Source organism: Pongo abelii, chromosome 6 (assembly GCF_028885655.2).
Source record: "Pongo abelii isolate AG06213 chromosome 6, NHGRI_mPonAbe1-v2.0_pri, whole genome shotgun sequence".
NCBI lineage: Eukaryota > Metazoa > Chordata > Mammalia > Primates > Hominidae > Pongo > Pongo abelii.
In genome coordinates, this window is record NC_071991.2 from 52,046,170 (window position 1) to 52,102,200 (window position 56,031).

General features: G+C 41.2%; 1 protein-coding gene across 4 annotated transcripts; it reads left to right on the top strand.

Moving 5' to 3' along the window:
- The first annotated feature begins 2,056 nt into the window (after positions 1–2,056).
- KBTBD2 (kelch repeat and BTB domain containing 2) lies at positions 2,057–32,293 on the top strand. 4 transcript variants are annotated; one of them, XM_054546763.2, is made up of 5 exons: positions 2,057–2,133; positions 6,416–6,676; positions 20,546–21,051; positions 25,338–25,503; positions 29,585–32,293. In XM_054546763.2, the coding sequence occupies exons 3-5, from the start codon at positions 20,882–20,884 to the stop codon at positions 31,118–31,120; spliced, it is 1,872 nt and encodes a 623-aa protein (XP_054402738.1). In that variant the 5' UTR covers positions 2,057–2,133; positions 6,416–6,676; positions 20,546–20,881; the 3' UTR covers positions 31,121–32,293.
- Positions 32,294–56,031: the final 23,738 nt, after the last annotated feature.

Sequence of the window (56,031 nt, forward strand, 5' to 3'; positions counted from 1 at the left end):
AGCTAATCTACTAGTGTTGAGAGGTGAAGTCTGCTGGGCTTCTGGATCGGGTGGGGACTTGGAGAACTTTTCTGTCCAGCTAAAAGATTGTAAATGCACCAATCAGTGTTCTGTGTCTAGCTAAAGGTTTGTAAACGGACCAATGAGCACTCTGTAAAAACGGACCAATAAGCACTCTGTAAAATGGACCAATCAGCGCTCTGTAAAATAGACCAATCAACAGAATGTGGGCAGGGCCAAAAAAAGGAATAAAAGCTGGCCAGAGGGGCCCACAGCGGCAACCCGCTGGGTATACTTCCATGGGCAGGAGGGTTTGTTCTTTTCCTCTCAGCAATAACTCTTGCTGCTACTCTCTTTTTGGGTGCGCACTACCTTTATGAGCTGTAACACTCACTGCAAAGGTCGCCCCTTCATTGCTGAAGTCAATGAGACCACGAACCCACAAGAAGGGAGAAACTGCGGACACGTGAACCACATCTGAACATCAGAAGGAACAAACTCCAGACACACCATCTTTAAGAACTATAACATCGCGAGGGTCCACGGTTTCATTCTTGAAGTCAGTGAGACCAAGAACCCACCAGAAGGAACCAATTCCAGACACAGTGTGACCTAGAATGAGTTACTTAACCTCTTGGTGCCTCACTCAGCTTACTGGTGAAGTGGGGATAATAGCAAGCTCGTGTAGTTGTAAGGATCAAATAAGTGCTTTGTACATAATGAGCACTCACCAAATGTTAGCTATTTTTTGTTGTTGTGATAGGTACAAAACAAAAACCCTAGGACACGCACGCAGCAGCTGGCAGACATACAATCCTTGGCATCAGACTTGAAATTACTAAAAGCCTAGCTTCCTTTCCCTCAAAAACACATACCACTCAGGTTGTATTTTGACCTTTTAAAACATTGCTACTTTTTGCTTCTTCTATACTATTCTTCACGTTATCATTGTTGGTGGGCTGGTTCAGGTTCTTGATTTTGCTGCACAAAAGGATTTGGGGCTGGGCGCGGTGGCTCACGCCTGTAATCCCAGCACTTTGGGAGGCCAAGGCCGGCGGATCACAAGGTCAGGAGATCAAGACCATCCTGGCTAACACTGTGAAACCTCATTTCTACTAAAAATACAAAAAATTAGTCAGGCATGGTGGCGAGCGCCTGTGGTCCAAGCTACTCGGGAGGCTGAGGCAGGAGAATGGCATGACCCTGGGAGGCGGAGCTTGGAGTGAGCTGAGATCGCGCCACGGCACTCCAGCCTGAGTGACAGAGCGAGACTAGTCAAAAAAAAAAAAAAAAAAAGAAAAAAAAGATTTGGGCCTGGTGTGGGGGCTCACACCTGTAATCCCAGCTCTTTGGCAGGCCAAGGCAGGAGGATTGCTTGAGCCCAGGAGTTCAAGACCAGCCTGGGCAACATAACGAGACCCTGTCTCTATTTGATAAAAATTTTCTTAAAAGAATTTGAAGAGTGAGTCCAAAGTAAGAATAAGCAAAAAAGTTTATTGCAAAGCAAAAGTACACTCTGAGAGGCAGAGCGGGTTGCTCAAAGGGAGCGATAGCAGCTAGTGTCTTAAGAGGAATTCCTTTTATGGGCTCTGTATGTGAATATTTATAAAATACTGGTGAGGTCCGGTAGGCACAGGTGGACCCACAGTTGGAGCGTGCGCTAGGTCTCTATATGCTCCAACACACATCACATGTATCGTTAGCATGTAAAATCTCCGCTAGGGGTGTGTTTTTTAACTATTAAAGTGAGGAAAAAGTTACTATAAGCTAAACCTTGAGCCTAGCTGCACATGCAAGACCCAGAGACGTCCCTGGCTCCCGCTCTCAAGGCAAGAATTTGTAGCTAATGGCTTCCTGGGCTTTTGGTACTGATTAGTTGGAGATTGGGGAAGTTACATTAGGAATAAGGGACTTTTGTTCTCTTTCCCTGGCTGTACTAGGTATCAGAAACTTGTAACCATGTGGCAGTCGGCTGGTATCCTGTAGAACTGCTTACCTTGCAAAAGAGGTGCTGACGCATGAGGGTGCTAGCAAAAGGAGCCTGCTGCCAAAGGGGCCCACTGGGCTTCACACAAGGGGACAAGTCTGTATGGCCTCCTAACGTTACTTACCCAGCCTCGTTATCTTCCTAAAGTACGTATTATCTTCCTAAAATACAAAACTAATCATATTCCTCTGATAGTTCCCCATTACCTTAGAATAGAGTCCAAACTTACTGTATGAGTTCTTTCATGATCTGTATCTATCCCTCACCTTCTTCTCCAGATGTCCTGCCATTCCTTCATATGTACTCCGTGTTGCAGGCATGGCCAACAACCTCATTCACTCAACAAATATTAACAAGTACCTAGACAGAAACTGTAAAACTAGTGAGTCAACAGGATATAAAATTGGTTTCTGTCTTCAGGGAGCTTACCTCATAAAAACATTTAATTATTATATAATCATGATAAGGGCAATGACATAAAAGTACTGTGTGTAATAAAAACATATAATGATAAAACTTACCAGAGCTCATTTAAACCTCTGTATCATGATCCCTGTATGTTCTACTGGTTTTCTTTTTCCACCTAGCCTGCTTCCCTTTTCCTGAAAATCCTTTCTTGATCTACTTGCTGTTCTTCTGTGCTCTCATAATACCCTGTGCATATTGCTTTCAAATAATGTATCCCACTGTTGGTTTGCTTGGGCCTTTCCTTCCAACACACCCATTCCTCTATGGGTCTCTTATCTCTGTATCCCAGGGTATTTATTGAATAAATAATGTCCTTTTTTTTTTACTTAACTTTTTTTTTTTTTTTGAGACAGTTTTGTTCTGTCATCCAGGCTGGAGTGCAGTGGTGTGATCTCAGCTCATTGCAACCTCTGCCTCCCAGGTTCAAGTCATCCTCCTACCTCAGCCTCCTGAGTAGCTTGGGACTGCAGGCACACGCCACCACAACTGGCTAATTTTTGTGTTTTGTGTAGAGACGGGGTTTCCCCATGTTGCCCAAGCTGGTCTTGAGCTCCTGGGCTCAAGTGATCCTCCCACCTGGGCCTCCCAAAGTGCTAGGATTACAGGATTACTTTTTTTTTTTTTTTTTTTGAGACGGAGTCTCACTCTGTCACCCAGGCTGGAGTGCAGTGCACGATCTCAGCTTATTGCAAGCTCTGCCTCCTGGGTTCATGCCATTCTCTACAGGATTACTTTTTATCTTGACCTCAGCGTAAGACTCACAAGAAGTAGCAAAAACAGTACAGTGAGTTGCTTGTGTACCCATCTTCCAGCTTCCCCCAATGGAACATCTTATAAACTATAGTACATTATCCATAAAGAAGGCTCTGGAGAAGCAAAAGAAAAGAAAATAACAACAATAAAAATAAACTCCAAAAACTATAGTACCTTATCCAAATTAGGAAACTGACACTGGCATGCTGCAATTAACTAGACTCAGATCTTACTGGATTTGATTTTTTTTTTTTGCCAAAACTTTGTTATTTACTAGGCTTGAATCTGAATTTTTTGAGGGAAAAAAAAAAAAGCCAAGCATGGTGTCTCACGCCTGTAATCTCAGCACTTTGGGAGGCGAAGGCAGACAGATCACTTGACCCTAGGAGTTTGAGGCCAGACTGGGCAACACGGCAAAACACCATCTCTACAAAAAATACAAAAATTAGCCAGACATAGTGGCGGGTGCCTGTAGTCCCAGGTAGTCGGGAGGCTGAGGTTGGAGGATCACCTGAGCCCAGGGAAGTCAAGGCTGCAGTGAGCCCGTGACCATGCTACTGCACTCCAGCCTGGGTGACAAGAGTGTGACCCTGTCTGGGAAGAAAAGCTGGCCAGGCCCAGAGGCTTGTGCCTGTAATCCCACCATTTTGGGAGGCTGAGGCAGGATCTTACTGGATTTCATTATCTTTTGTATGAACTAATTTCTTGCTGTGTATTATATATTAAACATATATATGTTTATTCTATAAAATTTTATTATATGTTGTTATGGTTTGAATATTTGTACCCTCCAAATCTCATGTTGAAATGTGATCTCTAGTGTTAGAGTTGGGGCCTGGTGGGAGATGTTTGAGTCATGGAGATGGCTCCTCATGAAGGGCTGGGTGCCCTCCCATTGTAATGAGTTCATGTGAGAGTAGGTTGTTTAAAAGAGCCTGGCACCTCCTTCCCTCTCTCACCATGTGATGCGCTGGCTCCCTTTTTGCATTCCACCATGACTGTAAGCTTCCTGAGGCCCTCACCAGAAGCAGATGCCTGCACTATGCTTCATGTGCAGTCTGCAGAACCATGAGCCAAAATAAGCCTCTTTTTAAAATAAATTACCCAGTCTCAGGTATTCCTTTATAACAACACAAAACTGACTAACAAATATGTATACATTTACACATAGTCAAGATACACAACTATTCTGTTACCACAAAGAACTCCCTGTGCTACTCATTAATAATGATGTCCATTTTAACTGGATGTTCTCTGTATTATTACAGGGAAGATATACTGCATATTAGCTCTGCATTGCACTCCCCCCCTCGGAGAGGCTCCTGGTAACATTCTCCCACAAATCCAAGATTTTTAAGTCGGTTAAAATAGTGTTAAAAAAAATTCTGGGCTGGACACGGTGGCTCATGCCTGTAATCCCAGCACTTTGGGAGGCCGAGACGGGCGGATCATGAGGTCAACAGATGGAGACCATCCTGGCCAATATGGTGAAACCCTGTCTCTACTAAAAATAAAAAATTAGCTGGGTATGGTGGTGCCTGCCTGTAGTCCCAGCTACTCCAGAGGCTGAGACAAGAGAATAGCTTGAACCCAGGAGGCAGAGGTTGCAGTGAGCTGAGATCGCACCACTGCACTCCAGGCTGGCGACAGAGCAAGGCTCTGTCTCAAAAAGAAAAAAAAATTCTGACAAACTAAATTTAATAGAGTTTAAATGAGCAAAGAACAATTCACGAATCAAGCTGCCTTCAGAACTAGAAGACGGGCTGAGAGCAGTGGGTCATGCCTGTCATCCCCGTACTTTGTGAGGCCAAGACAGGAGGATCACCTGAGGCCAGGAGTTTGAGACCAGGCTAGCCAACATAGTGAAATCCCATCTCTATGCTGCCTGTGATTGGCTGAAGCTCAGCTGCTGTGATTGGCTGAGACTCAGCTGTTACAAAAACATATACTCCTAGTTAGGCTTTCAGTTTCTTCCTATACTGTTAGGCTGAGGTCATTATGTAGGGACTCAAGGTTGGAGGCATGCTCAAGGCAAATTTAGTTTAACATATTAAAATTAACTTTAATTGTATCTTATCAATTACAATCTTAAATGATTATGATTTGTAACAGTCAGAAATAGTTAAACACTTAATTTTAGAAAATTTTTAGTCATATGTTTCTTTTTCTTGAAATGGAGTTTAAGTCTTTTTGCCCAGGTTGGAGTGCAATGGCACAATCTTGGCTCACTGCAACCTTCGCCTCCCGGGTTCAAGTGATTCTCCTGCCTCAGCCTCCCGAGTAGCTGGGATTACAAGTGCCCACCACCACGGCCAGCTAATTTTTGTATTTTTAATAGAGATGGGGTTTCACCATGTTGGCCAGGCTGGTCTCAAACTCCTGACATCAGGTGACCCCCCGCCTCGGCCTCCCAAAGTGCTGGGATTACAGGCGTGAACCACCTGTGCCTGGCTGCATGTTTATTTTTCTAGGAATCATTACTACCTTCTTTCTGTTCTAGAATCATGACAATGTTTAAAGTAGTTTTAGGATGATACTTTTTGTGGCCATCAGTTGAAAGGAAAGATGACTTGTTAATAATTAAAAGGAAAGATGCCTTGTTAATGGAAAAGGGTTGCATGAAATAATGTTTTGGATATGGATCACAAGAGAGATGCTGTACATTCCAAAAAAGTTTGTGTAATTGCTAGAAAATACTGTATGTATGACTCCCTAAAATGGACACTGGAACTTGCTGTGATCACTCAGAGCTTTCTAAGCTCAGAAACAAGATCTCTAAGGGAATTAAGATGGTGTTTTTGGTGGACCATGAAATTAATGATGCCAAGAACATTCTAAGATGGCAGCTGCAAAAGGAAAACTGAATGGGAGTCACCCTCCCCTGACTGCACCAGTCCCTTCTTCCTCATTGTTACAGTCCCCTATGAGACTGTTTAAGGGGATGGGAACCTTGAGATAAGGGATGGCAAACAAATACAAATATTTGAGTATAAATGTTCAACCTTTTCTTTTCCCAGTTAAGATAACACACCAAAGCGATTGGCCTTTTTTGAAACCTAGGAACATCAATTCATCCTAACAGCTCTCAGGGTTTTAAGTGTTAAAGAAGGATGCTTTAAATATTAACTAACTAGCCGACTGCTATTTGTCTGACTTGTCTGACCCAATATCCATTCCCAGTGTTTTTCTCTTTTGTAATCTTTATAGGTGGCCAAATTACAATTCTAGACAATGAGATGTTTGTGGAAGTCTGCTGAGTTTGGGAGATGTAGTATCCTGAGAAAGCTTTCACTTTCCTGAAGAAAAAAAAGACCATGGATGGTGGAAGCCACCCCTTTCCCCTCTTCCTGCGTTGAACAAAGGTGCGAAGGCTAAAACTGCTGCAGCCATATTTTAACCATGAAGTTAATGTCAAGAGAATCACAGAAATGATGGCCCTGCACTTCTTGAGCTATTGAACCAACAAAGGTAACTGCCTACCTGCAGATTTGAGGTCTTGTTTAAGCTATTATAATGGAATCTTTTCAAAAAAAATGCGGGCCCAAATGCATTCCTAACTGTACAGCCATTAAAAGGACACCTTTTAGTCCTCTCTTTCATCCTCACAATTCATTACTCCTCTTACAGTCACTGATAACACCATCTAATCACCCTAACTAAAAAACTCAGTTATCCTTGATTTCTTATTTCCCCTCATCCTCTAGGTAATCAAGTCTTATTTATCATAGCTGGCTAGTTTTCAAATCTATCTCTGCTTCACCATTCTCGCTGGCACTGTTAGTTTGGACTTTCTCTCCAACTCATGTCTGGACTGCATTAACAGCGTCCTAACTAGTATCCCTGCTTCCAGTCTGCTATCTACCATGCTTCAGAATTTTTTCTCTAAAATCTTATCAAGATATTCTCCTGCTTAAAAATCTTAAGTGGCTTTTTGTTGCCCACAGGATGAATCACAAACTCCTTGCCACAGGTATCCTTTGTTGTTATTGTCTGCATGTTTAGACCGCATCTCTCATATCCAATCTGGCACAAAGTAGGTGCTCAAGTGTGTGTTAAATGACTTTAATCTTTTGTATGGCTTGTTTGATATCATACCACTTAACTATTTAATTAGACTAAATACAGTGGTAGCATGATGGAAACTCAATAAAGATTTGTTGAATGTAGTTTCCAGATTCTACTGTAAAACAATCCTTTATCAGTAGTTCCTGATAACACGCATCTTGGTGTGCATTCAGTTGATCTAGCCTAGTTTACAGGAAGAGGCTCCTTTCAGTAATGTACTGTATGGCCTTTCAGATTATAATTAGTCATCTATATTCTCTAGATTGGGCTTGTGCCAAGACTGTAAATTAGGAAGGTAGGTGGAGTCTGTGTGGGCATTTCTGACAATTTTTTGATCCACGAATAGCTCCTAGCAAATTTACAGCCTGCCTGCCAGCAAGCTGTGCCAAGTTAACTAAACCAGTACGGGCCACAGCCATTAGCTGCTGCTACAAACGCTTCGCTTTGCGAAGCAACGGCGAAGGCGCTCTTTTGGAACTCGGGGGGTTGGGGGGGTGCAGCCGCCGCATTGCAGCACAAAACGGAAGGCTTCACACGCCGGAGCTGCCGTCCGCACCCAGATGTCTCTCTCTCCCTTTTCCCCTAACCTCCCCCAACTGCGGGCCCTTTTGGGTGCTGCTCTGAGTTCTTCCTTGGCCTTGGGAAAAGCCGAAGCGGCTCTGGAGAGAGGAGGACATGGTTTGGAGAAGAGGTGCTGCGAGAACAAAGCGACCCGCCCAACGCCTCCTCAACTTTCTCCTGCCCCCTGTCTGGTATTGTTTAGTCCTACTCATTCCCACTCTCCGAGCCAGCCTGCAAAAATCTGTATTTCAGGGGAAATTCCAAGGGGTAAAACACCTCCTTCAGCATAACAATTGGTGTTTTGCTGTCTAGATTTCCTAGCAATGACCTTGTCGGGCCTCTCCATCCGCCAGTCTAAGCCCAAGGCCTCGGCCGCCGCGGCTTCTCGCAGCGCCCCTCTGCCGCGCACGCGCCCCTCGAGAGCTCTCCCATGACCTTTCCCGGGAACCCCCTTCAATTACGCTTCCCGTCACCTCGCACCGCCCCCGCCCTTCCTGCTCTTTCCGTTTCCTTTTCCGCGCCTGCGCGGCCCCAATTGTTTTGGCTTTCCGGTGGTATCCGGCAGAGGAAAAGGGCGGGGGCAGCTAGAGTAAGGGAGGGGCGGGGGACGGTCGCGAGGACCCGGGAAACTGCAAAACTGCCGCTGGTGCCGACTGGCGCGCGCGCGCGCGAGGCGGGAGGGCGGCGTGGCGAGGGCGGGCGCCGCAGGCTGGCCAACGGTCCACTGCCCGCGCGTTCCCGGGCCGCGGGCGGGGGCGAGAGCGCGCGGCGGGGGCGGGAGCGGCGGGCCCGGCGTCTCGCGGCCCCGGGCTGACGAGGCGGCGCGGGCTGGCGGCGCGGCTCCCGGGGGAGGAGTCTGGCGGTGGTCGGGCTCTGAAGAGCGTGCGGCGGCGCCCGCAGAGGACGCTGCTTTCCGCGCTGGACGGACCAAGCGAGGGAGGGTGCGAGGGGAAACCGGAAGGAAGAGGCGGCGGCGCTAGCCTTCCTCGGCCGGAGGCGGAGGCGAGACCCCGGCCGAGGCCGTGGCGGGAGGGCCACGCCCCCGCCGCCGCGCCGGAGGGGCCCAGTGTGGACGGGGCCACCGGCTGGACCGGATCCTACACCTCGGGACCGAGGGACGCGGGTGAGCAGGCGACGGTAGCGTCGGGCGGGCTGGGAGCCCGCGGCGACCTGTGGAGGGGCCGGGGAGGAGGGCTGTGGCGGGAGGGGGCTCGGCCCTTTGTGGCTCGGCGGGTGGGAGGCGGCGGCCGCGGCATCTTTCAAACCCGAGACGCTTCCGCCGCGGGCGGGGGAGGGGCGCAGGCGGCCGGCGCCGCCCTCCGCACCCCGCGGCGGCCCCAGGGCGGCGGAGCTCTGGGCCGGTCCGCGGGGAAGGGGCGGCCCGGTACGCCGCTAGCTGGGCGTTTCCGGCCGCGGGGCTACCGGGCGGCGCCTTGGCCTCGGCTCCGGCTCGCGCCCGCCCTTACTGAAGTAAAGCTGTTTCTCTTAAAGACTCGCGACGTGTTCGCGACATGGTGGGCCGAAGGGGGACACCCCCTTCCTTCTGTATTCCCCCCCTACATCTGAACTAACCAAGAGAGGTCTAGACGAACAGAGCTCCTATTATGGTCTATATTGACTTAAAAAAGAAAGCAGAAACTGCCCTTTGAAACGGAAAATTGTGTACGTGTTTACTTTGTGAAATCTTTAACTTCTTTGAATTCGACCACCTCCCTCTCCCTACGGATTGAAAAACCGGGGAATAGAAAAATCGCTTAGTTTGGTGTGGGGCGGTTATTTTGAGTTAACATCTTTTTTTTTCCTCCTGGGCTTAGTTATCTAAGAACTCTTTACCTGCCTCAAAAGGTAGAGGAGTGTCCATTCCACGGGCTACCACGGTGACCCCTTCCACTGAAAATAGGAAAAGAATTCAAAATACAAAATGAACTTTAAAAGGATATGTTTGTGTGAACTATCTTCTGTGTCAATTAGCCTTATGAAGACGTAGGGGACAGGACTGGTCACGTGTTGTTTATACATGGATCTGTACGTCGGGCTCACTGAGCATTCAGGCATTCAGAAACGAAACCCTATCAACGCTGTGCACTGACAAAAATGATATTTTCTTTTGTCGAGGCAGCTAATTAATGGGGATCTTCCCCCTCTTCCCTCTGAGTTGTACATTTTTGCCGAATTTGAGTAGTATGGGTCTTAGATCTCTTGTAATTGTGAATGACTTAGTTTGGTTAACCTTTGATAAGGACTTTTTTCCCCGACTTTTTTTTGTGACCTAAAGTAAATTGAAAAGCCACTCAGTTGTTTTCTAATCTCGATGATGTGGAATTTTGCTATTTTTTCCATCTGGCTGATAACTAATGTTAAGCTTACTTCTTCACTTTGATCTTCTGTTGGCTTAGTGCTTATTGAAGCCCTTTTAGGTTGGGGCCTGCAATCCTCAAGAGGTTGTTTTCTGTCAGTAACTCTGGAGTGATGTGGCCTTTCTGTTGAGCATGCTCTGTAGTCCACACGTTTCCACATAGTGGTGTTTTCTTTGCACATAGTTTTTGTAGGAAGACTTTATGAGTGCTATAACTCTACTCCCCTTTTTGTTCTTATAAGAAGCATTATAAAATCTGTTACCTTATGTTATTCACAGGGCATGTAAGGAGATGGAAAGGAATAGAGGTATCAGTATGTATGTCCATGCTCCTCCATAGATTTTCTTCTGGTTGGTAGAAATGTTGAGCTTTTCATTCCTAAACATTGAACATTGAATGTGCAAGGTGAATTCCTAGAAACTTGAATGCAGTCTTAAAAGCCAAATGATAACATTGGTTTTTCCAAAGATGTTACACATTTAGAAAAGAGTCCCCCTTCCCCTCTTCTCTTTGCCCACATTGCTAAGACAAGTAAGGCCAGGAAAAAGGATTGGTCCTGGTGTCATAAAATATGAGTGAAAATTTCAAAGTCCTTTGTTAGCTTAATCTTTTCAGTTTTGTAGAGTTTGAATAGACCAAGTGATGCTTAAATAACCCAGTAGTAGAAATGACAGGTTGATCTCAAGTAATTTTTTTTTTTTTTTTTTTTTTTTTGAGACAGAGTCTCACTCTGTCACTCAGGCTGGAGTGCAGTGTCACGATCTCGGCTCACTGCAACCTCCGCCTTCAGGGTTCAAGTGATTCTCCTGCCTCAGCCTCCTGAGTAGCTGGGATTATAGGCGCGCGTCACCAGGCCTGGCTAATTTTTGTATTTTTAGTAGAGATGAGGTTTCTCCATGTTGGTCAGGCTGGTCTCGAACTCCTGACCTCGTGATCCCCTCGCCTCGGCCTTCCAAAGTGCTGGAATTACAGGCGTGAGCTACCGCATACGGCCGATCTCAAGTAATTTTTTTTTTTTTTTTTTTAATAGACGGAGTCTCGCTGTGTCGCCCAGGCTGGAGTGCGGTGGCGCGATCTTGGCTCACTGCAAGCTCCGCCTTCCGGGTTCAAGCCATTCTCCTGCCTCAGCCTCCTGAGTAGCCCACGCCGGGCTAATTTTTGTATTTTTAGTAGAGATGGGGTTTCAACGTGTTAGCCAGGATAGTCTCGATCTCCTGACCTCGTGATCCGCCCGCCTCGGCCTCCCAAAGTGCTGGGATTTACTGGCGTGAGCCATTGCGCCTGGCCACCTTTCCCCAGCTTTCTTAAGTCACTGCGCAGGGCTGAGAGGAAAAATGAAAAGTGATATCCAAAATAAAAGGACATAGTATACTCATATAATTATTGTATCACAGGTGGCATTGCCTTTATGTTCTTGTTTAATTTTTTAAAAGTGAGATAACTTGTTAATCATAACATAGTACAGCTTGTACTTGTGACATGAATTTACTTAGGGTGCTGAGCATAATTAACCTGATGGAGCCACGTCATCTATCAGTATGGTTGGAAAGAGAGAAGAGACCTAAGCTCTGAATGTGACTAGAGTAGGGGAAGCTATGCTGATTTTTTTTTTTTTTTGAGACGGAGTCTCGCTCTGTCGTCCAGGCTGGAGTGCAGTGGTGCGATCTCGGCTCACTGCAAGTATGCTGAAATTTTAAATACTTGATAGATTCTTCAGAAGGCCAGGTTTTTGGTTTTTTGGTTTTTTGGTTTTTTTTGGTTTGTTTTTTAATTGATGCCTGTCACAACTCCAGAAAATTCTGTTTGTGTAGCAGTTGACAATCTAAAAAACAAATGGTCTTTTCCAGACATTCTCAACTGTCATGGTTGTTTTGATAACTTGAAAGCAAACTGTTTCTAGCACCCATCTCTTGTCCTTCCTAAGGAGAAAACTATCTCATTGAAATAAAGAAAGGCTTGTTTTATGACTGGTGCCTTTCTGGACTCTCATTTAGTTTTTTACACTGACATCAGCCTCCTCAAGATTAGTCTTTTTTTAAGCACTAGTTTGTTTCATTATTTGTACCATCAAAATACAATGTGTAAGAAAAGGAAAAAAAAGGAAAAATTATCTTAATATTTTAGAACACTGAATTCAGATTTCAAGTGTCAAATGTTTGCAAAAAAGTCCCAAAATTCTCTAAAAACTTTGAATTTCTCTTATGTAAAATACCATTTAGACAGAATGAAAAAAGAGAACTGTATTTGGAGTGCTGAGACCTTGAAATTGGAATCTTTGGACCTGGTGTAGGTGGGGAATCCAGGAGTTGGGAAAGTGCTACAAAAGCTTCACCAGTGGGTGGGTTAATAAAAATAATTTCGAATATCTATGTAGTAGTGCTATGTGTCAGGTACTGACCCAAGTGTGAAGTGTAATCCTAGAACAATTCATTGAGAAGAGAGTTCTACTTTTAACTACATTTTATAGATGAGCAAACTGAGGCATAGAGAATAAATAACTTACAAAGGGCCACACAGTTATTAAGTTGCAGAACTGGGGCTTTAACCCAAGTAGTTTGGGTTTGTACTCAATTATTTTTCAACGGTTGACCTCCATGGAGAATGCCTTGGATCTTTTCCAACAAAAATTTTTAATCTTCTCTATTGACATTTGTAGCATTGGGAGATGCAGCACTCCCTAAGTTAGTAATGTACGGTTTGAATGTGCTTCCTACAGGTGAATGATTTATAGCCGCACTGCCCTTCCTGGAGGGAGACCTATCATTCCTTCATTCCTACTATATAATTTATTTTATTTTTAGTTGGCAAATAATTGTATGTATTTGTGGGCTACAATGTGATGTTTCAATCTATGTACGCATTGAGGAATGATTAAATCAGGCTGTTTAGATCTGTCACCTCATCTACTTATTTTTTTTTTGTGGTGAGAACATTTAGAATCTTTAGCAGTTTTGAAATATGCAGTATATTATTGTTAACTGCGATCATCACCATGCTGTGTAACAGATCACTAAAACTTATTCCTCCTGTCCAATGGAAACTTTGTACCTACTACTGTGCTTACTGTAGCAGGCCTTGCTAGCAGCCTCCTTCCCATCTTTTTATCCTTTCTTCCTTTTTCATCCACAGCTCAGTTAATTGCTGATTGGTTTCTTTATTACATTCAATAGTTCCTTAATCCTTTATTCGTTCCTCAGTCTCTATATTCTGGCTGGTTAACATTGGAAAAGTTTGCTTTGCTTCTATTTGTGTTTCCAGGCTACTCAGTGGGAGGATGCTACAAAGTACACACCTCTAGGAATGAAAACTTGGTTTCAAAGTGAAATTAGACATCTATCCCCCCTCATTGCCTCCCCCCAAAAAGCCAAAACACTGCCATCAACCTCTGAAATCTTTAAAAGTATTTGGGATTTTTTTAAATTTCAACATTTCATACTTTTAATCTTGGTTCCTTGTCCTTTAATATTAATAATCAGAATCTGTAAAACAATTTCACTGTCACTGTTATCTCTTTATGAGTATTAAAGTAGTATTTACTTTGTGTAAATTTTCTTTGCTGATATACTTTTGGGCATATTTTGCTGCTTATAGTGAGGAGTTAAACACCTTTTTAATACTGTTATTTTATAGGAAAGTTAAGTGAGGAATTCAGACAACCAACTTAAATTTGTTGAATAGAAACACAGTTGTCTCTTGGTTTCAGTGGGAGATTAGTTCCTAGGTCCCCTTGGAATATGAAAATCTGAGGACACTCAGGTCTCTGATATAAAATGCCATAATATTTTCGATAACCTGTGCATATCCTCCCAATACTTTGTCATCTCTAGAAATAATTTTTTGTGGGAAGAGTTTCAGATTTTTAAGTAGAATTGTATATGTTACTATCGATTGCTAACTGATTTAATCCTGACAATCATTTAGTAACAGTGTTTCGAAAATTTTATGTGGTGGAATTCACTCAGAACCTTGGAGACTTGGGCATCCTAGAGAAAATGTATTAGAAGCATTTGTTTTCAATCAATTTGACTTCTGTAGGAAGTCTTCGGATTTAAAAATAAATAGGACTTTGTCCCGTAATAATTCGTAGAAAGTCAGTGGGTAGAGGCCGGACGTGGTGGCTCATGCCTATAATCCCAGCACTTTGGGAGGCCAAGGCAGGCAGATCACCTGAGGTCAAGAGTTTGAGACCAGCTTGGCCAACGTGGTGAAACCCCATCTCTACTAAAAATGTGAAAAATTAGCCGGGCATGGTGGTGCGTGCCTATAATCCCAGCTATTTAGGAGGCTGAGGCAGGAGAATTGCTTGAATCCGGGAGGCGGAGGTGGCAGAGAGCCTAGATCACGCCGTTGCACTCCAGCCTGGGCGACAGAGCAAGACTCCGTCTTAAAAAAAAAAAAAAAAAAGTGTGTAGACAGTGGAGGAGAGGATTTCATCCTGTGTATAACATTTTAACCTTATCTTTGCCATTCTCTGCGATCAAGCAAATCAGTCAAAAACACTGAATTGAGCCCAGGACTTAAGGAGTAAGAATATGTACACTTTTTATGTCAAAGTACATTGCACTTTATTAAATATTGTGAATTTCATTATATTGTGTTTGCATGACTCCAATTTAATTCCTATGCTGGTTAGCATTTTTAACTGTGGAATATATTCTAATGATCAGTGTTAGAATATAGGACTTTCTTACTAATCTGGAAGCACCTGATACCAGGAATTGTGGCATGTAACAGGGATTTTCCCAAAGTAATTTAAGTGTTTTTGAATAGCTTCTTTTCAGTATGGATTTTTTTTTGGCAGATTATCTTGGGGAGAGATGTCTTTTTTTTTTTTTTTTAAACCTTAATTAAAGGTACTCACACTAGATAAGAACATGTTTCAGAAGTCCACGGAACTAGCAGGAATTAGGGAAAGCAGTTGTGTGACTAGGTAAAAGATGTTAGAATATTTTGGTTGAGAAGAAAAGTGGAATATATATAAATTAGATTAAGAATTATATTTAATTCAGCATTCAGGAATTTAAAGTTTGTGCTTTTCCTTGTTTTTGTGATCTGAAGAGAAACATTATTCTTACAGAAACAACTTGAGGTACGTATTGTAGTCACTGACTAAATATTTCATCAAGAAGCAGTGTAAGGCCAGGTGCAGCGGTTCACGCCTGTAATCCCAGCACTCTGGGAGGCCAAGGCAAGTGGATCGCTTGAACATAGGAGTTCAAGACCAGCCTGGGCAACATAGTGCAATCCTGTCTCTTAAAAAAAAATTAAAATTTGTGTTTGTGTGAGTGTGTGTGTGTATGTGTGTGTATATATATACACACACATACACACACATATTTTTATATATATAAAAGAAATACAAATTTTTTAAAATAAAGCAGAAATTGGTAAATGTGGCCTGTAACCTGTTCTTGTAAACAAAGTTTTATTGAAATAACATTTGTTTCCATATTGTCTTTGGCTGCTTTCAGGCTGCAGCAAGAGTTAAATCTTTGGGATAGAGAGCTTGTGGCTCCCAAAGCCTAAAATATTTTGTCTTTGTTATGAGAAGAGAGAATAGTGTACCTTTTGAAGTTTTATTATTATTACTATTTTTATTTTATTTTTTTTGAGACTGAGTCTCTCTCTTGTTGCCCAGGCTGGAGTGCAGTGGTGCGATCTCGGCTCACTGCAACCTCCTCCTCCTGGGTTCAAGCAATTCTCCTGTCTCAGCCTCCCGAGTAGCAGGGATTACAGGCACGCACCATCACACCAGGCTAATTTTTGTATTTTTAGTAGAGACGGGGTTTCACCATGTTGGCCAGGATGGTCTCAATCTCCTGAACTCAGGTGATCTGCCCACCTCAGCCTCCCAAAGTGCTGGAATTATAGGCATGAGCCACTGTGCCCAGCCTTTTTTTTTTTATTTTTTATTTTTTTAAATTAAAAATTTTAGAGGCAGAATCTTGCTGTTGCCCAGGCTGGAGTGCAGTGGCATGATCATAGCTCACTGCAGCCTTGAACTCCTGGCCTCAAGGTACCCTCTCGCCTTGGCCTCCCAAAGTGCTGGGAGTATAGGCATGAGCCACCACACCTGGCCAAAAGTTTATTTTGTAAAAATCAGGTAATCATTGCATATATTAATAAAATCCAGAAGGTTTAAATAGGTCTTCAATAAATTTTTCCTTCCTCCTGTGTGATCCACTGTTAGTAGTAGGGCTGAGCACCAGATACCTTTGCTCATTTTATCTGTACTGCAATTTTTCTTATGGTAAAGAGTAAAATTTCTTGAATTCATGTCTCTATTAAAAGTTTGAAAGTGAAAGATCAAGATAGCTACATTTCAAGAAAAATGTTTCATATACCCAGCTTGCTTCACTCATTTGTTTGCTTCTTGGCTTTTGAGTTTGTCTAGAATAGCTGGTTTTTAAAACACCATGTTTTTGAATAACAGCTGTAGCTGTGGCTGTAATCTGTAGTAAGAGTAAAAGCCCTTGGTGTTTTGGAGCTTTAGTGTTTGGCTTCTCTCAATCCGAGTATGTAAAGTGCAATGATTGGCACTTAGTATTCAATAAACATTTGTGGAATTAAATTTAGCCATTCATTCAGAAAAGAAAATTAAGTCAACAGTTTCCTTGATACCTGAGAATTAAGCTGGGGAAGCTGACTTCTACAGATAACAGGGTCTGTGACGTTTTGAAGCTGATTTTAGATATAGAATGATATACAAAATGTAATTATTGAAAAGAGAAAATTTGTAAAATATGTCACGTCAGTTGGTAATTAATATAGTACATACTGAATTGCTTCAGAGGAGTTAGGGTACTGGTTTCAAGTTTTGTTTTTAGGAGGGAAGGAGTCTTTTACAGAAAATGTTTGTGTTGTGGGCATTTGAAGATTGTTGGTTGATCATCCTAAACTTTGCAAATTTTCACATTTTTATTTTTATTTTCGTGAGACAGTCTTGCTGTGTTGCCCAGGCTGGAATGCAGTGGTGTGATCTCAGTTCACTGCAACCTCCTCCTCCCAGGTTCAAGTGATTCTCAGCTTGAAGCAGCCTCAGCCTCCAGAGTAGCTAGTATTACAGGCATGAGCCACCATACCCGGCTAATTTTTGTATTTTTAGTAGAGACAGGGTTTTGCCAGGCTGGTCTTGAACTCCAGGCCTCAGGCCTCAAGTGATCTGCCCTCCTGGGCCTCCCAAAGTGCTGAGATTACAGGCGTGAGTTACCACACCTGGCCAAGCTTTCACATTTTTAGTTAATACCTTTTGAAGTCCATGCTCCCAGAGGGGTGAGATACTTAATTTTATTTATTATTTTTAGTTTTTGTTTTGTTTTGTTTTTGAGACAGAGTCTCGCTCTGTCATGTCACTCAAGCTGGAGTGCAGTGGCACGATCTCAGCTCAGTGAGCTGCAACCCAGGAATCCCAGCCTCAGCTTCCTGGGTAGCTGGGATTACAGCACGTGCTACCATGTCCAGCTAATTTTTTTGTGTTTTTAGTAGCGATGGGATTTCACCATGTTGGCCAGGCTGGTCTTGAACTCCTGACCTCAAGTGATCCACCGTCCTCAGCCTCCCAAAGTGCTGGGATTCCAGGCATGAGCCACCACTCCTGACCTTAATTTTATTTTTAATTGTACTTGTTTGTTTACTTAGTCTGAATGACTTACTTTTTCTGCCTATTTTAAGGTAACTTTTACGTAGGCTGCCTCTCCAGGAAGAAAATGTATCCTGGATTACAAAAGATGAGTGGGAAATAGGGGAATCTAATAAAGCTGTGTTAATGAGTATAATGACTTTGTACTTTTTTAGAAGCAGACTTCAGTTGTTTTAATATGGTTTCATGGATACGATAAAAAATCAAATCTAGCAAAACCCAGTCATAAATGAGGCCTCCCCAAAATCATTGCAGAAAATCATATTATTATATGGTTAATGAAATGACCAGAGTGAGCCTGTACCACTAGCCTGCAAGAAATTCTGGGGTTTAGCGGCATGGTTTAAGTCTGTCTTGGCCCTGGCCACCAGTTGCTGTCACCTTGTTTAAACATGGATGGGACAATTTGGAGTCCAGCTACTGGGATTAGGAATTCTACTTCATTAATGCATATATTTCTGTAAAATATATTTCTAGAAGTAGGATTAGTAGGTTGGTATTAAGCATTTCCAGTGCCAAGTATTATTAATACTTTCAATTCTGAAATTCAAAAAAGCTCTGAAAAATCAAGTTGTTAAAAAAAAAAATCTTTGCTAGTAAAACCTGACCTGAAGTAACGTGAGGCTATATATAGTCTTTATTTTTCACACCATTCATAGTTGCCTCAGCAAAGATAGTATGTTTGATTATCCATTGCTACCTGAGACTTCTTGAGAGGGTTTTATAATGTAGGGTACATGTGTCACAATACCTCTGTAAAATCTGGAAAAGTGTAAATTCTGGAGCATGTCTTGTGTCAAGAGTTTTGAATAAGGGATTGTGGGTATGTATCAACTTACTCCTCTGTGTAAGAATGCTTGTTTTTCCACACTCTCAACAACACTATGCCTTGCTGCATTATTAATGTGTGGAAATAGCCAGTGATTTTAAGTATTATTTGCCTTAGAGATTATAGTAGTAGAACTCAGATTTATAGTGTAACATGCTGTTCTGGAAGAGCAAAGTTATTACCTTAAATGACCCAGAGTCTCACTCTGCCTTTGCACCTGTTTTAGTTACTTTCAAATTAACTTGGCTGGAAACTTGACTGTATATCAAGTTAGCAGTTACTGTAATAGTATAGTTTGTCAGGAAGTATATGTGATTCTCTTTGACATAATGGATGGTATTTTGTAAGGAAAAATAACAGTGATTCTAATGATGGAGTCATTTCTCATTATGATAACTAATGGTCATCTTAACAGTTGGTGAAAAAAGAGGTGGCAGTTTTTATAGTTAACATATTAGTAGCATTCTATTTGGGATTTTCCTCTTTTCCTGATTTGTAATTCCTTTGCCATGTGTTGTGAATACTGAGTTCCAAATTAAATTTTTATTCAGCTGGAATTTTGTTTTTTTTGATGAATGGTATGCAGTATGACTAAAGCCTAGGTTCTTTCCCCCCCTTGAGCAGTTAGCCACTTCCAACATTATTTCTTGACATAAACTATTCTTCCTAATTTGAGATACCGTATTTATCTTTATCATATCTAATTTCTTTTTTTTTTTTTTTGAGACGGCGTCTTGCTCTGTTGCCCAGGCTGGAGTGCAGTGGTGCGATCTTGGCTCACTGCAATCTCCACCACCCGGGTTCAAGCAATTCCCCTGCCTCAGCCTCCTGAGTAACTGGGATTACAGGCATGCACTACCATGGCCAGCTAATTTTTGTATTTTTAATAGAGACAGGATTTCACCATGTTGGTCAGGATAGTCTCGAACTCCTGACCTTGTTAGAATGCCTGCCTCGGCCTACCAAAGTGCTGGGATTACAGGCGTGAGCCACCGTGCCCGGCCAATCATCTCTAGTTTCTTATGTGTACTTGGTTTTATGGGAGTTTTATAGTACATTTAATATTTTCATAAAAATCATTAAAACCTTGCCCTTCTTCCCCTCAAATATCTTAGCAACCTTTGTGCATTCCTCCAGATAAATCCCTTGAAAATAGGATTTAGATTGGATTTGTATTAAACTTACATATTAATTTGGAGAACATTCATATTTGTGTAATATGGAGTTTTCTGGGTGGGAACATATATCCATTACATTTTGTGTTTTTTTTTTTTAAGTAAAATAATATGCTTTTATTCGTAAAGATTCCTAGGAAAGAACCACTCTACAAAGAGACAAATTACATATACTTCTCTTACTGAATTGAACGGCAAATTTGAAAATAAACAGTTTGAATCTATTTACCATATAGTTTAAATTAAATATAAAGACTTTGTGAATGTGTTTAAAATATATTCAGAGAACGAGAAATCTCTATGTAAGAGAGCAGGCTTTTTGTTTTTTTAAAAAAATATTTTTTCTTAAATATTATGATCATTTGTTGCTACCAGACAAATAACTAAGAGATCTGGCTTTGGTAATTTAAGTTGTCTATTTTGAAAGAGCTTTAAAAATGTGTACTTATTCATGTGTTCATTATTTTCTGTGACAGTTAATATTTTGTATAGAAGGCAAAAGTTAACTTGAAATTACAACTGGTAATTTTCTTGTTTTTTAATTTTAAATGTAGACTAAGAGTCTTCATTTTTGTCATGTTTCACTTTTATGGTAATGTCTAAAGTTGAACTTGAAATAAATATGATTTCTATTTAAGGCTGCCATTTTAAACGTTATATTCTAAAACCGTACTGGCCTAGATACTACAACTGAACTTTTTTTCTTTTTAGTTACTCCACAGGATCCACTGAACATAGGATGTTGCCACAAAATCTACCTCGTGTATTTTTCTCTTTCACTCATGAGCTGTGCAATTGCAGATTTGAGCACAATGTCTGCAGACTGTGTTGAAAAACTCTGAAGAACCTAATTAACACAGGATGACCTAGGAGTGATTCTAAGTCTGTGTAACAAGATATTACTCATTAGTGAATGTGTCAGTCTTGTTACTGAATGCTGCAGATAACAGCAAGTAGTTTCTCCTTTATTTGAAGTATTCACTTGACCTTTCATCAGTAAGACGGACTTTTCTAATCTGTTCCTGGAGATATTAATGGAATACAGTCATGTCCACTCAAGACGAGAGGCAGATCAATACTGAATATGCTGTGTCCTTGTTGGAACAGTTGAAACAGTTTTATGAACAGCAGTTGTTTACTGACATAGTGTTAATTGTTGAGGGCACTGAATTCCCTTGTCATAAGATGGTTCTTGCAACATGTAGCTCTTATTTCAGGTAAGTACTTTTAATGTTTTAAATAGAAATTCTTTGAAATGTTGTTTAATTTTTTAAAAAGCCACATCTCAATTTTTGTTTTTAAGTTTTGCTTAAGGTTTCTATTCAGATGATGTAGTACTTGGCAAATCTCATTCTTGCATGTGTAAGGGACACATGAAAGGAGTTTTATAAAGGTTTAAGTACAAGAAATGTGTTGTAATTAACTAAGGTAAAGTTTTAATGTTCGGAAGGCAGAAAGGTTTTGAATATTCTTTTTCCATTAAAAGAGAAAGAAAAATGGGATAATTTACACTTTGAGATTTTAAAATGCTGCCTTTAGAAAACAGTGATCTCTGTTTTTAAACTGACAAGTTATAGGCTCAAATAGTAATTTTTAGAGGGTAAAAATTGGTGCTGTTAGATAGGTTAAGACTTTTCTTTACAAAATATATTTTTTCTCACTCTTTACTATTACCATTTGTGATATTTCTTTATACTAACTAGACTCTTTGCCAGATTTAAATATTTAATAACTAGTAACGTTGGTGTTCTCTATGCCTCTGAATGTAGAAGTTAATTTAGTTACTCTTTGCTAATAACAAATATATAAAGCTTAACTTTACATTTTTATGATCTTTTGAGTCTTTGTTGTACGTTTCCTGAGCAGAATAGAAGCCAAGGCATAGAAATTGCTTTATTTGTTCTTTGCTTTTAGGTAATTTTGACTTAATATTTGAAAGGGACAGGGAGAATAAAGGTGAATTAAATGTGGACCCGTATATTTCTACTACAAATATTAACAGCCATAAGCAGTAATCATTAGTGAGTTTGGTCCTGCTGGTTTTTTTTTGTTGTTGTTGTTGTTTGTTTGTTTGTTTTTTTTTTCTTTTGAGACGATCTCGCTCTGTCGTCCAGGCTGGAGTGCAGTGCAGTGGCGCGATCTTGGCTCACTGCAACCTCTGCCTTTCAGGTTCAAGTGATTCTCCTGCCTCAGCCTCCCAAGTAGCTGGGATTGCAGGCACGCACCACCACGCCTGGGCTAATTTTTGTAATTTTAGTAGAGATGGGGTTTCACCATGTTGGTCAGGCTGGTTTCAAACTCTTGACCTTGTGATCCGTCCACCTCGGCCTCCCAAAGTGCTGGGATTACAGGCGTGAGCCACCGCGCACCGCCTGTTCTGCTGTTCTTTAATGGCAGCTATAGACAGGACAGATTTCATTTGACCTTTCAGGGCTGACTTACTTTGTATGAAGATACCGAAACTTCACATTCCCTAACACATCCCATGATGATTGCAGAAGCTAAGGCTCAAATACCAGTTGTTGCCTTTGCTATTCCTACAATTTTTTTTTTTTTTTTTTTTAAAGACAGTCTCACTCTGTCACCCAGGCTGGAGTGCAGTGGTGCTGTCTCAACTCACTGCAACCTCTGCTTCCCAGGTTCAAGCGATTCTTGTGCCTCAGCCTCACAAGTAGCTGGGATTACAGGCACACATCACCATGCCCGGCTAATTTTTTTTGTATTTTTAGTAGAGACGGGGTTTCACCATGTTGGCCACGCTGGTCTCAAACTCCTGACCTCAAGTGATCCACCCGCCTCGGCCTCCCAAAGTGCTGGGATTACAGGCATGAGCCACTGTACCCGGCCAAGTCTGGGAAGTTTCTTAACCAATCAGTCCCCCACAGATACCAAGGGACAACTGTGTATTATACCTAAACCAAATCAGATATTTATTAAATAAATAAAATAGTCCAATATGTGTTTGGGGTTGAAGCCACCCATCATTAAAATCTTGTGCCTGGGACAGTTTCATATCCACAGGATATAATTTGAGCTTTTCACAAGTGTTCTTCAACTAGATCCTGCTGGCAGAATTGTAGATTTCAAGATTTTTACATGTAATGCTCCTATACATCTACTGTAGAGATTTTGCCTTCTGAACTAAATACATTCTTCCTTTGTAGTTTGAGTTACCAGTTCTGTCTGTCCCACCAATAATTAGTAGGTACTTCTGAATAATAGTTTTAATATTTCTTGGTAACATTTATAGTTCATTTTAGACCCAAAATGAGAGAATTTCTTGAGAATTACTCAGCACTTCTGTTGTGGTACTTCAGCCTGTTACAGTATTATGAAATTAAGTATTTGCTGTTTCTGGTTGGGAGTGCTGGCACATGCCTGTAATCCCAGCACTTTGGGAGGCCGAGGCGGGCGGATCACGAGGTCAGGAGATTGAAACCATCCTGGCTAACACGGTGAAACCGCATCTCTACTAAAAATACAAAAAATTAGCCGGGCGTGGTGGCGGGTGCCTGTAATCCCAGCTACTCGGGATGCTGAAGTAGGAGAATCGCTTGAACCTGGGAGTTGGGTGTTGCAGTGAACTGAGATACCACCACTGCACTGCAGCCTGGGCGACAGGGTGAGACTCTGTCTCAAAAAAAGAAAAAGAAAATCACCAGATCCTGTTGGCTCTTTATAGTGGGTTTTGTTTGTTTGTTTGTTCCTTTTTGAGGTGGAGTTTCACTTTTGTCGCCCAGGTTGGAGTGCAGTGGCTCAATCTTGGCTCACTGCAACCTCTGCCTCCCGGGTTCAAGTGATTCTCCTGCCTCAGCCTCCTGAGTAGCTGGGATTACAGGCACCTGTCACCACACCCAGCTAATTTTTGTATTTTTTAGTGGAGACAGGGTTTCACCATGTTGGCCAGGCTAGTCTTGAGCTCCTGGCCTAAGATGATCTGCCCATCTCGGCCTCCCAAAATGCTGGGATTATAAGCGTGAGCCACCAAGCGCCCAGCTATAGTAGTTTTTGTATTCATTTCTGCCAATATAACTCAGTTTCTTACCTCTTAGGTATATTATTGTCATAGCCTGATAGCCAGTTTTCCTGTCTGTAGCCTTTAGCTCTTATAGTCTGTCAGCTTAGAGTATTCATCCTACATTTATCACTTACATTTTGTTGTGCTAAATTCAGACTTGAAACCCTTTGGTTTTCCCCACTATCTACAAGGAAAAGCTCAGACTCTCTTGTCTCATTTAAAGGCCCTCTGTGATCTGACTGCTCTCCTGCTCTCCATCTTTCCAATTCATTTTCTGGTTTCCTGCATGAGCCCTTATGTTCAAGCTATGCTCCTTGAACAATTGCTTCTTATGTTCTACCCCGTTTTATCCATTTTGAATGGCTTCTTCATCTCTGTCCTTGAGGGGCCCAAGTTAGTGACTGTTGTGACACTCACTGTTGACCGCTACATGCAGAAGCTTTTCTCTCCTATTTTCATCTCTTACCTATATATGGGCATTCTACTTTGTATTCTCCATTATGCCAGTTGCCTTTCCATCATGATTTCCTGTATATAATAGATTTTTAGGAAAGTGTCCTGCATATTTTTAGAGAATAGTTTGAGTAAATGAATTTTTAACAGCTTTATTGAGATGTAATTTACATACCACAAAATCTACCCATTTTAAGCGTATAATTAAATGAATTTTAGTATATTTACAGAGTTATACAACCATTTCCACAATCTAAATTTAGAGCATTTTTATCACTTTGTGTCTATTTATAGTCACAAACCCCATTCTTACAGTTCTAAGGAACTACTAATCTACCTTCTGTCTCTATATTTTCCTTTTTTAGACGTTTTATATAAATGGACTCATACACTATGTGGTTTTTGTATGTGGCTTCTTTCACTGAGCATAATGTTTTCAGGTTCATTTATATTAAAGTATATATTAATACTTAGTTCCTTTTTATTGCTGAGTATTATTTCATGGTATGGATATAAGAAGTGAATAGAATTTTGAGATTTTCACTCAAAATGGCATGCTGGAATAGTCTGGTATATATTTGGGACTGGATTTTATTCTTATCTGTCTCCCTCAAAAATTTCATTGGCTAGGCACAGTGGCTCATTCCTGTAATACGAGCATTTTGAGAGGCTGAGGCAGGAAGATTGCTTGAGCTCAGGAGTTGGAGACCAGTCTGGGCAACATAGGGAGGCCTCGTTTTCTAAAAATAAAAGAAAAAATAGCTGGGTGTGGTGGTGCATGCCTGTAGTCTCAGCTACTTGGGAGACTGAGGAGAATCGTTTGAGCACAGGTCGAGGCTGCAGTGAGCCATGATCACACCACTGCACTCCAGCCTGGGGGACAGAGCAAGACCCTGTCTCAAAAAAAAAAAAAGTTTCACTTATAAGTAAATACCCTAAATAAACACCTCTTGTTGTCTAATTGTTCTCTTCAGCTCTACAGTTGTTTTACACAAAACCCTTACAACTTTGTTTTCTCCATCTCCCCTGTAGGGCCATGTTTATGAGTGGACTAAGTGAAAGCAAACAAACCCATGTACACCTGAGGAATGTCGATGCTGCCACCTTACAGATAATAATAACTTACGCATACACGGGTAACTTGGCAATGAATGACAGCACTGTAGAACAGCTTTATGAAACAGCTTGTTTCCTACAGGTAAGCATATATATATTTTTTTAGACGGAGTCTCTCTCTGTTGCCCAGGCTGGAGTGCAGTGGCGTGATCTTGGCTCACTGCAACCTCCGCCTCCCAGGTTCAAGTGATTCTCCTGCCTCAGCCTCCTGAGTAGCTGGGATTACAGGCGCTAATTTTTGTATTTTTAGTACGGGGTTTCACCATGTTGGTCAGGCTGGTCTTGATCTCCTGACCTCGTGATCCACCTGCCTTGGCCTCCCAAAGTGCTGGGATTACAGGCGTGAGCCACCGTGCCCAGCCTACAGGTAAGCATTTTTTTCCTCAGTTACATACATGAGTTGTGGCTTTATTGGTTTATTATGTGGTTTATTTTGTGAGGAAACATTGTTAAACCTTTTTTATTGATGTTTTTGAGACGGGGTCTTGTTCAGTCACCCAGGCAGGAGGGCATTGGTGCAGTCATGGTTCACTGAAGCCTTGAACTCATGGGCTCAGGTGATCCTCCTGCTTCAGCCTCCTGAGTAGCTGGGATGACTAAAGGTGCGCACCACCATGCCCAGCTACTATTTTTATTTATTTATTTTTTTTGAGACGGAGTATCACTCTGTCGCCCAGGCTGGAGTCTAGTGACGCGATCTCGGCTCAGATGCAAGCTCCGCCTCTGGGTTCACGCCATTCTCCTGCCTCAGCCTCCCGAGTAGCTGGGACTACAGGTGCCTGCCACCACCCCCAGCTAATTTTTTGTATTTTTAGTAGAGATGGGGTTTCACCGTGTTAGCCAGAATGGGCTCGATCTCCTGACCTCGTGATCCACCCGCCTCGGCCTCCCAAAGTGCTGGGATTACAGGCATGAGCCACCGCTCCCTGGGCCAATATTTTTATTTTTTGTAGAGACAGGATCTCACTGTGGTGCCCAGGCTAGTCTCAAAATTCCAGGCTCAAACAATCCTCCTGCATTGGCTTCTCAAAGCCCTGGGATTACAGGTGTGAACCACCATGCCTGGCCCAGTAATGTCTTTTATCTATGTAATTTTCTTATTACGTATTTTAGAAGGTAAAAGGTTTTTTTCTTTTTACAAAATGTGTAAGGGAAAAACAATAGGATTTGATTACCCAGTAAACTAAGTAGTTTTGTGATGGGAATGTAAATCTGTTAATAAAAGAGATAGGTGAAAATTTTATACTGGTTTCGTGTGTTTTACTGCCTAACATACCTGAGAATTTTGATTTCAAGTTAAAGTAATTTTTTTTTTGAGACGCAATTTCACTCTTGTTGCCCAGGCTGGAGTGCAATGGCACAATCTTGGCTCACAACAACCTCTCTCTCCTGGGTTCAAGTGATTCTCCTGCCTCAGCCTCCTGAATAGCTGGGATTACAGGCATGTACCACCATGCCTGGCTAATTTTTGTATTTTTAGTTGAGATGGGATTTCGCCACGTTGGCCAGGCCGGTCTGGAACTCCTGCCCTCAAATGATCCACCTGCCTTGGCCTCCCAAAGTGCTGGGATTACAGGCATGAGCCACCACTCTCAGCCAAATTAAAGTAATTTTTAACAGTGTTTATTGAATTTAAGTGTTTCAATTTTTTTTTTTTTTTTTTTTGCTTAGAGCTTAGATATACTAATTTTTCATGATACTACTTTTCACAGAAAACTTGGTGGAAATTATGATAAATATTTATAATGGCTATGTGACCATACTGAGCAATTAAGGAGTATTTAAACAAAACAAGTGATGGTTGATATATTTATGTATGACAAACGGTTTTACTCTTTATTTCCCCATCATGTTCCCTTTTTAAATTTTAAGAGGAATATAAGAGTTTTTTTCTTCATTTCATCTCCTGTTTTGGAATAACACTGTATTTCACAAAGTTTCTTCAGAGGGAGAACCTTTAGACCAAAGGTTAAATTTGGAGAGCACTGTTCGTGATATTTGTTAAGTACTTAATAAATATGCACTGAACGAATATGCATGACACTGGTTGAATGCCAACACCTGGGTATAATTCTGGAAACCAGAACTCAGTTCATGCTTTATGTAGTCTCCTTCCTTTTTAATCTTCCATAGGTTGAGTACCCTTTATCCAAAATGATTGGGACCAGAAATCCAGTTCAGCCAGTTTCAGATTTCAGATTTTTTCAGATTTTAGGATATTTGCATTATATTTTAGATTTACAGCATCCCTAATCTAAAAATCTAGACTCTGAAGTGCTCCTGTGAGTATTTCCTTTGAGTGTCATGTCAGCACTCAAAATATTTCAGATTTTGGAGCATTTTGGATTTTGAATTTTTGAATTAGGGATACTCAACTTTTTGTGTGACCGGGTCTCGCTCTGTTGTCCAGGCTGCAGCGCAGTGGTGAGATCACAGCTCGCTACAGCCTCGATCTCCTGGGCTCAAGTCATCCCCCAGCCTCAGCCTGCTGAGTAGCTGGGTCTATAGACGTGCATCACCACACTTGGCTAATTATTTGATTTTTTGTAGAGACAAGGTCTTATGTTGCCCAGGCTAGTCTCAAACTCCTGAGCTCAGGCAGTCCTCTCACCTAGGCCTCCCAAAGTGCTAGGATTACAGGTGCGAGTTACAACACCTGGCCAACCTTTACTCCTTATTACACTAACCTTATTGTTAGTGTTCTACTCTATCCACAACTCTGGGGAAACTGAGGCTGGGGTAGCTTGCTGGTGCGCTAGTAGTTCCAAACTTGAATGGGAGAAATGCTTACTGTAAGCACTGTCTTTATATAGTTTGCAAGTTGTCATTACTTTCTATTTTTAGAAACATGTCTTGTTCTGTTGCCCAGGCTGGAGTGCAGTGGCATGGTGATAGCTCACTGCAGTCTCGAATTGCTGGGCTCAAGTAATCCTCCTCCCTATAATCCCAAAGTGCTGGGATTATAGGCATGCACCAGCACACCCAGCTAATTTTTTGTTGGTTCTTTTAAAAGAAGGCATTTCTCAGAATTACTGAGGCATTAAGGAATCTTAAGAAAATCTGATTTCAGAATACTTTGTTACTGTAAATGTTGACACTGCTCCTTAACATTTTTTTTCCTGCCATTTTAACGAAAACCGTATACTACATCTGCTTGCTCAAATGCAAAACAGGACTCTGCCTCTTAGACTGTGTTGCCCTGGCAAGCCTGAGATGGGGCATTCTGTGACTACCAATATGACTTTCACTATCAACCACATGAAGTGATCATGTGTTTCAGTACCAGGTGCTGTACTAATACTTTATATATATTCTCATCTGATCCTTACAGGGCTCATTTGAGGGAGATAACCATTATTTCCCGATTTTATATAAGAGAAAATTGAAGTTTAGAGATGTGAAGCTTCTTTCTTAATAAGTAGTTTCCAGGTACTAATTGGCCAATTAAGTTTTAAATCCAAGCAACCTGACTTCTCACTGTAAACAGTTTCTAGTTAATCACTGTGATGCTGAATAAATATAGTAGGTAGCACATCTGATTCAACTGAGATCTACCTTAAGAAAAAACAAATCTGGGAAGCTTACAGTGGCTAAGATGGGTCATTTAAATGTAGGTAATTTATAACTGCACGTAAGTATATTTCATGTTGCTTTGATATCTTACCTCTTGATAAGAATGGCAAGTAACTACTCTTACTCATTGTGCATGATTTTCTGGTTTTTAATGTGACTGTGTTGTCCAAATTGAGGAAACCAGAATCCAGTTATTCAACAATAATAATTTTGTCTATACTATGATTTATTTACATTTTTTCGTATAGTTCTCTCAATTAAATATAAAGTCTAGGAAAGTATGACTTATGTATGAATTTCCTTACCTATTCCTTAAGGCTGTTCTGTTTTTTAAGAGCCTATTTATTGTTGTACTACTGGTTCCTAAATAGAACAGTTAAGTAGGCCACTGAGCAGGAAAAAATACTGCAAAATTATGTAGTCTTCTGAGTTTATTACTACCAGAAGACCTTATCTCTTAGCCCAGATGTGTGTATGTGAAAATAAAAATTACACTATGGGCATCTGATTAATATACTTATGTCTTAAATAAAAATAAAATGTGTCTGTCCTGGCCCTATCAGCCTGTTTTTTTTTCCTTCTCATTCTAGGTAGAAGATGTGTTACAACGTTGTCGAGAATATTTAATTAAAAAAATAAATGCAGAGAATTGTGTACGATTGTTGAGTTTTGCTGATCTCTTCAGTTGTGAGGAATTAAAACAGAGTGCTAAAAGAATGGTGGAGCACAAGTTCACTGCTGTGTATCATCAGGACGCATTCATGCAGCTGTCACATGACCTACTGATAGATATTCTCAGTAGTGACAATTTAAATGTAGAAAAGGAAGAAACCGTTCGAGAAGCTGCTATGCTGTGGCTAGAGTATAACACGGAATCACGATCCCAGTATTTGTCTTCTGTTCTTAGCCAAATCAGAATTGATGCACTTTCAGAAGTAACACAGAGAGCTTGGTTTCAAGGTCTGCCGCCCAATGATAAGTCAGTGGTGGTTCAAGGTCTGTATAAGTCCATGCCCAAGTTTTTCAAACCAAGACTTGGGATGACTAAAGAGGAAATGATGATTTTCATTGAAGCATCTTCGGAAAATCCTTGTAGTCTTTACTCTTCTGTCTGTTACAGCCCCCAAGCAGAAAAAGTTTACAAGTTATGTAGCCCACCGGCTGATTTGCATAAGGTTGGGACCGTTGTAACTCCTGATAATGATATCTACATAGCAGGGGGTCAAGTTCCTCTGAAAAACACAAAAACAAATCACAGTAAAACAAGCAAACTTCAGACTGCCTTCAGAACTGTGAATTGCTTTTATTGGTTTGATGCACAGCAAAATACCTGGTTTCCAAAGACCCCAATGCTTTTTGTCCGCATAAAGCCATCTTTGGTTTGCTGTGAAGGCTATATCTATGCAATTGGAGGAGATAGCGTAGGTGGAGAACTTAATCGGAGGACCGTAGAAAGATACGACACTGAGAAAGATGAGTGGACGATGGTAAGCCCTTTACCTTGTGCTTGGCAATGGAGTGCAGCAGTTGTGGTTCATGACTGCATTTATGTGATGACACTGAACCTCATGTACTGTTATTTTCCAAGGTCTGACTCATGGGTAGAAATGGCCATGAGACAGACTAGTAGGTCCTTTGCTTCAGCTGCAGCTTTTGGTGATAAAATTTTCTATATTGGAGGGTTGCATATTGCTACCAATTCCGGCATAAGACTCCCCTCTGGCACTGTAGATGGGTCTTCAGTAACTGTGGAAATTTATGATGTGAATAAAAATGAGTGGAAAATGGCAGCCAACATCCCTGCTAAGAGGTACTCTGACCCCTGTGTTAGAGCTGTTGTGATCTCAAATTCTCTATGTGTGTTTATGCGAGAAACCCACTTAAATGAGCGAGCTAAATACGTCACCTACCAATATGACCTGGAACTTGACCGGTGGTCTCTGCGGCAGCATATATCTGAACGTGTACTGTGGGACTTGGGGAGAGATTTTCGATGCACTGTGGGGAAACTCTATCCATCCTGCCTTGAAGAGTCTCCATGGAAACCACCAACTTATCTTTTTTCAACGGATGGGACAGAAGAGTTTGAACTGGATGGAGAAATGGTTGCACTACCACCTGTATAGTGGGGAAGTTCAGGGAGTGCACGCCTAAGTTATGTGCTTTGTCATTTTCTTTGCTAAACAAAAGAGGCTATGAAAGAACTAAATATGAGTACATAAAAATCTATCTTTGATAAATTTTATTTTTATGCCCTACTTAATATTTGCATCAGTATAATATATATCAGTGAGTCTTACAGAAAGATATGCTTCCATAATATGAAATAGATTATTCAATAATTGAGAAACTTTATGTGTAATCATGAGAGTATAAGAATCTGGATTATCTAACATTGTTAGCCCTGTGTATGGACAGTTCAAAAAGTTCATTTATAAAAGTAGTTTCCTGTTCCTAGTGTGGTATATCACAAATTGTGCTGAGGTTATTTTAGTATGTGTGTTTCATTCCCGTGCTTCTGTTCTGAAGTCCTGGAATACAGTTTTCAGTGTAATTAATTCAACTGCACTTAACACTAATGTCCATGTTGGTATAGAAATGTCTAAATCCTATACTCTAGTTGAGGAAGATCTTCCATAATTTTATGGTATTACACAGGGAAAGCTATGACTGCAGGATCAGTCTAACTATACTATTAGGTGCATGTATTCTCTTTTCACTAACTTATACTTGTCTATCTAGAATACAGGTCTTCCAGTCAGCTGGTCATTTACCAGGTGTGGACTTAAGTTGCTGGGCTTGCAGTAAGAATTGCCAGCCCCTCATTGTGCGGGTCTGCGTGGAGCTTTAATCAGAAAAAGCCTCCACTTTCTGTATTATGTTAACATTGGCTCATGCATATAACTACCTGCTGCTGATGTAGTTCTCCATCTTCAAGATTTAGAGTGGGTTAACCAGGTCATTACATCTTAATTTAATAACAAGCATTACTGTAGAGTGATTGTGTATAGATCTGTTAGCTGTCAGGGTGTGTTTTTTTTAACCTGTTGTGTGCGTGTGGGGGTTAGGATTAGTAAGGTGAACTGTTCAGGAATTCTCTGCACTAGCTGTGCAGAAGAGCAGATAACTAGCGCTGCTCTGGCATTAATCCCAGGAACCACTAGCAGTAGTGGGGCACCGCCAATCTAACATGAGCACAGGTGCTTCATGACAAACATTACTAGCATGTTCAACTGCATCATGTTCTGGCACTGTATTTTGAATGACATTAATTTATTAAATAAATTGTATATATTCAATATCTATTTTTCTTTTGTTATGGGAATGGTCTGCTTTTTAAATTTTGATTTTGTAAGTCAGCTTAGCTGGTAATAGGTGGTTTCTTCCAAATTTTGTTTGATAAAGATTGAGAGATATGCATAGGCTTTCCTTAGGCTAGTGTCTTTCTACCCTGCTGGCATGTTATGATCATCCGATTCTGATCATCATCTTCAGAAGCTTGAGATGATGCCTGAACCTCACCCCAAACAAAATGGTTTCTTTTTAGAGCACATTATTGATCATGTTTGTGGACTTGAACTGCCCCTCCACTGCCTACTGAATGAAGTCCAGATTCCTTACCACATTTAAGGCTCTCTCTAATTTGGCTTTAAATTACCTTTACAGCCTTACCTTGCATTGTTTTCCCATAAGCCTTATCTTCTGATTAGGCTTTTGCTATGCTTTTTTATGCTATTCATGCTACTCAGAATGGTTTCTTCATCCCAACTTTACTTGCAGCTGTCTCAAGAGCTATTTAAGGCAGTTTTTAAAGAATGTTTCCTGATAACCATGTCTTACCATGAGGTGAAAAGTATCCTTTCTCACGTTTTTACTGCCTTGTACCTAGATCTTATTAATTGTACTGAGCATTCTATTGACTATTACTAGTTTTGGCCAGGTGGGGTGGCTTATGCCTGTAATCCCAACACTTTGGGAGGCCTAAGTGGGAGGATCGTTTGAGCCCAGGAGTTTGAGACCAGCCTGGGCAACATAGGGAGACCCCATCTCTACCAAAAAATAAATAAATAAAATTAGCTGGTCATGGTGGTGTGTAGTCCCAGCTACTAGGGAGGCTGTGGTGGGAGAATCACTTAACCCTGGAAGGTCAAGGCTGGAGTGAGCCTTGACTGTGCCACTGCACTCTGTCCTGGGTGACAAGACTGAGATCCCATCTCTAAAAGATAAAATAAATGAATATTATTAGTCTTCATGCTTTTCTACAAAATGATCAGTGTTGATTGTCTTATTTATGGCTTCATCCCCCTGCAGTGTAGGGCAGCACACTGTATAGTTGGTGATAAAACTGTTGGATTAAAGCAGATAAATACCAAGAGCTTTGGAAAGTTTGAGAGTCAAACCCAATATGCCAATTTTTTTGTTCTCGTTAGTAGTTCCATTAGTCACCTTTTCACTTACCTCTCCATCCAACTCAGATCTGTCATCTTAATACTTCTGCCACTATCATGGCAGCATCTTAAACTCCTTTGCCCTGTTGTCATTAACTTATAACTGACAAAACCTGAGCCTTACATGAATTCAACTCTATCTTCCTTACTACTTTTTTCTTTTTTCTTTTTTTTTGAAAAGTTGCTGTGTGATGATGGAGGCAGAAATTAGAGTTATGTAGCTGCACACCAGGGAACACCAAGCATTGCCTACGACCACAGAAACTGGAACATGAGCATGGCCATTGATACGGTTTGGCTCTGTGTCCCCACCCAAAATCATGTCAGATTGTAATTCCCAGTGTTGGAGGTAGGCCCTGGTGGGAGGTGATTGGATCATGGGGGCAGAGTTCTCATGAGTGGTTTAGCACCATCCCTCATTAGTACTGGTTTTATAGTGGGAGAGTGCTCATGATCTGTTTTTTTAAAAAGTGTGTGGCACCTCCTGACTCTCTTCCTCCTGCTCTGGCCATGTAAAGACATGCCTGCTTTTCCTTTGCTTTCTGCCATTATTATAAGTTTCCTGAGGCCTCCCTAAAAGTAGAAGCCACTGTGCTGCTTGTACAGCCTGCAGAACTGTGAGCCATTAAACCTTTATAAATTACCCAGTCTTCTGTATTTCTTTATAGCAATGCAAGAACAGACTAATACAGAAAATTGGTACTTGGAGTGGTGCATTGCTATAAAGATACCTGAAAATGTGGAATCAACCTTGGAATCGGGTAATAAGCAGAGGTTGGAAGAGTATGGAGGGCTCAGAAGAGGACAGAAAGATGAGGGAAAGTTTGAACTTCCTAGAGACTTATTGAATGGTTGTGACCAAAATACTCATACTGATATGGACAGTGAGGCCCAGGTCTCAGACAGAGATGAGGAATATATTGGCAACTGGAGAAAATGTCACTTTTGTTATGTGTTAGCAAAGAGCTAAGGATCTGTGGGACCTTGAACTTGAGAGTGATGATTTAGGGTATCTGGCAGAAAAAATTTCTAACCAACAAAGTATTCAAGATGTGACCTAACTGCTTCAAACAGCCTATGCTCACATGCATGAGCAACAAAATGACCTGAAACTGGAACTTATATTTAAAAGGGAAGCAGAGTGTAGAACTTCGGAAAATTTTCAGCCTGGCCATGTGGTAGAAAAGAAGAACCTCTTTTCTAGGAATGAATTTAAGCTAGATGCAGAAATTTGCATAAGATGAGCCAAGTGCTGATAGGACAATGGGGAGAAGGCCTTGAAGGCTGATAGGACAATGGGGAGAAGGCCTTGAAGGCACTTCAGAGAACATTGTGGCAGCCCCTCCCATCACAGGCCCAGAGGCCTGGGAGGACTGAATGGTTTTTTGGTCCAGGACCAGGGCCCCACTGCCCAACACAGCCTCCAGACACTGCTCCCTGCATCCCAGCTAGTTCAGCTCCAGCTGTAGCTCAAAGAGACCCATTTTAACTCAGGTGGCTGCTCCAGAGGTTGCAAGCCATAAGCCTCAGAAGCTTTCTCACAGTGTTAAGCCTGCAGGTGCACACAGTGCAAGAATTGAGGTGTGGGAACCTCTGCCTTGATTTCAGAGGTTGTATGGAAAAGCCTGGATGTCCAGACAGAAGCCTGCTCCAGGAGCAGAGCCTCATGGAGAACCTCTACTAGGGCAGTGCAGATAAGAAATGTGGGGTTGGGTAGTGGGGCACTACCTAGTGGAGCTGTGAACAGAGGGCCACCATCCTCCAGACCCCAGAATGATAGATTGACCAGCAGGTTGCACCCTCTATCTGGAAAACCTGCAGGCACTCAACATCAGTTATTGAGAGCAGCAGCAGAGGCTGAACTCTGCAACGCCACAGGGTTGGAGCTGCCCAAGGCCTTGGGAACCCATTCCTTGCACCAGTGTGCCCTGGATGTGAGACATGGGGTCAAAGGAGATTATTTTGGAGCTTTGAGGTTTAATGACTGCCCTGCTGGGTTTTGGACTTGCATGGGGCCTGCAGCCCTTTTATTTTGACCACATTCTCCCTTTTGGGAGTATTTACCCAATGCCTGTATCCCCATTGTATCTTGGGAGTAACTAATTTGTTTTTTTATTTTACAGGATCATAGATGGAAAGGACTAGCCTTGTCTCAGATGACACTTTGGACTTTGGAGTTTTGAGTTAATGTTGGAATAAGTTAAGACTTTAGGGGACTGTTGGGAAGGCATGATTGTATTTTGAAATTTGAGAAGTACATAAAATTTGGGAGGGGGCAGGGGTAGAATCATACGGTCTGGATATGACCCTGTCCAAATCTCAAGTCTAATTGTAATTCCCAGTGTTGGAGGTAGGGTCTGGTGGGAGGTGATTGGATCATGGAGGTGGAGTTCTCATTAATGATTTAGAGCCATCCCCTTTGTTATGGTATAGTGAGTGAGTTATCACGAGATCTCATTGTTTAAAAGTGTGTGGTACCTCCCACCTCTCTCTCTTGCTCCTGCTCTGGCCATGTAAGACATGCCTGCTTCCCCTTCACCTTCCTCCATGATTTTAAGTTTCCCGAGGTCTTCCCAAAAGCAGAAGCCACTATGCTTCCTGAACAGCCAACGGAACCATGAGCCAATTAAACCTTTTCTTTATCAATTACCCAGTTTCAGGTATTTCTTTATAGCAGTGCAAGAATGGACTCATACAACTCTGCTGACACCTTGATTTCAGAATCCTGCTCTCCAGAACTGTTTGGGAATACACATCTATTGTTTTAAGCCAGTCAGTTTGTGGTATTTTGTTAGAGCAGCATTAGCAAACTAATACATCAACATAAGGAAACCAATTAGCAAATGAATAGGCACTGAAACAAGGTGTGTGGTGGGAATTACCAGCCTTAAAAGTGGGAACAGTAAAGACAGCCCCCTTAAAGCCACTGGGGCACAGAAGGCAAGATCTGCACTACAGACTTGGAATCTGGAGAAGCCTGCAGGAGCCAGCCACACAGAACCCTAAGTGAGAGGCCACTGTCATGGCCCCAGTGAGAGGCCATGGATCCTGAGCCTAACCAGGACCACAGAAATAGGGTGCGAGAGAGATGACAGCTGCCAGAAATACACAAGAGGCAAAAGTGGCAAGATCTGGTGATTGGTTGGATGTTGGGGGGACAACACAGCGGGAGAAACTTAGGTGGATGGTGATTTTGCAGCAAAAATGAGGAATAAAAGCCAGTTTGGGGAATAAAGGGAGTTTACGAATTCAGTTTTTGACATGCTGATTTGCGGAAGCTTATGGAATATACAAATGTGTTCAGCAGACAGTTGAGTGTATAAATCTAAAGCTCAGGGAGATGCAATACACAAAGATAAATGTTTGGGAGTCAACAGCATGAAGGCCATTAAGATCACAGAGAGTAGGCAAAGACGAAAAAGCAAGTGTCAAGGGGAGAACCCTGAGCAACATCATCATGAATGTGGTGGGCAGAGGAGCCAAGGCAAGAGACAGGAAAGTCACTCATCAGCATCTTCCCCGCACTCCCACTGAGTGTGCCATCTCAATAGAGATGGAAAGGGCTATAAATATGTCATAGTCACATATTCTGAATCAAGGATCCACAATCTGGCTCCAAGGTATGAGAAAGTATAACAATGAGGCCAAATATTTAAAATCAAGACTGTCTCAGAAAATGTGGCCATGCCACCTGTAAAAGGCATATGCAGATTGCTACCAGAAGCTGCCCAGAACAGAGGACATGTGACTCAGGACTTGCATGGGAGGAGGAGGAGGAGGGAACCACAATTCTTGTGAGAGAAACGTGTGCACAAAGACACAGGACAGGAAAGCTCCATATGGCACACCATTTAGAATTAATCAGTGATTTCAGATTGATGTGACCATTGGAAGATTTCAAGTATGCATCACTAAACTTGAAAAATCAGTAAAACAAAACGGGAATAATTTTTATTTAAAAATAACTATTGTATTTAAAAACAGTAGTACAGGTCAAGAGATACTTCAAGACCAGTACTGCCGTGGGTTTAATGTAGCATCGTCTTTCTTGCTAATCACACACCATGTAACCTTGCACAAGGTACTTCTGTGTGTGTTTCCACATCTATAAGATGGGAATAATTGTGTCTACCCCAGGTTCATTCAAGGAGTCCTGTATACATGCAAAGCCCTTGAAAGAGTGCCTAGAATATAAGAAGTGGTTGATACTTGTTCCTGTTAATATGGAAAATGTTACTGTTAATAGTGCTTAAATAGTTGATAGGCTGCAGTTAACCTGCAGGACTCCTTGGTACAGGGTGCGGTGTTAAGTTCAATCCAACCAAGACACCAGCACACACTGGGTGGGGAGAGCAGCTATGGCCTGGGAGCACTACCAGGGGAAAGGCAGCTGGTGGAGCACCTTGGAGGAAATTCAAGCCTCCTTGGCAATTAGGGAAGATTGATTGTGTGTTTACAGCCGTGATCACCCATGTGCTCTGTAGTCTCAGACTTCCATGTCCCTGCACTTATCGCACAGGGGCTCCATAACATGGCAGTCACTGAGGACTCAGTCTGCAGTTAAGATAGAAATTAGGGAGTGGTGAGGTTTGTGGTGAACCAAAGGTGCAGATGCCTTCGGAAGGAGAAGGTCACCCCTCAATTTTAGCCAGTTGTTGTCATGTTAGAATATTAGCAAATCATCTTGATTTTTCGAATATGAAAAGTAGGAATTCTATGGAGAACTTCCCAGTTGAAAAATGCAAGAAAAATCAGCTCTTTGTTTACAAGCAAGTTGCAGCCTGCAGATCGCAATTGTGAACCCCCAGATGAGAGGCTCGTAACATAATCCTCTTGCCATGCCCTTTGATGTGCAAGCGCCACTGGCAAGAAGTCTGGATACTTTTCTCCTAAGATTCTAACCAGTCCCAGAGGAAAAAAACTATTTCTTACTTTTCTCTGGAAGAATGTATACGTTGATTAAAGGAGTGTTACTACGTTAAGACCACTTTTCTGTGACTTTTACTGCCTCAGTGCAGCTCACCAACCTGTTGCAAGGCTAGGAGCTGGAAGTCATTTGCTCTCCTCTTTTCCTCGCCCTCACAGCCAATCCATGACCGAGTCTTAAAAGAATGGATCACTTCAGCATCGTAGATCTATCCTTCCCACTCACATGTCAGGCCATGCCATCCTCTTGCTGAAGCCGTATTGATGCTTTCTAACAGGTTCTAGTGTCTCTCCCTGACCGGGCCCTCCTACAGACTGCAGAATTACCATACACAGTGTACATTGGATGAGAATGTGTCACCACCATGCTTAGAACCACTCTTATCACTGACAGGTCAATATCTGAGCTCCTTGGCACAACATACATGTCCAGGGAGTGGCCAGTAGTTAGTTGTGCCTGGAGTATTGAGAGCATCAGTGGCCGGGAACATCAGGCAAGATGTGATGTTTTAAAGAGCCTTGAATGCCATGCTAAGGACTTGGAACTGCATTGCGTAGCCAATGGGGAGCTATGGAAGGTTTAAAGTAGAGAAGAACCTTGCCTTGTCTAAATTCTTAAGTCTCAGCACTCTGCTTCCTTCATAGCACTTGTAATTATTTCATTGACTTGTTTGTTTTTTCCATATTTTCCACTAAATGTCAGGCTATGAGCAGAAATAAATTGTCTGTTTTGTTCACATTTACTTCTCAACTACCCTGTAAGTCCCTGAAACATAGTATGAATTCCATAAAAGGTAATTGAATACATGAGTAAATGAAGAATGAATGTAGGAATGGATAAGTAGAATCAACACAAAATTAACCACGAGTTTCATTCAACACATACCTCACCACTCCTGCCTGCATGTAAGATTCTTCTGAAATATATCAAAATAAAATGCAAATTATATTGAAGCTTGGATGCAACAGAATAGAGCTGCAATGACTGGACATGAATGATGTGCATCTTATTGAGTAGTGCACGGGGCAGAGCAGACATTAGCAAGTAATTAGAGGCATAAGACCTTCACAAGTGCACATATGCCATAATTAATGGAAAAATCTGCTCATTTTTACTGGGGGCATAAATGCCAGGATTTGGTGTTCAACTCCACCTATAAGCATGTAAAATAAAGAGAGCTTACAGTCTTTATTAAGGTCTTCTTTCTTTGAATTCAAATAAATCAAGTTATTTATTAATTCGGACATACACTGAAATGTTATTGGGGTTTTCTCTGAGTAGTGAGATTTTCTCAGTTGTCCAAAATTTTAATAATAAGCGTGTATTACTTTAAAAATTAGAAAAACAATAAAGACTTAAGAAATGATTCTTGAGAATCAATTTATAATGCATTTGAAGCCCTATAGTTGATATTTTTCAAATCCTTTTAATAACATTTTGATCCTTAGAACTAAAGTTTTTAGAGTAGGTGGAAATTTTGCCAGATCATCTGATATAGCTCCCTGTTGTTTCACAGGTAAATTTTTGACCAGCCGGGGTCCCTCCCCAACTGCATGAGATTCTAAAGAGACTGTCAATCATGGAGATAGGTGGGGAGTCAGGGAATTCAGAGAGGCTAGAGAACAAATTCCAAATTAAACTAAACTCTCAGAGTAACTGAAATATTTATTTCTCTGGAAACTAATTAATCCAGAAGTGTTCACATGACTCAAACAGGGATAATCAGACTATTTCTGTTGAGAAGAGGATTGTTCTCTTTATCTTGGCTCACAAGTCAACAGAACGTGTGTTTGGAACTATCATTCAAACTTTGAGTGATAGATCTGCTTGGCTCAACTCCTTGGACTTCCCAGAAGAGTATTAAGCCAAAAAGTTGTGTGTGTGTGTGTGCGCGCGCGTGCGTGTTTGCTGAAGGTTTGAATTCATTTTCTGTCAACATACATCAGAAGGAATTCTTAATAAATAAGCCCCCTTAACTAATGCCATCTGTCCCCTTTGTTAAGATCTCCAAACATGAGGACCCTACAATATTCTTGGGTCTCTCAATTCAGTGATTTTTGTTTTTATAATAAGTGGTAGCAAAAACAAAATTACACTTAAACTTTCTGCTAAAATATAAAGTTAAGAACTTCTGTTTCCACCAGATATAGAGTAACAAGAACTGGATATATGTTGGATATATGTTCTTACTGAAATAACCAAGAAAAACAGACAAAGTATATGAAATAAATGTTTTCAAGTTACTAGATATTAGGCAACAAATACAGTGATTCCTGAGACGACTAGCTAATGAGATGAGCCCTGTCATTGTCCCATAATACCTTTTTCAGAGAGTTCACAGGCTATAGCATCAGAAGGAAAAGCCTGGATAGAACTTGACAGATTCCTTGAAGTCAGGAAACATAGCTGAGAGTCTAGAAAGATGAAGAGAGGTAGAGTTTGCAAGACAGTACCAAAAAGGCAAGAACTGCATAGAGAGTGATCTGTGGAGGTTCCTTTTCAAGTATTCAGCAAAGCACAGATTAGCATATGTTTTTAAGGAAATGACCTGAGGCTGAGGGAAAACCGCCTGGAAGGATCAGAGAACAGTGTCCAGGGCACACACAGGATAGTGAATAGTGCCTGTTCTAACCAGCTAGACTGGAAAAAAACATAATTTGTGGTAGATTGGTGGAGTACTCAGGAAAGTCATGCCTCAGTGGTAGGGAATACATAGCCCTAGACTGAGCACTGCTCTGGACCCACCTAAACAATGACAAAATCAAGACCCAAAAGGACCAAACTGTTTCAGAGCAACTTGACTGCTTCCCAGAATAAAGTTCAAAGATATTTATAGAGATATAAAAATAATCAGCACCAAGCAGGGTACAATTCACAATGTCTGACGTTTAATGAAAGGTTGTCAAATGTGCAATGCAAAGAAGCTAAAAAATATGACCCAGAATGAGAATAGTCAATCAATAGAAACACTGATGATGGAGCAGGCAGAAAAGGACATTAACGTGTTTGTTGTAACTACTACAGTATGTTCACAAAGTTGAGTAGAGACATAGAAGACATTTTTAAAAGATCCAAATGAAATTTGAGGAAAACAATCATGTCTTAGATAAAAAATACTCTGGATGGCATCCACAGCAGATTAGAAATTTCTAAAGTAAAGATTACTAAACTGAAAGGCATAGCAATAGAAACTATTCAAAGTGAAACAATGAAAGTAAAAAGAATCCCTCTTCTTGTTCCCCCCAAAATGAAAGACGCATCAGTGAGCTGCAGGGCAATTATAAGAGCATAATACCTATGCAGTTGGAGCCTCCAAGACACAGTGGAGAGAGAGGTGTGGACAGAAAACATATTTTAAGAAATAATAACTGAAAATTTCCCAAATTTGATGAAAACTGTATATCTATGGATAAAAGAAGCTCAATGAAACATAAAGAAAACTATACCAAGACACATACGATCAGATTGTTTAAAACCAGTGAAAAGGGGCAAATCCTGAAAGCATCCAGAGAATAACAATGTATTACACACAGAGAAACAAAGACGAGAATTACAGCAGATTTCTCCTTGAAAACAGTGAAAGTAGAAGGACAGTGGAGAAACATCTTTAAAGCACTGAGAAAAAACTGTAAACCTAGAGTTCATGCCCAGTAAAAATATATCCCAAAGCAAGGGCAAAATAAAGACATTTTCAGTCATACGATAGCTGAAAGACTTCACCACCACTAGACATGCACTCTAAGAAATGTTCAAGGAAGTCCTTCAGGCAGAATGAAAATGATACCCAGTGGAAATCTGTATTCACACATAGGAGTGAAGAGCACTGGGAATGGTAATAACGTGGACTAATATGGACATTTTTTTCTTACTATTAAATATTTAAATTTTAAGTCACTCTTTCTCACCTGGTCCTCCATGGTCTCCAATTCTTCATTAAAGTCCTTTATATAAATGGAGATCAATCCAACGCCTTTTACTCATCTTTCCTTTTAATTTAACATTCTTTTACTATTGATTTTTCTCTTCTCATGGGACTCACTTTCTGCATCTTCAAGATTTGTGCTGTTCCTCTTTCCACCTCCTTTAGCTTCTCCCCACCTTCCTGAACTGTGTAGCCAGATGTCCAAAACAAGCATCATATGTGTCAATAAGGACACAGTGGCTTGGATACCATCTTTTCCATTAGAATCTTTTTAGTTGCTTATGAAAACTTGCACGTTAACTTTGTTCTGGAAAGTCAGGGTGCATATTAGCACATTAAAGTTTCTGAGAAAGTCATTACCAAACTATTCTATGTTATAGATCCCAGGATTTTCCCAACATATTATATACAAGATCCTTGGAACACAATTTGAAAATTATTAATCCCATCCTATGTCCTCACTTTATAAGAGAGAAAACTTAAGCCCAGAGAAGTAAGGAAATTGTCCAAGATCACACAGGATGTTAGTGTCAGAGCAGCAGCTAATACTGAAGTCTCTAGAATAAGACTACTACTCTTTCCTCGGTATTCACCCAGAAATCTTGGTATTCTTGAAATTTTCATTAGGAATTTTCTATCCCTCCAAATCAAGCTCACGGCCTACAACTTTGCCTTTCACTATCAAGTTTGATTGTTTCTTCCTAGCGTAAAACTCTACAACTCTGTGAATTAGTGGATGCCTGGGCATTTGGACAGGAATCCAATCGGGTCCTCAGGCTCTGCAGCTAGCTCATTGTGAAAATGCCTTCTGAAAAGACAATGCTGTGCCTCCTCAGAGGTGGCAGTTCTACTTGGAATTGGCAGCTATTTCTCTGTCATCACTTAGTCACTTCTCTGCTCCAGCTCTGAACACAGCCCTGGCTCTGCTGGGAGTGACAGACGCTGACGCTGAGCAGAGCCCCCAGCTACCCCACCCAGCCAGGCCCACTTTAAGCAAAGGCTGAGTGAAAGGGGCAGATGTGGGGCCCAGACTGTTTTGACAGAAGATTCACTTTCTCCCCTCTCCCCTCCAAAAGACTATTTCATCTCCATATGTGTGGGTGAATTATTTCTATTCTCAATGAAAAGCAAAGAGGAACAGTAAGAAATGATTCCGGATAGCACCTGGGAGGAAATGCACAAAAAGAAAACCTCAGGGGTTTGCAGTATTAAAAATGGTTAGTAATCAGACCCACCCAGCCCACAGATTTGCTCATTTGTGCCTGGCTTTGGGATTAAGGAAAGGGAAGAGGGTGAGGAAATGTTATTTTCTGAAGCTGCTTGCTATTTAAGCTTGATGGTCAGTGAATCAGTCTTTAAAAAGAGTTCTGATTTTCTGGCTGGGAAAAACAACTGAATTGACACATTTGATTATGAACAGGAAGCCTCCTAGGAACAGATAACCTAGATAAGAAAGTAAGACAAAAAGGAAATAAATTGTCCTGCATAATGCAGAGGAATCTAGGATTTGGCCAGAAGTGGCTTCCAAGTGACTGGAAGTGGGGGTGGGGTCTCTTGAGCAGTGGAGGAATGAAAGCGAGGGGGAGCAAGAGACAGTGCCCTACAGAAGGGCAGTGGGCAGGGGCTGGGGAAGAAGCATAGTCAGCAAGAAATTCCTTGTGGCAGAAATGATAACATGATGGCAGTAACTTTGACCCAGTGCTTCCAGTTGTCCCAAACCTCAGTGCAAGTCTGTGACATGCTGCGTCTTGAGTTGGCAGTGTCTGGAGGGCCTAAAGGAAAACAGGCTGCCTGCAGTGCAGGGTGAGGAGGAAAGAACAGCCATAGGAAAGGTGCTGCTGCTGTGATCAAAGGCCAGCAAGAGCGAGCCATGCACCTGTGTCAGGATCCCCAGCTGTTTTTATTGTTATATTAAATGGAAGATTAAGCACTGAGAGCTGGCAGTAACTTGGTAAGAAAAATAAGATCTCTGTCACACCTGGGCCGGACAGAATCATGATGCTATTTTACAGACACAGAAACAGAACTTGAGAAAGTGAATTCATCACCTAAGATCACTCGGCCTTTGCCTCTAGAGCATGGCAAAGCCAGGCTGCCTACCCTGCTCCGACCCACTCCAAGACACGTGCTCTTAACCAGTGTGCTTTTGATAAAACTTCTATGTCCTTGAACTTAACTGTGGATCTCCTTGATGGTAGGGAGTGTGACTTACTCATTCTATAATGCCTGGTGCGTGAGATGCAGCAGGTGCTCAATCTGAGTATGTTAAATTGGAACACAGATGTGAAATGAAGTCCTACTAGTTCTGTCATGAAGAATATTCCCCAGCTAGCTCAAAAGTTATTAATTTGCCTGAGGTCATATAGCAAGAATGTTATGCTCTATTATGTGACCCCTGTCAGCCCTAAGTAAACTCTCACTGAGGACCTACTATGTGCAGGGTAGAGCTAGTCAAGCAGATAAATAAAGAGGGGACTAGAAGTGAAGCATTGCAGGCGCTAGGGGAGCATGGAGGAGGATTCCCAACTGAGTGGAAGGAAGAGTGAGTAAGAACTAGTTACTGGGCAGGTAACACCTGTCACCTGACCAATGAGTGAGAGATGCCAAGTGCCAAGTCTTCAGTGAAGGCAAAGGCTGAAGCAGGGAGGCATGGGAGGGAACAATGGCTTCTTTCTCCAGCTAATGTGGGTCAGTTCTTAGAATTTCCAGCACAGACGTCCATCTCAATTGGTCCCAGACCTCCCTGCCTGAACTTGAGTCTCAGGAGCTGTCCACCCTTACTCTATCAGATATAATCAATTCAAGGGTCCTCAGCTCTTGCAAAATCTAAACAGCCTGACTCTTTATGGCTCCACTGTCCAATATGGTAGCCACTAGCCACATGTGGCTATTTAAACTTAAATTTAAATTAATTGAATTTAAATAAAATTAAAAGTATTTCTCGATCATACTAGCCACATTTCAAGGGTTTGATAAGCACTTGTGGCTTGTGCCCACTTTACTGACAGCACAGTTGTAGAATGCTGCCATTGTTGCAGAAAGGTCTATTGGATTCCACTACCCTAGGGCTTCTTTGCCTTCCCAGGTCTGGAACTCTGGCGTGGAAGTAAACAGCATTTCCTCTCTGGCCAGTTTCCCATTCTTCCCTGATTTTTAGTCTCCCCTGGTTCCCAGTCTGAGGAGTTTGAGTCTGGGCTGCTCTCTTCTCAGTGTTTCAGCCCCCTGCCCTGCTCACCTCTTGACCCTCATAGGTGACATCAGGCTGCCACGCATTTTTCCAAGCTCTTCTCGCAGCCCATATTCCTCAGCAAGCTGTTCAGCTGAGTACTGTCTTGTTCTTCCCCAGCCAAGCAGTCTAAATGGCAGTTCTTCAAATGAAACCTAGATTTTCTCTCCCCAAGAGACGAGAGCTCCACCAGAGGGTTTGAGACATGCTTCTGCCCCTTACAGGGTGATTCGAATAACTTTGGGCAAATCACTGAACCCTTCAGCAAAGCACAGAAATACATCAGAAGGACATGATGAAGTTTCCATAATCCTACAAAGTTCCCTTCATGGTCCTTGGTCTACATTCTGTGAGATGGTAGTCAGAAATCCTTCTGGCTTCTCCAGTGAAGGCATGCCACATTTTATCGAAGGCTCTACCTGTCAACCCTTTCCTTTCACATCACTCCTCTTCCCTGCCTTAACATGCCCTCCGGTCTGACTCGAGTCTCACATATGCCACTTGCTCCTCTGGGGACCCATGGAGGCCTTGCCTTGCCCAGAAGTCATCCTGGGTGGGATGGTGCTCCTGGCTTGTGGAGAGCTGAGTGAGAGTTCTTGGCCAGCACAGAGGCTGCTCCTGTCCCATTGGCTCAGCTGTCTTTTTGCTGCCTGTTTGCTGTTTCAGAACACAGTGTGTCCAGAGTCCTGACATCACTCCCTAACATTAGACCCACATCAAAGTGGTTGTCTATTAAGAACACTGTGCCTTCTCCATCCAGCCTCCTTAAGGGGAGACTTTCCACAAAGATGTCGACAATAATGGTGTCTATGTATAGGATCCCTTTGATGTGAGTGCTGGGCATTGCATTGGGTTTCTTGTCGCTGCCTCTCACAACAACCCTGCAAGCTAAGTAGTATTGATTCCGTACTTTCCGATGAGGAAACTGAGGCTTGCAGAAGTTCAGGATTTCAGATAGTAAATGGCCAAGCTAGAATTAGAAGCTGGGTGCACCTGGCTCATGACTTTGACCTTTCCATTGGCCCAGCCTCTCTCTACTGCTGATTGAGAGGGGCTTAGTGTGTTATGGTTACAGGGGAATTTGCTTTCTTTTTCAGAAACTACTGGAAATGAGTCTTAAAGACTGTCTTTCTAATGATGGGTTTATAGACACCTGGATAGGCAAGGGAGTCATATTTTGGGGCAGCAATCTGCTTGGTATCCTTTGGCCAACCTCCCTATGACCCTGTGTGGACAACAGAGAGCCCCAGCCTCCCACACCTCTGCTTAGGGCCAAGCAAAAGGTCCTGAGTCAGAGCTGAGAGATGGAGTCACATATTGCCCCCCAAAGTAGGAATGCCCTCCTATCCTTTTCCATGCAGGTGAGATCCCAAAGTCAGGGCAAAATAAGGGCAAGGAGAGGCGGGGTAAAGGGAGAAATCAATAAAGGAGTCTGTTTTTCTTAAAAAAAAAAAAAAAAAAAAGTCCTTTGCACAACATGATAAAGCCTCCTGGCTTCGGGAAATTGATTCTGGCAGAAATCTTGGTTCAGCTTGATTCTTTTGGTTCCCATAGGGATCTTTGGATGATAATAAAAGCTCTGTGTCTGGAGCAAACATAGAGCCACAACAATTGTTTGCAAAGTGAATGTCTAGTAATCTGGAACCAGAAATAAATTCAGCATGAGTATCAAAAGCAAAAGTCAAGGGGCATAAAGACACTTAACTAGAAACACCTATATGCCCTCCTGTGTGTAAGCATACCCAGGGAAGTCCTGGGCTCTTTATCTGTCATTGGAGTACGGTGCTTTCCTGCCTGGGTGTGTGTTCGGCTGATGACACCATACCATTTCAGCCTCCTTTCCGTCTGCTGCTATCATGGGTAGGCTGTAAAGAACTATGTAAAGTTACATTTGTAAAGACAAATGTAAAGAACCAGGATTCATTACATTTGGACTATAAACTTCTGCATACAGTACTTCAATGCAAATGTCCTAACAGCCATATGAGATGCTCATTATTTCTTGTACACATTTCATTCAGGAGGCAATGTGACTTCAAGAACGTAATTGACTTGTGCTGGTTCACACAGCTAAATGTCAGAGCGGATTCAGTATATCCCCAAGCCCATGGTGAATGCGGTTTCTTGGTTAGGACCCAGGGACCATTTTTTAAATTTCAGCTCTACTACTAAATATTAGTGTGAGCTTGGGAAAATCTCTTCCCCTCCCAGAGCCTCAGTTTCTTCATTTGTAAAAAAGAAGATATTGGCTTCAATTTTGTCGGCACTTTCTTCTAATACTCTGTGGTTTTATTATCCTGCGTAGCCACTGCCGGCCTCATAAATAAGACATTATAAACGAATTCACATCACATGTATTCTTCTGCAAATTATATACACATATTTTTGCTTAACAACATCTTCCTGAGTCATCCATGTTGTTGCCTATCGCTATTTTACCATTTTACATATTCCATAGGATCATACTGCATGATTATACTCAATGTCTTTATCCTCTCTACTATTTACTCCAGACGCACATTCAAGTGATTTCTGGGTTTTCTGCTTTTTTGAACAATGCAGCTGTGAACATGTTAAACATGTCTCCTGGTGCATACATGTAGGAATTTTTCTGGGGTATGTATCTAAGGAGTGGAGATGCTGGGTTGTATTTATTAGGTAATGCCATTTATTTCCAAAGTAGTTACCCTCCACTGGGAGTAATGGAGAGTTCATGATGTTCCACGTTTCTCAATATTTAAAAATTTTGCCAGTGTTATATAAGTTATAAATATTGTTTCATTTTGTATTTCCCTAATTATGAATAGGCTGGTTTTTTTTAATGTTTATGAGCTGTTTGTATTTCTTTTTTGGTGAAATGTCCATGTCTTTGGAGTTTTTCTAAAGGATTCTTTGCATTTTCTTACTGTTTGCAGTTCTCTATTCTCTAATCTTTTGTCAGATACTCAAGTTGCAAATATCTTGAACACATCATGGCTTACCTCATTCTCTTTTTGATATCTTGTAGTGAACAGAAGTTATTAACCATAACAGTGAATTTATTGATCTTTTACAGGTAGTGTTTTTTGGGTCTCAGGAAGTCCTTCTTTAAGGAAATCTCCTTGAGAAGGTAAAGATATTATCCTATATTGTCTTCTAAGTTTTACAATATTGGTTTCCATGTTCAGATATTTGATTCATCTGGGGAGTTTTATTTTTGTGTATAATGTGAAGTAGGGACTCAATACCATTGTTTTTGATATGGATAATCAATTATCACAGTGTCATTTATTAAATGTATGTACCCTTGCTCCCAAGCCATCTATTCTGCTCTATTAGTCAATTTTTAAAATATTCCTTTGCCAATACTTCTACAGGTCTTGTAATAAATCTTGACATCTTATAGGAAAAATGCCCTTATCTTATGTTCGTCTGACTTATCTTGATTATTCTTTACCTATAAAAATTTTACATGGTTTGTCGGGCTCCATAAAAAGTCTTACTGAAATTTTGATTAAAACTTTAGATAAATTTGAGAACTGATATTTTTATATCTTGTTAAATTTATTACTAGGTTCTTGTTTACATTTTTATTAATGATTGCAATAGACACGCAATTTTCCTTTATTGCATTGATGCTACTGTGCTCTTGGTATTAATGTTGCAGTCACCTAAAGAACTGAGTTTATTTGCTATTTTTTGGTGTTTGTGTAAGACTGGAATAATCCGTATCTTGAATGTTCAGTAGGAATAGCTTATAACACTGGATATATTGTTTTCTTCAAGGGAAGATTTTAAAAATTTGTTAATCCAACTTCTTTCTGGGAGATGACTGTTATTTCTAATTTCTATTTCTTCTTGGATCAGCTCTGTTTTTTCTAGAAATTTAGACATTTTATCAAAGTGTCCAAATTTATTGACAAAGTTTGTTTATAATATCCCCATTACCTGTTTACTCTCTGCAGCTTCTGTAATTTGCCATTCCTTATCTTTTACACCTTCTCTCTTATCTCCTGATTAAGGTTTCAAATAACCAACTGATATGGTTTGGCTGTGCCCCCACCCAAATCTCATCTTGAATTCCCACATGTTGTGAGAGGGACCCTGGTGGGCGGTAATTAACTCATGGAGGTGGGTCTTTCCCATGCTGTTCTCGTGATAGTGAATAAGTCTCATGAGATCTGATGGTTTTATAAGGTGGAGTTTCCCTGCACAAGCTCTCTGTCTGCTGACATCCATGTAAGATGTGACTTGTTCCTCCTTGCCTTCAGTCATGATTGTGAGGCCTCCCCAGCCATGTGGAACTTAAGTCCATTATACTTCTTTTGTAAATTGCGCAGTCTCAAGTATGTCCTTATCAGCAGTGTGAAAAAGGACTTACCAACTTTGACTTTGTTGATCTATTTGTTTTCTGTTTCATCAATTTCTACTCATTATTCCCTTCAAATTGGGGTGGGGGAACTATTCTGTTATTTATATTCCTGATACAGATATTTATTGATTTTTGGCTTAATGAATGCATTTTAGATTAAAGGCCAAAAAAAAATCTCTAGAACTGCTTTAGTCATATTCCACATGCAATTTGTAGCATATAATTGTTCTATTTTTTCTCAAATTTTCATCATAAATTATGAATTAATATTTAAAACTGTTTCATTTGTGCTGATTTCCAACTAAAGGATTTTTAATCCTTAAGGTTGTTTCCCCCCACCCCCAAAAGAATTGCCATTTGGCTCCAGGTGTGATCAATTCTTTCCTTTAACAAATATTGGGCACCCACATGTGTCAGGTACTGTTCTAGATGCTTAGGTTATATCTGTAAACAAAATAGGCCAAAAAGTCATGCTTTCTTGGAGCTCATGTTCAAGTTTTTTTGTTTTTTTTTGGAGGCAGGGGTCTCACTCTGTCGCCCAGGCCGGAGTGCAGTGGTACAATCACGGCTCATTGCAGCCTCAACCTCCTGGGCTCAAGTGATCCTCTCACCTCAACTTCCCAAGTAGCTGGGAATACAGGCGCATACCACCCTGGCTAATTTTTTGTAGAGACAGGGTTTTGTCATGTTGCCCCGGTTGGTCTCAAACTCCTGGGCTCAAGAGATCTGCCTGCCTCTGCCTCCCAAAGTGCTAGGATTACAGGCATGAGCCACTGTGCCTGGCCGGGAGCTCATGTTCTACTGTCAGTTCTTGGAAATGTCCCATATACCTGAATAGAATGTATATTCTTCACTTGTTGGGTGCAGTTCTACATATGACTGTTAAATCAAGTTGCTTTTATTACTCAAATCATGCATTTCCTTACTGATCTTTTCGCTTGCTTATTATCTCAATTTCTAAGGAGAGGTATATTAAAATTTCCTGCTGTGATTGTTCATTTGTCTATTTCTCTTGTTTCTAATCACTATCCTGAAAGCCATGTTCTTTTAAAAGACAAGAAACTGATATTCAAGAAACATGCCCTATTTCACTAAGTTTTTAAAGGATGGATTATGGATTCCAGTGTAGTTGTCTCTATTATGACAATATTAATTGTGCAACTGTTGTCATCTGTTTTCCCTAATATCTACACCCAATAATAACATACCAGTCCCTTCCCATCCTTTGGGAAATCCCTCTTTCCAGACTTTTAATCAAATTACCAGAGTTCCTTGCTCCCTGTTCAGCAGCAAATGTGTCTATGGCTGGTCACCACAGTATCCTGAGCCACACACTGAAATCAGGTCAATGAGTCCCGCCCCTGGACAGATGTATGTGTCTTTATCATATTGCCTTCCAATAAATTCATACGGTCACTAGCCATGTCTGAAAGTACCTACCAAGGATATGCTATGAGGTTAATTATTGTTTAGCTGTTTGAGAAGGATATTTTCCCCTATGATATTTATCTCATCTGATGATGTCCTGCATTTCCTTGTTATTTCTTTTCCATGGCTGGAAAACATAAACTGTCTTTTAGTCCTAAAAACAACTTTTATTGCCATCTGCAATTTACTGCATTGTTGAATAAAGTATGGTTTATTTCAAAACATCATTAAGCAGTACTACTTTCCAGGAACTGTGCTAGGAGGCACTGTGGATTCAGAATGGAGTAAGACATGTTCTTTTTATGAAGAACACAATAGAGTGGGGGAAAAGTCATGTTGATAAATGTGCGCATGGGGGTTATGGGCACGTGGGCAGTGGGAGGCAACGCACTCAACCAAATGGCAGGCAGTCAGGAAAGGCCTCACAGAGGAGGTGACATTTGAGTTGCATCTGAAATACTAAGAAAAGCATATTCCAGGAGGGGCAAAAAGCATCTGCAGAGAAGACGTATGATTCCTCACACAATAAATTTTCGAAGTGATTTTTATTTTTTCTTTTTGCTGCTATATTCCCATTTCTTCTTGACACTCTAATCAGGGTTTACAAATACATGGCACCTGCACTGCCACTCTCCCCCTTCTCCCTGCCATTGGCAGCATCCATAACTGAAGACAGAATTCTTTCCTAAAGAGTCTACTCAACACTAGGTGCCATGAGTAGAAATAATGTAGAAATTAATAATCACGATTAATAAAGTGTACATGACAGACGCTTGCCATTCCTACTTTGACTGGGTGGAGACGTGGAAATCTTGTTATTCAGAGGTGAAGTAGGGAGGGCAAGTTCTAAAATGTTAGCCCTAGGGCACTAGAATCACTGGGGATTAAAAAAAATTCTAAATCTCAGGCCACACATCTCTAGGCGTGGGAAAAAGGCTTCAGGATTTTTTGAAGCTCTCCAAGTAATTCTAATGTGCAGAGAAGTTTGAGAATTACTGCCATAGAAGTCTGTTCAAAAAGGTCAAATTTGTTACCTATGTAAAGGGCTCGAGGGATTACCAAATTGTACTCTTCTGGGAAGAGAATTTTCCAGAGCAAGAGGGAGGCCTCTGAATCTGAAGTCTGGTCACTAAGCGGATACCAGAGTGAAGACTTGAGGAGCCTGGCCAAAGAGCAGGATATCAGCAGCAGGGGGCAGAGCCAGAGGTGGCCTGCAGGCATCTTTCTTTCCCAGTTTTCATGACATGATGCCAAATCTACTTAGCAATGGCCATTTCCTATTTTCATTTCTATTTTTTCAGAAATGCATAAGGACTAAGGGTGTGAGTAATCAGCATAACAACCAAACGAGCTGAAGTCTGCAAAATTCAACTCCCCCCGCCAAGATATTAAATTTGCCTACAGGAAAAAAGCCCACCAGGTACTTAAAAAATCAACGAAATGATATTATGCTGCATTAAAAAGAACATGCCTATGAAACAGAATACCATGTAGTGCTACCATTTATTTGAAAGTCATTTTGACGACACTGTGCATACTTATTTAGAGTTTTGGGTTAAAGATAATTGAGTATAGAAAACTATAGAAAACATTGCTTTGAAAGTGGATCCAGTATCAATGTTATCCTAATCTCTTTGCAAAAAAAGAAAACTATCTCTTAATTACACTACAATCAAATCGAGTCTTGAACTCATATATTCATTCAGAATTTTAAAATCTCTCTCACGGGAGGAAATGTAAAAGGAAAGTTTTCAAGACCTTTTTGTACCTTAATATCCTTTTCAACTTCTAATGTAAAATGTATTCGTCCCGATAAAATGCTGTGAAATAAAGACCAATTCAGGAATGTAATGAAGTTTAAAAGTAGCTCCTCTTTTTCTGCACTGAGAACAACTTTATTGATTCAAATTAGAAACTTCTAGTTGGGGGCAGGAGAAAAAGAAGGAAGAAGAAGCAAGCAATCTGTGACCTAGTGCTGATTATTGGTTGACCTCTAATAAAGGAAGAAGATTCGGATTTGTGGTGCCAAAACAAAAGTAATAAAGTGGAAAATGAATTTTTGCAATCCCCACACATCATTGAATTTATCTATTGTCTTCCAGACAAAGTAATCCTACAAAAGGAAGTTCTATTTCAAGGATTTTCACTCCTTTCCATCTCTGAACTGAAAAGAAACAAGGTGCAGTTTGCAGCTTCAAAATATGTAAATAATCTATAATTCATATCAGTGTTCCGATTAAAAATTACCTAATCTGTTCTTTGCTCCTTGCAAGTTTCATTGAAGCAGTGCCCCCTAACAGGCAAAGAAGGTACGTGGTAAAATTCAGCTCCTGGTAGAGTGTCCATCAACCAGCTCTGGTGGAAGTGCTGTGAGGAATGGAGCGCCCCCTAGAGGCCAGTCATCCAGCCAGCCTGTTCCCACCGATTAGAGCAGAGGCTCTCAAGCATGGTCCCTGAACGAACAGCCTCAACACCACCTGAGAACTGTTAAGAAATCCAAGTTCTGGGGCCCCACCATAGGCCAACTGAAATAGAAACCTCTGTGGTGGGGCCCAGCAATCTACAGGCCTTCCAGGTGATGCTGATGCCTGCTAATTAAAAGAGGAGCTACTTTTAAACTGTATTAGAACACCTCATTCCCCAAAGATGTCAGAATCAAGGTGTCATTGTGTTAAGAAAGTAATTATACAGGAATGAAGAGAGCTGAAATGTCTTTCCTACATAGAGAAAGAACCAAGAAGTTGATGTTTGTATCAAGTAAAAACATCGAGCTACAATTTAGAAAATGTTGATACCAACGTATTTTTAAAATACATTAAAGCAGCTTTTAGCAACTCTTTAGTTATTCCCAATATATAGTTTGAATGAATTATTGTGTCCCTTGATGAAAAGGATAAAGGAATGTAAGTGACTCTACCATAAATACAGGAAAAGTTTGGATAATCTCAGTACCTACCACTACCAACAAGAAGACCAAAGAGTCTACCCCCACTGTTTATGATCCCTCCCTCTCTTCTCAGGACTGCCATCTGACTCAAACCAGTTCATGGCTATCTGACTACAAAATGAGGCCGAACTTGATCACAATCAAGGTGGAAATGAAAATAACTATCAAGAAAAACACTTCCCTCATTTTTCATGATTTTTTAAATTTAACATATATAGTACATGTAAACAACTGGCATAAAATTCATAAAAATACAGTACTCCTATGCAATATCACTTTATTCCTGATACATACTTTCATTTTCTCGTTAATATCACTGCCTATTTTAACACTATACTTTTTTTGCCAAGCATTTTTAGAGGCTTATCTTTTTAAAGAAATACGGCCCCAACTTTGTTTTCTAAAATGTCATAGCAATAGCTATTTTGATCGCCTCTTTGCCCATCCTTACTTTCCTCACACTAAAGCAAAAATATTTTTAAATGCTAAAAATATGCAAAATACTGAGCTTTAATGCTGTTTTGTCACACCTATGGAACCTGCTATCACTCTGCATTGCCATCAAAGGTGCGGATGCTCCACGGCACTGGTGCTGCGAGCTGCCACTGCTGCATAGCAGGGACCTTCAGGCCTCTGCTCCAAACTGGCTCCCCTAATATATAGTCACATTTTGCTGGGGGTTACATTCATAAACACTGCTACAAAAGGATCCTTCTGGAAAAAGCTAATTTATACTACTTTTAATGGTTCCCAGCAAATGAAGCAGTTATAATAGTATTGTTAATGCTTTTTTCTTATACAGAATTTCTACCTATTACATGTGAACTTATTTGGAAGGAAATTACTAGGGGTGAGAAAAATGTAAAATAAATGTAAAAGTATAATTTTTAAAAATTGTAGCTGCTGGAGGTACACAATCAGCCACACTCAGGTGAGCAACAATCACAGATAAGCAGAGCGCACCACCCTCTCCCTGCCCGTGTCAACTCCCATCATCAGCCTCAAGTGTGCGCTGCCCATTTTCCTGGACTGTTGCGCATCATCGCTCAAATGTTGCTTTTAATCCACAAATCACGGGCTGCTTCCCTATTTTCTAAAACTAGCAAAAGCCTAAGAAATAAAAACAGTCAACCAACAAATGAGAAACAGTGGCCACAAATCTGAAGAACACTGCCAGAGTCCCTCTCCTGGGCCGCCTCCAGGGAAGGAGCATCCCTGGGAGCTGCGGCTCTGGGCGCTGGGGCAGGGCTGGGGCGTGGTGCTTCTCTGAGGGCACACTCCTCAGCCTTTGCAGCTGACTCATGTCAGCAAGCTGCTGCTTCCCCGGGACCAGGCCTGCCCTTGTGCTCTGGTAAGAAGGTAGAAAGGGAACAGCGGCTTCCAGGAGTGGGCACCAGAAACCATGCCTGAGAACTAAGGTCTCAAGGACAATCCACAATGAGGTTAATCTGCCTGTGGTTAAGAAAGAGAAGCTGTGTAATTAAATGTGTAGTCAGTCAGCCATAGTCACGGTTTGCTTAGAATTTAAAACCCTAAAACCTTTTCTCAGAGCTACGAGGTTTCATCGTTTTGAAGAATCTCATTTCACACAAATTAACTTCTAAGAAACAAAAATTCATACAAGGAATTCAAAGAAGGTGTAGAAATTCTTCAAAATAAAAATAAATGGGAAGAAGAAAACTAAAGAGGAAGACGAAATATACTTATTCCTCATACTGAAATGATGATTTTTAGAACCAAAATTATAACATAAGGCTTAAGGCTTTGTCTTATTAAAGACAGGCAATC

Bases quoted from the DNA above. Each gene is read 5' to 3' on its own strand.
- KBTBD2 (XM_054546763.2), top strand. From the start codon at position 20,882: ATGTCCACTCAAGACGAGAGGCAGATCAATACTGAATATGCTGTGTCC. The intron at 21,052-25,337 runs GTAAGTACTTTT...TCTCCCCTGTAG, and splicing joins ACATGTAGCTCTTATTTCAG to GGCCATGTTTATGAGTGGAC. The intron at 25,504-29,584 runs GTAAGCATATAT...TTCTCATTCTAG, and splicing joins AAACAGCTTGTTTCCTACAG to GTAGAAGATGTGTTACAACG.